General features: G+C 42.2%; 6 protein-coding genes across 10 annotated transcripts in view; 4 read left to right on the top strand and 2 right to left on the bottom strand.

Annotated features, from left to right (window-relative positions):
• LOC133024847 (WD repeat-containing protein 26) overlaps positions 1–9759 on the top strand; it is an 11245-nt gene extending 1486 nt beyond the window's left edge. Inside the window, exons 2-14 of the mRNA XM_061092010.1 lie at positions 1181–1280; positions 2534–2590; positions 3831–3967; positions 5012–5109; positions 5192–5348; positions 5518–5656; positions 6112–6252; positions 6592–6711; positions 7104–7249; positions 7632–7710; positions 7801–7930; positions 8209–8403; positions 9132–9759. Of these exons, the coding sequence (XP_060947993.1) occupies positions 1181–1280; positions 2534–2590; positions 3831–3967; positions 5012–5109; positions 5192–5348; positions 5518–5656; positions 6112–6252; positions 6592–6711; positions 7104–7249; positions 7632–7710; positions 7801–7930; positions 8209–8403; positions 9132–9157 (1525 nt within the window). The 3' untranslated portion in view covers positions 9158–9759. The remainder of the gene's footprint in view (positions 1–1180; positions 1281–2533; positions 2591–3830; positions 3968–5011; positions 5110–5191; positions 5349–5517; positions 5657–6111; positions 6253–6591; positions 6712–7103; positions 7250–7631; positions 7711–7800; positions 7931–8208; positions 8404–9131) is intronic.
• Positions 9760–14807: 5048 nt separating this feature from the next.
• On the top strand, positions 14808–28485 carry LOC133024848 (fasciculation and elongation protein zeta-2-like). Of its 2 annotated transcripts, XM_061092012.1 has the most exons (10): positions 14808–15197; positions 19172–19280; positions 19397–19513; positions 21166–21307; positions 22331–22458; positions 22900–23049; positions 23890–23965; positions 24082–24147; positions 24863–24890; positions 25294–28485. In XM_061092012.1, exons 1-9 carry the CDS (start codon positions 14887–14889, stop codon positions 24871–24873), a joined length of 1110 nt encoding a protein of 369 aa, XP_060947995.1. In that variant the 5' UTR covers positions 14808–14886; the 3' UTR covers positions 24874–24890; positions 25294–28485. The 2 variants fall into 2 exon arrangements, with proteins under 2 accessions (XP_060947995.1, XP_060947994.1); XM_061092011.1 differs by lacking the exon at positions 24863–24890.
• A 2156-nt stretch (positions 28486–30641) lies between these two features.
• Positions 30642–33867, top strand: LOC133024892 (dynein regulatory complex subunit 3-like). Its single transcript, XM_061092053.1, has 12 exons — positions 30642–30801; positions 30885–31001; positions 31099–31265; positions 31394–31540; positions 31686–31805; positions 31903–32015; positions 32111–32285; positions 32459–32590; positions 32722–32792; positions 33068–33191; positions 33524–33655; positions 33772–33867. Exons 1-12 carry the CDS (start codon positions 30642–30644, stop codon positions 33865–33867), a joined length of 1554 nt encoding a protein of 517 aa, XP_060948036.1.
• Positions 33868–35280: 1413 nt separating this feature from the next.
• On the bottom strand, positions 35281–37394 carry LOC133024891 (radial spoke head protein 9 homolog). The gene is made up of 5 exons (XM_061092052.1): positions 37195–37394; positions 36944–37106; positions 36054–36183; positions 35660–35806; positions 35281–35441 (listed from the first exon to the last, which is right to left on the bottom strand). The coding sequence occupies exons 1-5, from the start codon at positions 37392–37394 to the stop codon at positions 35281–35283; spliced, it is 801 nt and encodes a 266-aa protein (XP_060948035.1).
• Positions 37395–37893: 499 nt separating this feature from the next.
• Positions 37894–38466, top strand: LOC133024019 (dynein axonemal assembly factor 6-like). Its single transcript, XM_061090959.1, has one exon. It carries the CDS (start codon positions 37894–37896, stop codon positions 38464–38466), a length of 573 nt encoding a protein of 190 aa, XP_060946942.1.
• Positions 38467–44850: 6384 nt separating this feature from the next.
• Positions 44851–63813, bottom strand: LOC133024526 (estrogen-related receptor gamma-like). 4 transcript variants are annotated; one of them, XM_061091665.1, is made up of 8 exons: positions 63758–63813; positions 57507–57761; positions 57253–57410; positions 56334–56450; positions 50807–50917; positions 49459–49641; positions 45206–45475; positions 44851–45095 (listed from the first exon to the last, which is right to left on the bottom strand). In XM_061091665.1, exons 1-8 carry the CDS (start codon positions 63811–63813, stop codon positions 44851–44853), a joined length of 1395 nt encoding a protein of 464 aa, XP_060947648.1. The 4 variants fall into 4 exon arrangements, with proteins under 4 accessions (XP_060947648.1, XP_060947647.1, XP_060947649.1 ...); XM_061091664.1 differs by lacking the exon at positions 63758–63813 and adding an exon at positions 57864–57946; XM_061091666.1 differs by lacking the exons at positions 57507–57761; positions 63758–63813 and adding an exon at positions 50675–50691 and having other exon boundaries at positions 49459–49618; positions 50831–50917; positions 57253–57370.
• Between the last annotated feature and the right edge of the window lie 7019 nt (positions 63814–70832).

The following is a 70832-nucleotide window of genomic DNA, read 5'->3' as shown; positions in this document are numbered from 1 at the left end:
ATAGGTCGAGCCACACTGTAATAACGAGCACGGTTATGAAAGCCGTGGTGGTTATTTTAGTATTCAGGGTGCACTCTGCGCACGTTTCCAGCTGTCATCCCCAGCAGCTCTGTTATTCACCACATTCATCACCATTCCATATGAACGTTATATAATAGATCAGGGTCCTTTTATTAGTTGTTTGTGTGTCACTGTCATGTGAGAAAAGAGTCAGGAACAGTGAGGGCATGTGTTTATCTGAAGGCAGCAGCCGTTAATAGTCCTGGGTTGAACAGAATCTGCTTTATCTGCTTGATTTAGAAAGTGTTAAAATTCTGATATATGAAGGAATGTCTAACACTCTTCGTCAAAGTGGCTGTTGGATGACTTCACACCCCTTGGTCTCTGCTATCCTGCTGAGCAAGTGTAGCCTTCCATAATAAGGCATTATGAAAGACATCCGAACAGCACTGTTTACAGAGAGGGGGGTGGGGGTGCATGGCATTACCTTCTGTGAAACGTAGAGCCCCTTCGTTTCAGTGGGGAAAACACAAGTGGAATCACGGTGGCAGCCAGCTGGATGAAAAGGCTGAGCTGCTGCGCCACTCCATTGATACCTGGGAATGATGTCATCATGCTGCTGAAGGTGTCAGCCCCCCCATCCCCATCCAACTTACATTATCTCACACACACACACACACACACTAATCAGACGCATCTCAGCCGACCTGTTTGTGTTGGTGGCGTGTGTTAGCTAAGATGGTGGTGTTGGGACAGATGGACATGGTTCATGGCTGACGGGCTCTGACCGGATAATCTCAACTGCAGTGCAGGCCAGGTTCATGCAAGTGGACCTGCCATTGTCCACAAATAATGATCTGAGAAGGACATATATAATGTCAAGTTGATATGGTCCCGATGCTACAACTGTTGGTGAAAAAAATATGACTATCCTTCATGGCGATATGTAATAAATGATTAGATCATTGATAAAAGTTTAATATTATCTGGAAATTGAATTTCATATAATCATGTCCTGGCCTTTCAACACCATGCTGATTAAGCTAACATTTTCTTTGGCTTCTCTCTTCGATCTTATGTCATTTTAAAAGTCACCCTCTCCTTTCTTTCGTCTCAATTGCCTTGTGTTTATACGTCGGTCTCACTTTGTCTTCCCCTCTTCCTCTCTGTGTCTCCGCAGTCAGACAGTGGACCTGCTGATGCAGGAGTCAGGCTGCAGACTGGAACATTCATCGGCTACCAAGTTCCGCAACCATGTCATGGAGGGGGAATGGGACAAGGTTGGTCATGCGTTGCCATGGACGATAACACTGAGCACTTGATGGTTTTGGAATTAGTGACACATTTTCGGGATCTGTTCTCCATATTGTGCTGTAACATGGAGAGCTTGAACAAGAAACCAGCAGTTGGCAGCTCAGATGCATCTAATATGAACTGGCACAAAAAACAAACATGACCCCTATTAGTTATTGAAGGCAGCTTGTCATCGCTCAGTAAAGTCCATTAAGTCTGGATTTGGGCCTGTATTGAGACTTTTTACAGGACCTATAGACATTCACAACTGTCTATAAGTCACAATATCTGACATGAAACTATTTTCTTTTACAACAGATATTAGTGTTGAAGTTTTGTGCACATAACTGAAAGAAAACTTGATAATGTCCAAGCACAGAATGAATGCATTAATAATTTAACTTATATTTGTCAGAAAGTATTTGATCAGTTTATGAACTGTTAATATTTAGAGTTCAGGCAAGAAATATGACTTTTGGTGACTGGAAATAATGTTAGGCTGGTCAGTTGTTAAATATCGAAGGATCAGTAAGTTATAAAAGTAAACCCACTCAGTATTATGCTTGCAAGGTCTGGCAAACCATACCGTGCTGCTTTGTAACAAAATAATAGGGCACTTGCCTTGTTATATACATATCAAACATAATAATTAATGTTAATTAGAACACCCAAAGCACAACGCAGCATAATTATTGTGATGCAGTGCAAGGGGTTCATTGGATCTGTGGAATTTGAAAACATTAGGTTTAAATAATTACTTGGCTTTAAATCACCCCTCCTAGATGTTTTACCTCGTTCTTACCACAGAATAGCTCTCAGCTGCCTTGTGAATCTTCTGGAATAATGAACACATGTCAGAACTGCCGGCTGGAAAATTAATTCAGCCTTGAGCTGAGCAGTGATAAATCTTTGGATGTGGCACGTATGTTTGAACTCTCTACAAACCATTAGAAAATCAGCCATTCATTTGGCACTTGTTTCAATCCTAAAGATACATTTTACCAACAGATAGTAAAAGAGGGAAGTGTTTTACTAAGAGACACAAAGGTGCTTTGTTGCATTTTGTCAGTTATTGTTAAAGACTCTGTGTACTCATCTTAAATATTAATGCAACCATAGATGTGTATTACTCTTCTTTTTAATTTTTTTGTTTTCCTGTGCATGTATGGAAACTGCTGAGCTAACCCATTTCTCTCCCTCTCTCCCTCCCCTCTATCAACATCCCTTTGTTTTGGACCAGGCTGAGAATGATCTCAACGAGCTGAGAGCACTGATGCATTCTCCCAATGCTATTGTGGTAAGCTCCCTTTGCCCAAACCTGAACCAGCGGGCTGAATGACAGTCATTCGCTCAGTTAACAGGCACAGCTGGAGGTTCCAGAATGGCGACGTGATAATGCAGAGCTGCATGTTCTTGTTGTGGAACAACGAACTCTAAAATGTTCTGGATAAAGCCTGGGAAAGTGTAGCGACAGGATCAGGGAATGATAATTGAGTCGGTTTGAAAAAGCTGATTGATCTATTTGACTGACAACTGAAGATTATTCTGAGATTATTTTGATTGTAGATTTATTGTTTTATTTTCTAGGGAGACAACAGAGGCAATTCAAATAAATAACCTTGTTCTGTAGACACTTGTGATCAGAAGGTTCCACAATATAAAATGAACAAATCAAATAATTAAGAATATAATGGCAGACTTATCAATTATGAAATGAACAATGTTTTGCCACACTGTTAAAAAATACACCAATTATTTTTGATGTAAAGATGATTCTTTTCCTCTACTTGAAATATTCTGAAATTTAGGTTTTACTGAAAGAGAAACAACTTCCATAGTTATTTGCCTCTTGAACGGAGTAAACGGGTACACTGATGGAGATCAGTTTAACGTTAAATACTTCATACACTACTCAGGTTAATTAGCCTTTGCTACCATGCTAATTAGCTGATATTACCTCCATAATGTTCCCCTGTGCCTCAGTCAGATATTAGAAGTCTGTGTGTCTGCAACCTCAATTCGTGGGAGAATGTTTTCGTGGGTCAATGTGCAGTAGGTGCCACTGTAGTGTGGTTACACCAGTTGTCAGAGCTGGGACTCCTACTGCATACCTGAGATAAAACTGACACTTTATATGACAAATGTCAATGTTGACCAGCAGCAGCAACTAATAAACTCTTGCCAGTGGTCTTCAGTATGAAGGCTGCGAGCCCCTTATATTGCCATTCCTATGTGTCGTGGGCAAATCTATAAATATATTCTGATAATGAGATCATCCAGCCTTTGGAATACGGTACAGCTAGTTTTTATTACAAATGACGGCATAAATTTCATGTGGGGAATTTGGTGTTGTCAGTGTTCAGCTAAACACGTAGAAATGTGAACATTTATGTCCTATAATAATAGTAATGGTCTGTTGTGTAATCAGTGGTCTAGTCAGTGTTACAGAGAAAGTTGAGGAAGTTCCATTTTATCTGTCTTCCTTCTCTATTGAGGTAGTTTCTCATAAAATCTCTTGTTTCTCTTCCTCTGCTCAGCGTATGAAGTTCCTGCTGCTGCAGCAGAAGTACCTGGAGTATCTGGAGGATGGCAAAGTCCTGGAGGCTCTGCAGGTGCTGCGGGGAGAGCTGACGCCTCTCAAGTACAACACAGATCGCATCCACGTTCTCAGCGGGTACTTTGACAACTTATATCGCACTTGTCTCACAGCAGTTTCATGACAGTTCACCCTCTGAACAGCTACTCTGCATACCCATGGAACTCTTTGATACATCTGTACTCACTAATTATACAGCTTCCATCTAAAATAGTTGACATTTGAGTTGTAATTGGCTTACCACTTCTGGCTGATTTAACAATTCAACGACCTGAGATCTAAGCAGCAGAGTTAATATGTCACTTCCTGGCTCTGTCTGCTGTTCTCGGTTCCTCCACCTTTTGACTGAATAATGCAGAGGATTTGTTGCTGTTGTGAACGCGTCTGTGCGGAGAACCTCGTGCTGTGTTGTGCATGTGTGAAAGGCAAACTCTGGGTTACCTCTGTAGCCAATTTTACCCGCAGGTCCTTTCTTAAACGGCTTTGGTCAGTTTCATCGAGGTTTTTAAAAACGGGTTATTTACTACATGACTTTTGTTGCTGTCTGAACCTGCACTAATGAATATTATATTGATAACGTGTTAAAAATCATTGACTGAATCAACAATAATCCAAGGTTGTTATTAGCTTTGTTCACTAATACACATAAACCATCAATTTTTTCTCAAGATATAAAATGTAAGAGTGCCACTAGCTACATTATTTGATGATCGAATCCGTAGTCTTATAAAGACCTTATGCTTTCAGCTAAAAATTATTCTCATTCATTGTCTTTTAATAAGCCTGTTTGTTATAACAGCTTGTCGCTCACCTGAAGGATTGATTTATTTATCTGTCACCTGTCTCAGTCAATTGGTTAACAGTGTCCAAATGTATCCTTAAAACTGTCAAAGAAATTACTTCCAGCTTGTTCCTCTTTCAGTACCTGCATTTGAGTAGCCTCATTATATATTCGGCACCATTCTGTGTTTGAGGCAACGAAAGTTTTGTTCCGTGTTTGATGTTCATCTGCAATAAATCTAATCTGTACTGCGTAGGGTCTTGTATATGGAGGAAATGTTATACTACAGTAGCAGTTGGTTAATAGCTAAACGCTTGAATTGTGTTCTTGCGTCTGTGCAGGTACCTGATGTGTAGCCACGCTGAGGATCTGAGGGCCAAGGCGGAGTGGGAGGGCAAAGGCACCGTATCACGCTGCAGACTGCTGGACAAATTACAAAGTGAGGAGCTGACAAATATCGTCTCGGAGTCATACAAACAACCTATATGAGAGGTCAACGTGTCTTTACTCTTCCCATGTAGCGTACCTGCCACCGTCTGTGATGCTGCCCCCACGGCGGCTGCAGACCCTGCTGCGGCAAGCGGTGGAGCTGCAGAGGGACCGCTGCCTGTATCATAACACCAAGATGGACAGTAACCTGGACTCTGTCTCTCTCCTCCTCGATCATGTCTGCAGCAGGTTCGTACTGCACAGCTAGCATATTGCTCTCCCAAATGTCCTCCCTTTTGACTATTTATATATTAACTGTTGTCGCAGCATTTTGAGACAAAGACAATATACGGTAACAGGACCAACCGTTGCTGTATCACACGGTGAAGATTTTAACCCATTTTTTTCCCCGTCACAGGAAGCAGTTCCCTTGTTACACGCAGCAGATTCTGACAGAGCACTGTAACGAGGTGTGGTTCTGCAAGTTTTCAAACGATGGCACCAAACTAGCCACTGGCTCCAAAGATACCACTGTCATATTATGGCAAGTGGACCCGGTGAGTGCAAAAAACGGCAGCACCTATGATTTAGTCTAAATCCTGCTGAAATGTAGTGGTTAGGGCTGCTTGAATATTTTGCCAGCAGATTTTTCTTCCGACATCTGTACGGGAATTATTTTCTATTACTTACCTGGTAAATTACTTTCTAACAAACTTAATTTTTCAGAGGCTCTACAAAGGTCATACTCTAAATATACATGCGTTACTATTGTCCTTGAACGTAACCTTCTGTTGTTTCAGATGTATCATTAAATATGGTATGTTCATTAATTACATACTCTCTGTTTGGGGAAACGAACACTGGTTTCTGTTTTCCTGTTTGACATTTCACCAATGTGCTGGCTTAACTCTGGTTTGAATACGTGAAATTCTCGCACCAATGCAAACACGAGCCCGGCCCTCCAGCGTGTCTCTAGTTTTATCATAATCATCTTAATCCTGTCTTTGTGTAGGAGAGCCACCAGTTGAAGTTGCTGCGAACCCTCGAAGGTCATGCATACGGCGTCTCCTACTTAGCCTGGAGTCCCGACGACACCTATCTGATCGCCTGTGGACCTGACGACTGCTCCGAGCTCTGGCTATGGACTGTGCAGGTAACGTCTCTCTGTTTTGAGCTATATTCTTAATCCCCCCTTTACTTGTGATACTTCTAACAGTGTTTTCATATGTCTGTAAAGCGTCTTATCAGTCACGTCAACGACTGGAGCCTTCTAATCTATATTCAGGGCAGTGGGAAAGAAAAACATGCATTGAGTCTTCCACAGATATTCTGTTGACCGTGTGTACTCAATGACCTCTCCGCTCTTCCCACCCCCTCCTCTTTCTTCTCCTTTTATTCTGCCCTCCCCCACATGTACTTAACGTTTCTACTTGTTGTTTCCCTTCCCCCTCATTTTTCTCCCACTGTCATTGTCAATCTTTTTGTCCACCAGACGGGGGAGCTGCGGAACAAAATATCCCAGTCCCATGAAGACAGTCTGACCAGCGTGGCCTGGAACCCCGATGGCAAACGCTTCGTCACCGGGGGACAGAGGGGGCAGTTTTATCAGTGTGTAAGTAAATGAATGTTTTAGATGTTTTTAATGTTTAGATTTTTTGCTAGTAAGTGTATTTTCCACCATTTTTCCATTGTATTATATGGTATGCAGTGACTTTAAACAGGCAGAATTAAGATAAGTGTATCTTTCAATGTATTGATTTTCCAGCCATGAACCCAATGATCGAGATAGGCAGGTCTCTGTGGTTGTCTCTATGGTTCCCTGTAAATGATTATATGTGCAACCTAATTATTCAAAAAAAGCCACTATCATGTTTTACTGATTGATCCTCTGTCTGGGTGTTAAGCTTATCTACTTGTTGGCCGTCTTTTTGTACTTTGTTCATGTCTTCAATCCCCTACAAAGATTAAGAGATGGGGGGGTGTTCTTCTGTCTGTCGTTGTCAGGACCTAGATGGTAACTTGTTGGACTCCTGGGAGGGCGTAAGAGTACAGTGCCTGTGGTGCCTGAATGATGGCAGGACAGTGCTGGCGTCAGACACCCACCAGCGTATCCGGGGTTACAACTTTGAGGACCTTACGGACAGAAACATGTGCGTGTCAACCTTCCTACCACCTGTACTGATGCATATGTAGATAAAGGTTCAATGTTTACTATAATATATAGGATATATATGATTTTTAATACCTACAATTTGCATTTGACCATGTTACTAAATAACACAGATTCTTTAAATGCATGACTGAAAGCAGTGTAAGTTATAGAATGGAATGTATGATTGTCCTCCCTGCTATTAGACAAGACACACTTCAGTTAGAGTTCAACCACAAATTCTGGGAAAAGCTTGCACAAGTTGGCACAACAAACTATGCTACAAGTGAAGAGCTGTTGGTCTGCAAGATGCAACGATTTTATCTCGATTTCCTGTATTATACTGGGTGTAGCTGACTGCCTGTGTCTGTTGTCCTTTACAGAGTTCAAGAGGACCACCCTATTATGTCTTTTACTGTTTCAAAGAATGGAAGATTAGCTTTGTTAAATGTAGCAACTCAGGTAAGCCCTTTGTCCAACCACTACTGATGTTTTTGCAAACACTATACCGGACATGTCAGTAGTTACAATGTATTCTTCTACCTTTTGTAGGGAGTACACCTGTGGGACCTTCAGGACCGGGTACTGGTGAGGAAGTACCAAGGTGTGACCCAGGGCTTCTACACCATCCACTCATGCTTCGGAGGACACAATGAAGCATTCATTGCAAGTGGCAGTGAAGGTGCAGTCAAAATATTCCAAGTTTTAATACTAACTTGAATATATGAGGCTCAATGTTGAAAACTATGATCTTAAACTGCCTCTGCTGACTTTTTATTTTTCCCTTCCTCTAATTTCCTGGACGCTCTTGGATTGTTCATTGCCTGGCTTGTGAAAAAATGAATACATTACACTGTTTCCTTGTTTGCTTTAACCTAATGCATTTATTTCTGGTCTCATATTCACTCCCACTCATGTCTTTACTTTCACGTCGTCTTTCCCCCCCTCCCCACTCCACAGACCACAAAGTGTACATCTGGCACCGGCGTGGCGAGCTGCCCATTGCTGAGCTAACAGGCCACACACGCACAGTAAACTGTGTGAGCTGGAACCCAGTCATCCCCGGACTCATTGCTTCCGCCTCAGACGACGGCACAGTGCGTATTTGGGGTCCTGCGCCGTTCCACGACTCGCAAGAGGCGGACGGACTCAACGGTAAAAACCAGATCTGTCTTTTCTTACCATAGTGCAAGTGAACGTCATTGGCTTAAATACTGTCATGGGTAAAAAACTTGACCAATTCTTTGGCTGCAGCAGATCAGTGAATGTTTTGTAGAATGCTAATGCAGAGTCCTGCACTGGTCGATTTTTGCAAACCCACACATAGAAAGCTCTGTACTGGAACCAAACCGTTACTAGCAATAATCTCTCAAATCTAATCCTGACTCATGAGCATATTACCCACGATCCGTCACCCATGCTACATACAAAGCAAATCACATCTAATGAGTTATGTCCTCTTTTTCCTACTGTTGGTGACTGAGTTGTTTTCTTGGAAAAAATTAACACTGCACCAATGTTCCCTCAGCTGTCAGTGTTTCCTCAACGGCGGCCCGCTTAGCTTGTGGCTATCAAAAGCTAGTGATTCTTGCCAATTTTCACAAGCAGCAAAGCTGTCGAGCATGTATTTACCACCGGCTATTTTATGTTCTAGCTAGATTGCTGTCCGTTGTGCCAGTTAATTCAGTGGAATTAAAGTGGTCAATGCTATCCTTGCTGCTGACTAGGCTTCATATTGGCGGAATTGGATTTCAAAATTACACACTAGTTTTAATTTCTGATTTCTCCAGGGGAAAAACACATTTTGATACTGCTGAGTTTTTAACCACCAAAATAATTGTGGTAGCTATATTTACCTGATGTCTCTCTTTTCCTTTCCTCAGAGAACTGCAGTAACATGGACAGTTGATGGTCACTCATGGAGCAAATGACATCTCTCTTTGACAACAATCCAAGAATCCCACAGTGAAACAAAATCTAAACTGGCAAATAAAATCCAACAACAGAAATGAAGTCAAGAATAACACAACAAAAGCCACCAAGACAAAAGAGTAAACAAAAAGCGAGACAACTTGTCTCCTGACTGGCCTAGACAAAATGGTGGAGGTGATGACGGACACTCTGAAATTTCAAGTCCTCATCCAAAACTTGATCTCTCCAGTCAATGCCCAGCGGGAATACGTCCGCCATCCAGTGGCGAGTTGTGACAGGCTGTTCTCCTCCTCCAACTAACCCTCCTCCCCTCCCCTGTCTCGCTGCATGGTCACCTGCCATGCCAGTTCCTCACAGAGTTTCCCAGGAAACCCACCTCCACCTTGAGCTCGGCGCACATCAAGTTCCTGTGACACCGCCTGACTGACACGGCAGACCCACCATCTACCTATTGGACTGCATTTGTCTGCCTGTTTTGTCTCAAGTTACCTGTAAAATGTCTCAATGGACATGGGTGGGATGTTTTTGGGGCAGGATGATGCGTAGGGAGATATAGCAACACTTCTGTATGTATTTTTTTTTTTCTCCCCCCCCCCCCCCCCTTCTTGCTATATTCTTCACATTGTTGGACAAAAGCCGAATATCCACGGTAAAAAAAAGCAAAAACTGACCGACCAGCTGACAAAGAACACAAAAACAAGGCTATGCTAAATGTTGGAAATTTATTTTATTGGTAGTCATAGCATTTATTCTCATTTAAGAGGTGAATCTTAGCTCGAGTAGTGCCCTTGGAAAGCTTTAGCTTGAAGATTCCACTTTCTGTTTCTCGACATTAGGAAAACAAAACTTTTTAATTCCTTAATTTAACTCCTAACACGGACAGTCGCTGCAATGTTTCCAACTTGACAGCCCCCCTCCACCCCAAATAACAAAAAAATCTCCTCTGTCGAGCTCGCTACCGCACAACTTCATTACATCTGCCTAAGAGGAGACGGACAGAGGGATTACAGGTCACATATCAGCAGCGAGGGAGGGGGCAGACGTTATCTGTGAGGTGGGGTTTCCACTGTCTGGACAGATCGCTATGATCCCTTCTCAAAAGAAATGCAAGGGTTCAAGTGTGATTTCGATTGCAGGCCGGTGACTGCTGTCCCTCTGTGTGTGTTTGTGTGAGTGAGTGTGAGTGCGAGAGTTAATGCATGCACACATCAATGTGAGAGATTACATTTGTGGGTGCAGGTTTAATTGGCTTGTGTGTTTTTGTATGCGTGTTCAATTCACACCAGCAAAAAAAATACTCCCCCCTACGATCCTATAATCCCATAGTAAAATTGTAAAGAGGATTTTAAAAACGATTCTAAGTTATCCAAAGCCCCGTAAGGACCTCTATCTGTCGAACAAAGAATTCTTGAGAGCCATTTTGTAAACGAAAAACTTTTTTTAATCTGGGGCTTTGTTTTTTTACATTTGTTTGTTTTTTCTCCTTAACCACGTGGCATTCAAACGGCACTGAGTTATTGGCATCCAATCACCTTTGTGGGGAGAAATTTAGGAAAGAGCAATTTGGTCGAGGCATGTTTAAGAAAAAGAAAAGAAGAAAAAAAAAGAAGCTGTTAAGTGTTGTGTTTATTAGCAAAGGGTTATTTCATATGGGAAGTTCGATGATTGTAACGTACTGAATGAGTAGTTAGCAGGGCCCTAGAGAGAAGAAGGAGGCACCAATAATCAGAACCATGCTCTGAGCCCGCAGAGTTAGGGAGCAAAACACACACACACACATACACAAACTGCCTTCCTGTTCATACAGTTGCACACAAACCTTCAGTATGTATGACACCCCTCCCTCCACCCAACTGCACTTTGAGTGGTCTCATTGCCGTCTTGCACCTACTGCAGCGGCATGAATCCATTAGGTTCTTGTAGCCTTGCAGTCACCACACTCGCCAGACGTTTGGCTTTAAACAAGGCTGCTTTGGCAAAGACTTAAAAACGAACAGGAGATTGCTAAAGGAATCAAGCCCTCTCTATGCATCCAAAAGCAGTGACTGATTATTTCAATGTAAAACTCTTGCATATAAAGCATCATGGCAGCCTCACCTGGAGGCTGCCACTCTTGGAGCTTAGAGAGAACTCCGCATTAACCCCCCCCCCATTGCTCTCCAGCCAAGTACTTCAGTGGTCAGTGTACCATTCAAAGCTTTCTTCCTCCCTTTTTCAGGGTATGTAATGACTATTTGCTACAGACTGATATACAGTGAAAATGTTTAAAAAACAGTGCTTTTCTGTCTGTTTTTATTGAACTTTTTTGTTACTTAAAATCTTTTTTTTGTTCACATTATATCATTTTTTTTGGGTTGACCTTTATCCCTGTATGATCATATTAAAATATAACCAGACACTTGGGAGTCCTCACTTTTTTTTAATCTTTACAAATCCCTCTTAACTTTCTTTTATACTTTGTTTTCTTAGTTTCTTTGTGTTTAGTTAAATTTGATCTACCACTACAATTATAAATGAATATGCACAGTAACACCCATGCCAATAGGAAGAGTCTTTGTAGGAAGTGTGTTACCTATAATCAAATCAGGTTTGAACTATCCAACCTCGCCTCTAAAGAGTTTCCTTCATGTGAGAATCTTCTTTATCGCATGTCTGTGTAATTGAACAAAATCTCTCTTGGTGTGCCATTGTTGATTTGACAGTTGCCACTGCTCTGACCCGTAACAAAGCCAAATCACTTTAGAAACAACTAGTGTGACGGTCTGATATTCACGGTCTTGAACCCTGGACTCCCCGACTGCAGAACAGACTCCTCTTCCACACCCAGATCATTTCAGAAGACCCGAGGCAAATCACACACAAATGAACCCTAACATGAGTTTCAGTAAAGCCCATTATTCACCTGCTGGTGGCAAATGCTATGTCTGTATGCAACCTGGTGTCTACTCTGTTCTTCTGTCTTGAGTTTACCAAGGGAGTTGTTTCTGATCTTAAATATGTCTTATTTCTCTCTCTGAGGTGAGGGTGGTGGTTGTGGGTAAGGTGATGGGTGGGGATTACTAAGGGCTTGCTGTAGCATCTCTGAGTTCCTTGGGTGAGGGCGGGACGGGGTGATGTGTGGGTTTTGCGTTCAGTGTGTTATTTACAAAAGTGATTGTACTGTTTTGTATTGTTCTGTAGGAAAAGTGTTATGTATGCATATTTTCAATAAAGCATTCAGGGTTTTGAAAAAAAAGAAGTATAGTCCATGGAAGTTTGACCGCGGGCAGGAGCCTGTGAGGTCTATCAGATGCCAAGTTCGGCCCATCAGATGCCAAGGGAGCATTTTTCTCCCACTCACACCCCCACTGTGCAGATCCAGCTCGACCCTGAATCAATGTCTTAGGAAAAAAGCATGTTTCATGGTGGAAAAAACTGGGTTAGAATTTTTGGTTTTGTGAATTTAGTGTTGATTTCATAATGTTTTGAAAGCAATGTGTGGGGCCAGACCAGCTGGTGAGAGGGGATCTCCAATGCCAGAATAATTAGGAATGACAAGAACAATTGCCAATAAAGTGACATTATTTTGAGTAAGCTTTGTTGTTGGCTATACATTTCTATAGAAACATCACCCTTTATGAAACAGGTTCTCTAAGCATGGAAACTGGTCAAATGTGAGACCCAAAGTAATTTATAGTAAAATTATGAGTAAGAAGCCAATAAAGAAACGATCATAAAGATTATGCACACATGTATAATAATACCCGTAACTGAAAAATATCCTGCAGATTTCCACTTGATTGTTGTGTTGCAGACAAATAAGTGACTTGATCCTGTGTGTCTATGTTGCTGTAAATGTTTTATACAAAAAAATGAACCGACATATGTTTTAAAATGAAAATAAATGACTTCCTAACTCTGATTTACAACAATGTAAAAATAAGCAGGATGAAATACAATTCCATTAATATGTGGCCAATATCCTTTTAACTACCTTGTTTGATTTCAAATGTTACAGGTTTTACATCCGCTTGCTACGGACATTATACGATTTTTTATTATTACTTTCTCTATTATTAATACTATTATTATCACTTTATTCTTTTTATTAGTATTGAGTGTGGAATAATAAAACTATAACAGCTTAGTTTAATAGCTGACAAAAAATAAGTGATTAGAGCTTGACTTGTGTTTAAGGGTATACCAGTATGTAATGTAATCTTGTAGATAGATAGATAGATAGATAGATAGATAGATAGATAGATAGATAGATAGATAGATAGATAGATAGATAGATAGATAGATAGATAGATAGATAGATAGATAGATAGATAGATAGATAGATAGATAGATAGATAGATTACTTTATTACTTTATTCATCCCCGAAGGGAAATTAAGTTGTCATAGCAGCCGGTATATTTGAATACAATAAAATACAATACAATAGAATAAAATAAAAAATATTGAGGTAGAAAGAAAGAATAAAAACAGAAACACAAGATAAATAGGCAGATAAGGTGCAGTGGCAAGATGATGGTAATGTTATTGTTAGACATTATATAAAAATAGTACAGTATATATAGTATATAATACAAGCAGACACAATAGCTATGCTATTTGCTATTAATAGTCTTATCTACAACACAATGGCAGCAAATAAGCACATGAGAATACAAAACAGCAAGTAAGAAAAGACGACGTGTTTTGCACTTCAGGCCACCATATTACTGGACTGCACTGATGTCCTTTCCTGGGACACTTTGACAATTCAGTGTGTAGAATTTAGTGACATCTAGTGGTGTAGTTGCATATTGCAGCTGAAAACCCCTCACTTCACCTTCCAACCATGAGCGAGAACCTGTGGTAGCCTTTAGCTGTTATATAAACTCAAAAGATGTTTAGTTTGTCCAGTTTGGGTTACTGTAAAAACAAACATGGTGGCCTCTGTAGAGAATACAAGCTCCAGATGTAAAATATTTGAATATAAAGGCATCAATCTAGGGTACAGATTTAGATGAAACACACTGGTGAAAACATCATAAGGATTATTTTAGATTTAAGTTCTGCCAGTAGATCCCTTTCACCTAAATCGTACACAGTGGACCTCTAACTTCCCGTGGCAAATAATGCAATAACTGTACTTTGCAGAATCAAGCCTCTAGTGTTTACTTACTATGTATGTATTGCACATCCCCTCCCCTGGTGCTTATAGTATTTTTTACATTAAGTTTCCTATTTAAAAATTGTTTTATATTTATACTTGCACAAATATGCTTCACTAAATTCCTTGTGTGTGTAAACCTGATTCTGATGCATAGACCAGACAGAGGATTTAAAGGCCTTGTTCTCCAAAGCTCCATGCTGATGTTTATATCTTTAATGCAGGAGAGATGCAAAGTGTCTGTTCCGGTCAGATGATTCAATACAGACGTGTTTTGAGATGCGTGGTTTTATGATGCACAACATCAACAGAGCTGCAGTCATTTCCTTTGTGAAGCTCATCAGACCTGGTTTGTTTTGCTCCATCTCGAAGGGGGCGGGGCGTCCACTCTGACGTCTCTCTCTCTCTCTCTCTCTCTCTCCCTCTCCCTCTCCCTCTCCCTCTCCCTCTCCCTCTCTCTCTCTCTCTCACAGCTCCACACCGTCTCCTCCTGAGTCCCGCAGCCGATCCAGAGCGCCATCGCCGGGGGACCGACCGGGCAGCTTACCGAGCTCCCGCTGCAGTCATGGCGGCGCCGCTAGCCCACTTCGACGAGGACTGGCAGGACTTCAACGAATTCAAGGCGTCCTCGGCCGAGTCCTCCGACCAGCTGGACCTGCTCAACTCCAATGTGGGCGACCCGCCGTCGGGCCTGGACGATTTCTCCGACCTGGACCGCAGCTTCTCCGGGGAGATCTGCAGCTTCCAGTCCATGGAGGACCTGGTCCACGACTTCGACGAGAAGCTGACCGTGTGCTTCCGGAACTACAGCACAGCGACGGAGAACATCGCGCCCGTCGTCCCCATCTCGGAGGACAGCTACCTGAAAGACGACGAGTGAGTGTCAAGTGTTAGTTTGTTCACGCTAACTTTTAATCTCTTAGCTAGCTAGCTGCGTTAGCCTCACCGGGCTAACAGGTCCGCCGGGGACCGTCGCTCAGTTTGAACTGTCCAGCCAAGGTTAGACATCTGCTACGTGTTGGTTAAACGAGAATATACACTTTCTGACGTATTGTTAGAAAGCAGGTTTGTCCTGTTTTGTTATTTGTTGGTGTCTAAACTTCAGGGTGTCATTCAGAAAGTACACGCTAATGACAACTACTAGTTGTTAGCATATTTTGACTGTCTGGTCCTTTTTAAGGGTCAAATTAAGAGCTCACATCCTTCCATATATGTCTTGTGTGTGTGTGTGTGTGTGTGTGTGTGTGTGTGTGTGTGTGTGTGTGTGTGTGTGTGTGTGTGTGTGTGTGTGTGTGTGTGTGTGTGTGTGTGTGTGTGTGTGTGTGTGTGTGTGTGTGTGTGTGTGTTTTAAAGGCAGGGGAGGGGTCTTGCCACGTTACCAGCCCTTGATTTTGACCCTAGATTTGTTCGTATGAGCTGTGTTTTGCTAACTTTGAATGTGTGGTTCTCTGCTAACAGACACTGTGCTCTGGTCCATGCATGTAATCCATCTTCTCTCAATGTTTACACTGCCAGCATCTCCTCTCACCACCTTAACACCTCTTGTTACCTCAGGCAAAAGGTCCAATATATTACCGCTTACACCTCCACCTCAATCAATCGTATCAAATACACTCTTTTGTCTTCATGTGGACATTTCTCTCAGGTCAAAGTGTAGCAGCAGCTGCAGAACAGCACATTGTGTAACAGGACATATCGTGATGACATGGCAACATGGTATAACTTAGCAGGAACTACTCTCATCCGTCCCACACATGAGCACAGACATGACTGTAACAGATCTGTGTGAATCACCCTCCTCTCGCCTTCTGGCCTCTTCTCCACCAGCACGAACATTGTGACACTGTTGGATCTGGTCACATAAGAAGTCGGCTCTGCTCGGCTACAGTGAGACACTTGTCTTAAGGGTTCACGTCTACACACAAATGTCAATTTACGTGAATCTTGTAGCGAGAATATTCAACGTGCAACTCAAATCAACGTATATCTTTTTTTAATGTTGCTCTAAATTGTACACAACTAACATACAACTTGATGTAGGAACAGGTGTTTAAGTTATATAAATATCTGATGAAGACTTTCACAATGCATTGGGAGTTTTGTTTACATACTCTTTGCATTAACTGGGGTAACAACCAGTCCAAGGTGTTGAGTTTTTGAAATAATTTATTGGCATGATTACCACAAATGTCAATCTAAAGTGGTGCACAGTTGAAGCTGCTTTTCATTTTCGCTACTGCTTCAGAGCATTTGTTAGTCTTATGAAATGGTAACTACTCAAGATATTTTATGTATGATTCGTTGTTTCTGTATCGTTATAAATTGAACATCTTCAGGTTTAGGACTGTTGATCATGGACTCTTACAGCGATGTCAAGTTGTTTCAATATTCATAGAACAAAGGATTGATAAAGAAATAAAATGATCAGCATGAAACTCTCCATTAGTTACAGTTCGAATTGGCTAATCTGCTGATTAGTCTTTTCCCAATTCATGAACTGTTCGATGGTCCTTCACGTTTTCCTGAAGGTTTAGGTGCAGCCTTTGTTTTTGTATTTTGTTCAGTCAACTGTCTATAACCAAAACTTGTACAGTTTACTTCCTCATTCGACCGAATCAAGTGAGTGTTTGATATTTTTCGCTTCTAACTAATTAGTATCGGTTGAACATCATTTTAGCTCTATAAACATGTGAAGTAGTTGATGTATTTTAGCATGGTGGGTTATTAACACTGAAGCAAACATTAGACAAATATATAGTGGTTACATCACAAAAAAAAATTGGAATTCAGGAGAGCTCGTCTGATGGGGGAAAAGCTTCTATGCTTGTTACAGGTAAAGAAAGAGAGGAAGGAGGAAATGAAATAATTGGACAGCAGCCCGATGAAGCCCAAAGAGCAGTGCCAGGCTCAGTGAGAGTCTTTTCTGGATGGCTGCGCTTTTGCGGGACGTGCCTAGGCGCTTAACAAGTTCTCCAATAAGACCGACGCCGAGACGAACAACGGGGGCTGACAAGAAGGAAGTGTGATTCAGTTAGAGTGTACAGACGAGGCCAAATGTGTTTGTCTCAAAACCAAGTCGTGTATGTGAATCATGTTCGCCCATGTGCACAACAACACAAATCAGCATAAATGTATTTGAGCAAATAATCCAGACAAATGGGCTCAGAGATGAGGGAGAAACAAGTGAACTGGTTCCTTGAAATCTGGAAGAGGCTTTGTTTTTAAAAATTACTCTCAGCGAAACTGACACTAATTGTGCTTTCTGGCGTTCACTCGTGTCACGTGTCCGAGACAGTGTCATCGCTCGCGGTGCAAAATATATATCCTGCCAGCCTTTGCCCTATTTAGAACAACCCAGCAGCCCCTAACTCGCCAAGCTGTGCAAGAGCACTTCAGGGAGAAACATCCAAGTTACATAAACATTTGTCCATGAGTGGGGGGGGGGGGGGTATGACGATGCAGAGCCACTCTGACACATGGGCTCACAGCATCCATCCTCGCTCTGCTCGCAGCAGGCAGTGCCAGGAACAAAAACACAGGGACGTGCACGTGGGTATGAATTTGTATGCATCCTGTGTTTCTGTCACGGTGTTGAAAATGAAAATCATGCGTCATGTCAGCAGTTGTTCATGTATTTCGACCTCATTATGGTAATTTAGAAATTACCTGGAACTAGGGGTGGGAATTGGCAAAAATGTGACGATTCAATAGTATTAGCGATACTGCAAGTATTGCGATTCGATTCTGCGATATATTGCGATTCATGTCCCCCATATTATTCAACGGCATTACAAAAAATGAGGAAAATAAGACTGCTCAACTCACTTCAAATGTCACATTTACTTCTGTGAACAACATTGTCTTCTACACATTAACTGAAGTGCAATAACTAAGAGAGGGTAGTGCAAAAACTTTGTCCTTGAACATTCAGGACACCGGACCTTTGTAATTATTTTCTGAATAGGAGCAGACATAATAGAGTAACATAAACCTGAGAATAATCATATAAATAAGAGTAACCTAGAGCTTTAATCAAATTGAGAAAAATAAACAAATGTGTACTACTAGAGTCCAGTCCAGTTGGCTGCAAGGTCATGACCCAAAATGTTAAATTCAATTGGGAATATTGGCATTTTTGTTCAGAAAAAGGAGTTGGTCAATCTGCTCAGATGTTAAAGTGCTCCTCTGGGCCGTTACTATAGCTCCTGCAGTGGAGAACATCCTTTCCGTATACACACTAGGTATCTTTAAATTTCTGAAACTCTCCTCGTCATGCTTTGCCAGCCAAGGGCTGTTACATATATAATTGTAAATAAAGTATTAAAAAAATATCGCGATACTGAACAGAATCGATTTTTTCCCCCACCACTACCTGGACCCATGAGCAGCAGCCATTTTCAAGCCAGGCCCCACTCCACCGTCTGCTCTGCTGTGACGTGTTGTCTGCCAGCTCTCATGCTCCACAGTACTGCACACATTAAACAATCTGCTGCTATAATGCACACCCACGGTTCATGGGTTATAAAAGCACACTTCAGTTTTTAGGTTGACTGTCAGTGTGTCTCACTGGTGAAACATGTCATTTGGGAGTTGTTACATTCTTCAATGGATTCAGGCGACTGCTTTGAGATGCAGCAGTGGGAAGGCGGTGACGTGGTGAGGGGGCGGTTGGAAAAGAAGCAACAACACTGCCAAGTAATGCTGTGTCACAGTAAAAAGAGAAGGACGCAGGGCTTGTTGTTCACACTGTGACCTTATAGACTTCGCCTATAGCTGTCTTTCTTAACTTTTAGATATGATGTTATTCTGCAGTCCTAATTAAATCACAATCCTTTTTTCCTTTGCTCCAGGGTGTGGAACGCTCTGACAGATAACTATGGCAACGTGATGCCTGTAGACTGGAAGACATCGCACACTCGCTCCCTACACCTGCCCATCCTCAACCTCACAGACCATGAGGTACCTCACGCTCACAGTCTGTGGTGATGTTAATGTTTCTTCATGCTCAATTCCCTTTTTGTTCTCTCATCCATGTTCTATCTCTCTCTGTCTCTCAATCCTTCCCTGATGGACAGAAGTTGGACAACCAGTCTCTTGATCTGTCTGACGACGAGGAGCTGAGGGAGCAGATGGATATGCACTCAATCATCGTCTCCTGCATCAACGACGAGCCGCTCTTCACAGCTGAACAGGTGAAGGCTCCTTTATACTTCTCCGTTTTAGAAAAAACAGACAGATAAGATTGCCCTATCCGCCGTGGAACACCCTCTCCGAGCGCCTCGGACAGATTTTCGTGCACGTCTGATTTTTCTAACTATCCGTAGGTATTTCGGATAGCCTACGGAAAGCCCTTGCCTGTAATTGGTCTGCTAACGACTTCATTTCCGAATGACATCATTTCCATACGGCGTCATTTCCGGATTTCACATTTCCGGACCTCAAACTTCCTGCTTCTTTCTTCATCACATTAAACACAAACACAACTAGGATTCTACGCTTAATGTGACGTGTGTGTTAAGCCAGCGGAGTTGTTAGAGCACTGATGGCATGTGTGCACGGTCACAAACGGTTATAACGAGCTTTCAAAACGGCGCTAGCGGGCTAGCAACCATGCTAACTGCGGTGGTAACGGTGCAAAAACCCGCTGTCACGACTTTAATTCCACTTCTATCATGACACTGTTTCTATAATACCGTCAGGTTAGAAGCAAACACCGAGTAGTAGTTAGTGTCGGGAGTCCCTGCTGACTGCGTGTGGAAGCTGGGGGGGAGCTAGCTAGCTCCGTGTAGACCGCGGAACCGCTGCGCTAAGAAACGATTACATCAGCATTTTGACCCGCTGGGTGTCACTTTATTTTATTTAGTTGCCATCGTAGCCTACACTGTGTGTGAGGGAAGTGGGGAGTAAGTAGATAAACAGCCTAGACTTCTTCTGATTACTCGTGAGGTAGGCTTCTCCAAGCTTGTCTTCCGTTGCGCCACCTACTGTTCTGGGGGTGAATTGTTTTCACGGACAACTATAAATGAAAAAGTGTCCGTCCGTCCGTAACGGATTACGGAGTAGCAAAATGGAGCCTTGATACTTTCATTCACACACGTGCGTGAATTGAGCCCTGTTGTGTGAATTGCACCACATTGTGGTTTTGTTACATACAGGTTTTTTTTAAAGAGCATGAGGGTTGATTGTCTGATGATGTAAGGATGTAATGTAGGTGCTCATGCGTTACCCAGCCAAGTGAAACACTGTTCTTGTTTTTTCTTTTCTTTTAATGTGAGAAGTGTAAAAACTGTTTAGTGGGGAACACTGTCTGATGAGAAAAAAATGTCAAGTTCCTGGTTTGACCCCACAGAAAACCTCGAGGAAATTCATTTAAATTGGGCCCAAGTTACCTCACAACATGACCTTGTCCATAACCCAAAAAATCACATACTAATTATAACAAAAAAAGACTTCACTTTATGCATGAATTTGTACTGGTGTGGATGTAAACTGCAATTTGACTGGTTGGAAGAGGCACAACACCACAGGGTTGTAATTCGAGTTTGGTCACATGATTATGTAAAACATTTTCTGAGAAGGAAACCACAAACAGACTGAACTGAGAGGATCTAAAGCAGTGTTCCAAGAATAGTTTGATTAGATACGTGTAGCCGTAGCTATAAATATCTTTACAAATGAAATACTCCTCTGCTTAAGAGCCGCACATACATTTGGTTTGACTGCACATCGCCTGATGTTCTCCATTGGGCAAGCACTGGCTGTGGTGAGACATGCAGGTCACTGACCCTCAGCCTGAACATGTACTTAATGTGTGTGCATTTCTATTGTTTGTGGTGTTGTCTAGGTGATAGAGGAGATAGAAGAGATGATGCAGGAGTCTCCAGACCCAGAGGACGATGAGAGTCCCTCCCAGTCCGACCTGTCCATGCTCTCTCAGGACCTCCACGCTCTGAAACGCTCCGGCTCCAACACCAGCTACGAGGACCGTGAGTGCCACCGGGGCCTTGTACATTTACAGTGAAGAGAAAGAAAATCACAAAGCTATTAAAGTTTTCTGTGCTCGTCGCCTTGTGAGCTCCAGTGTGCTCGTTCGCCTTTTCACTCTGGAGCATCACTCAATGAAGTGTAATGGGTCAGACAATGCGGCACATGAAGAAACAGCTCCCCACATGAGATACCATTCTTATGTAATGTGTAACAAATACAAACAGACAGCAGTTGTGTTATAACTACGTGTTATATAAACAACAGCATAAATTTGGCTCGAACACAATTTCTATTCTCAGAGCGTCGACTGAGCAGCTGCATCCAATTTGCCTAAAGGCTGTACATGTTATCCGAGTTGTATGTGTATATAATTACAGTATGTTGTGTGTTTATATAGTAGAGCGCTCCTTATGAGTGTGAGAAAGTGTATTTACAATATTTATGCTCAGACACTTGCTCTCTACCAGATTGATAAACAGGTAGTTAAACATATTTAAAGAAACGGTAGATTTTGCCACGACACGTGTAAGTTGGTAACATCTTTTCCCTTAACACTCATACTGGAATCTAATATACTGCAGTTACCATTTTAAATACATACATAAAATATTTGATCTGCCCTTTTCCCCAAGAATAAATTAGAAATGTCCAGAATTGAGTTGAAATAAACCGAGTTAATTTCTTTTGAATTTCAAGAATAAGGAGGTCAACTCCTCTGGTCCGTTATCAAATCCAGGTGCCAGAGTTCCATCTTCCTCTAAACAGAACCCCTAAACTGAAATGCAAAAATAATTTTGTTTGCCTGGCACTAATACTCTTCTGCACTGTTGCACCATATTAGTTCTGAACAAGAACTTTTAGCCTCTAATGAATAACTATTAATTATTTACTACTAATTATTTCAGTCAGTTGCTTCTTACAAACCATTTTGTGTGACACTTAACTAATTGTTCTCCTGGGAGCCTTCATAATAATTAAATGTTGTATACTTAGTGACACATATTTTTATCCACCATCTGCAGGGCTGCGTCAGCTCTCTGTTTCTGAACTGACTGAGACTCTGGAGGAAGTGGAAACAGCCATTCGCAGCTTCAGTGAGGAGCTGATCCAGGCTCTGGCCCTGAGAGATGAACTGGAATATGAAAAGGAGGTACTATATGTTTTTTTATTTTCTTCTGTGTTGCATCAGTGTGACCACATCAAGGCAAACACATGAACAAGATCTGTGTCTGTTGAGATTATAAAAGCTGACAAAAATTACCCGATTATTTATAGCATTAAAATCCAATTGAGAGTAAAGCGTCATTTGAAATGTTAAAAACTGCTTTTGAGAGTAGGACAATTTGAACATCTGTTGTGCAGCGAGAGCAGACTGCAGTGCTCACTGCGTTTGCACAGGTCAGTGAGAAAGGTCAGCGAGTCATTGGCGGCTTCATTTTTACAGTGTTGTTTTGTCATGTGTATATCCTGGTGAATATTTAATAATAGATGAAAATAGAATTGTCGTTGCCTGTATAAATAAGTGCAAAGCGTAAATTTGAACGTGATGTTGAAATCAGCATGAATAAACTGGAGTTGCGTCTGAAAACAGGTGAAGAACAGCTTCATCTCGCTGCTGATCGACGTGCAGAACAGACAGAAGGAGCACCGCGACCTGCTGCGCAAAAAGAAGAAAATCCGAAGTACGACTACGACCGGGCCCAACGGCCAGAGGACAACCAGCACGCACATACATGGCACGGTGAGTCGTGTGATGATGACAAGTGAAACTGACGCATATTAACCCCACGCACTTGTTGTAATTATAATTAGGGGCATGCATGCTGAAGACCTGACTGTTTGCATGGGGGAGCTGCTTTTATTCCAGCACTGGGTTTGTGGCTAGACTTTTCCTTCTATCCTCTAATATTATCTGTACCTCCTTATCTCTCTTCACTCTCTTCTTTTCCCCCTCTTTCCTCTCGCTCCGTTTAGCTCCTCACTTTGGAGGGACTCTCCAATGTCATTCAAAATGGTCTCCGTCAAACTTTTGGCAACACAGGAGGGGACAAACAGGTGCCCCTGCTCTTTATTTCCACTGCAGTAAAAATCGGTTGAATTTGTCTTTCTTTCTTCCCACTCTGGCACGTTTGTTTTCTTTTCTACAGCTTCCATCGCTGGCGTTTGGTGTGCTCTGTTGTTTCTTTAGTCTGTCTCATCTCTGTGGTTGATTTTTTTTTGTTCTCTTTTTCGTCATATATAATATTTCATATATTAAACTTGATTTCATCAAAGAGTTATTCACTTGTCATTTTTATTTTGCAGCTTTTCCTGGGTCATAATCTCAATTTCCTTTGTTTTAAACCAGGATGATACAGTAACAAAATCTGTGCTTTTGATTTCTTTTCTCTGCCTCGACTCTAATAGGCCCCTGAATTTTCATTTATCATAAATTCATATCATCTACATTACGCTTGAAAACAGCATGTTTTATACCATTGTCACAAGAGCTATGCCTATTGTTCTTCCAGGTTTAAATGAGATGACTCATAATTCAAATATTAAGTGTCATTGTCTCTTACATGATGTTTTTCCCCCTCAGTACCTGACCACAGTAATCCCTTATGAGAAGAAATCCGGTTCCACGTCAGTAGAAGACCTCCAGATCCTCCAGAAGAGTGAGTGCACCCACACACACGCACATAATGAATAAAGTTAGATGTTATGTTATTTGTTTTCCCTCAGTGTGTTTTGTCTTCATAACGTCATGCACTGCTTTCTGTCTCTCTGCTAGTCCTCCATGCCATGAGGGACGACAGTGAGAAGGTACCTGCTCTGCTCACAGACTACATTCTCAAAGGTAAAAACACTTTGACCTCAGAGAGCAAACAACTGCAGTTAAGTCGAGATTGTTTCTTGCAGCAAAAGCCTTTTTAGGATGGGAAATATTTGTTTCTAACACATGGGCCAAAAGCGACATACATTTAGAGATTATTGTGTCACAGCCAGTTGACTTTTTACCCTGGTCAGACCTGGTATGAACATCTGTCCTGAGTGATCCAATCAGAATGTGGTCTGGCCACATTCTTTTTACTGTTTGAAAGCAAATGAAGAAACGCCTACTCGGCTGACGTCCTCTGACCCGCTAGAGTTTCAAAATACTTCTTAAGTATTTATACGCTTCTCTGTGACCAAACATTGATTTTTTTTTGTGGCCACTGACACAATATCAATACCACGTAATGATAATTTCTTATTTACATTCTTACAAATTATGTAAGTGATTATTTGCATATAGATCTGATCACAGGAGACACGTTCAGAACGCATTTCAGTTCCACTTGTTAAAAGACGAGCATGACTCTGTCAACTTGTGATCAGATCCCTCAGGACGGGTGTTAATACCAGGTCTGAACGAGACCTTTGATTGTGACCGTTCCACCTGGCAACAAAGACAAAAGAAAACTGTAACACCAAATGTTTAATGAAGGAAGACAAACAGATGCCTTTCTTGCCGCCCTTCACTGTTGACCATGTACCTTCCTTGTCTCTCGTCTGTGCTGCACTGTCCTTAGCTCTGGTATGAGAGCAGTGGAAACTGAGGTTTGTGAGGCACTGGCACATTAACACCGACTCTTCACCTTCTGCCTTCAACTCTGAGCCCCTTTTCTCTTTCTCTCTGTGTAGTCGCACTTTCTTCCCCCCCATTCAAAGTAGAGGCCTCCCCCCACCCTCTCTTCGCTGTAGCGCCTGTCATGCCTCGCAGTGCTTGTGGCCGCACCACACCTTCCCCGAAACGCCCCAAACACACTCACGCACATAATTCCCTTTAACTGCGATCTTGTAGCAGCAGCTGTTCTCGTCTGCTTCTCATCTGTAGCTCTTTTCCTTACTGACCACCACCCCACACTTCTCCCTGTGGTAGATGCTCTTCCGTCCTTCATAGATCTCACAGCTTTCACCAAACAGCACTGCTGATCAACAAATCCATTTTTTGTCTCCACAGTTCTTTGTCCCACGTAAAAGCCAAAGGCAAAGCCTCATGTTTCCAGGACCTTCCACTGGACCATCAGAAGAGGATTGATCTGGTAATCTGGAAGAATCCAGACGATGGATTCAAATCCAAACCTTCCTCCCAATTTTTCACAACATAGACTTTTCTTCCTTGTGGTATTTTATTTTTTACTCTGCCACATCGTTGATCCTTAAATTTTAAATCTAGATATAACTCCCTGCTTTGTAAAGTTATTTTTAATCCTTACATTTTTTCTACAACCTTCTATTTACTGACTGCACAATGACTGGTCTTATGATGCCAGTAATCAGTATTAGTCTGAACACCTCACTTCCTGATTTGCCAGTGGCTCTTGAATGATGAAGGGTCAGGGAAACATGTCAATGTTTTTAATTTTTTACCTTTTTTGATTCTGTGTGAGGGAAGTGTTCAATTTGTTTTGTGTATTTAATTAATTTGCATCTGTCTAGTTCAGTCCCTGCACAGAAAAAAAAAATACTGGTTGAATCTCCGGATGTTAAAGAGCCGGGCGAGTCTCGGTATTAATTATAAATCCTGTTTTTACTGCTTCGAAAACTTAAAGTAAGTTCATTTAAAAAATCTAAAATCGTAGCCCCACCTTTGTTTGCATGTCAGTTTGAAGTTAAAAATCAATATTAGCTGTTATTTTGAATGTTAAAGTAAAATATTTTGTATACTATCATTGCACAGTTTTGGAAATGTTTCACTTTAAAAAAAAAAAGGGAACAAAGTCATTTGACTTAAGAAAGTAATTGCTGGATGAACAAACATGCAGAGAATATTTTTGGATAAGGAGTTTTTTTAAAATGAGATTAGGGACTTGCCAATCGCCACTTTTGTGACCATGTCGCAACATCATTATGTAAATGCTGCCGGTTGACCTCTGAACCCTCGAGTAGTGATCCCATCCCAGATATCTTCATCACCTCCCGGGAGTCATTATCGCACGAGTCTGCAGATACTTCATGTTTTGCATTTTATTTGCATCTCGTTGTATCGTTGGATAAATAATGTAGTTAAGGTTTTTTCAGATATGATAATTGTGTAGCTTCTATCATAAGTTAGCTTTCTCTTTATCTGTTAGCCCTTAAACTGTTCTGTAAACTTTAGGGATATTTTAGTAGCACTTAAGTCACTGTAAGTGGTCTGGTCGTGTAGTAGTGGAATATGTGATTGGTGTTCTTTAGAGTGTCTCACTAGATAAACGTTAGACGAAGCTTAGGAACTTAGGCAAGTGGCGCAGAAAACATGTTCCACTGCATTTTTGTCATCATGTATCCCGTTCCATCTACTTATCATTCAGCATGCGCATTAGAATTTAAAGAGCCATAAAGGGACTCTCCACGAGTTTTCACACTTTTCAAACAAAAAAACTAAACAAGAGGAGCTTTGTCAAAGTTGAGACTTCATTTTTATTGCATTCAAATATCTCTGCTTGGGCTTAAAACTACAAAATGTATAACTAACTATTGACCGATTGAAACTCAGGGCATGGAGATTGAAAGATGCCAGAGTCCAATTTAAAAACATGCCATCAATTTGCATTGTGGTAAACGTAGTATCCATGCGATTGGAAAAAAAATCTGGGTATCTCATCCTCTGCCTTTTCAGTTTTGACCGCTTTATTTTTAGTGCATGTCTAGCCCAAAGACTCTAGAAATGAAGCCCAGCTACCCTGGATACTGCCTTCATGCACCGATGACATCATTTAGAGCCGAAATCTGTGCAGGAGCGATGGAGCCGTGGTCTTTAGGTCCCTGTCGTCCATCTTTATAAAAGACCCATGGTCTCGCCACATGTCTTGTCTCAGCTTTATGACAGTGAAACATTAAATCACTGGAGCGCCCCTTTAAAACCACGCTACACCAAATCTAGCACTAGACATCATGTCATACACTCAGATAGCACAGTAACATTCAAATCACCAGCTACTTCAGGTGAACCACACTCTGTCTGATCAGGTCCAGTCGAGCTCTCGAGTGCGATCGTACACGTTAGAGGTTTACAATCTTGTTGAGAACGCTACTGAGACTGTGTTTCTGACATTGTGACAGCTAAACGGTAAATTGGGGAACTTTGTGCTCTTTTGCCTATTAAATCTCATTTTAAACTGCCTAAGCAGATGGAGGCGACCATGGTAGTCTCTTGACTAAATCAGGATAGCATTACCCATGTTGAATACATCAGTGGTAGTAGTAGTTCTGTAGGTGTAGCCAGAAGTTTAATGAAATGTACGACAGCCGCTCAGTAGCATCTGCTTGTTGTAGCAGTAGCAGTTAGTGACTATAACAAAGTTGTAACATAAGAGGACAAAAAGGGCAGACGAGGAAGGAAAAGGGGGCGATAAAGATAAAAATTGCGGATGTTGGGGACGATTGCACAAAGGGTTGACATTTATTATTTTGTAAAGAACGACAAAAGCTCCTCGTGCTATGTTTAACTATTTATATGAACTGATGCCAGCTTTGAAAACATTCACAGCCTAGCATGTGCTGCATGCACTTTACTGCTGCATATACATTCTTAATCATTAATAATGTCATTTCTGTTTACGGATATTTTGATATCAAACGAAGGCACGTTGGAAGGTTTGAGGATTCTAAATAGGGAAAATAAAAACTCGAGGGTGATTCACTAGCCTTTTTAGGAAAACATCACCCAGCTGATCATAATCTAGTAAACACAAATATTCAGAGAAAATAGTTTTGACATCGACTTTGTAAATTAACTTTACATTTTTTAATGAAATGGCCGTCAGCGTGAAGGGTCACTGCCGGATCTCGTCACTGCAGGAACTCATCTCGGGCCAGAGCCGCTCTCCTGGCCTCCTCTTAGCAGACATATCAGTGTATCTACAATTTAGAGATTTATATTTATATATATGTACAACAGAACAAGCAACAGAAAGAAAAAAAGGAGGCTGCCTTTGTAAATGCCTGAAACCTTTTTGTACTTCGAAACTAGTTCCTCTTTTTGTTTTTAATGCAATATAATTCCCCAGTTTGGGGTTTTTTGTTTACTGTCTTGTGTGGTACTGCAGTATATTAATTTATTATGTAAATGTTCATTTTGTAACCTTACTGGTGACTGTAATGGTGCAAGTGTTTGTGCCCACATTGCATTGCAACTCATTTCAAATAAATTGATATGTGAAGACTTGAATGTGGGTTGGATTCTCTGTACGGTGGGTTTGTGTAAATCATGAAACACATTTCCATCACAAACATTTCTCAGCATTTTTATTAAAACAATTGTGTGCCTACAAACTGTCGATGTGTATAAAAAAGAAATTGGCCTTTAGTTTTCTGCTCTACTCAAAAGTTTCCTCTCAAGATTTAAAATAACATCTGAAGATACAATGATTTAAGCAGCAGCTTTTAATGAGGTTAATTTGAATGGAAAAACCAGGTGTTTAAAAAAACTTGTACAACAATTAATATTCTAAAGCCTTGCTAAAGAGTTGAGCAGATTTTTTAATTTGAATGAATTGAAATGAAAGTTCGTCTTCCCTGGATACCACACATTTTGCTTTTCCTTCACCAACAAGCAACCAAAGGCTTCAATGTAAAACAAATTTTGGTAAGAAGTTGAGCATGTTAAAGCCCTCAAAAAGCCATTTCATTTGCCTGAATAATAATAATAATAATAATAAATAATCCTTACAATAACAATAGGGTCCTCCCTGACCTTTGATCAGTGCTCGGGCCCTAATAATTGAATATTGAACATGTCCCTAAATAAACAGATTTTTAAACTCAATTACATATATAAGTTCTGCTGCTTCTTCCACTATATCTTTGGTTTATTTAGTCTTTTTCTGTGCGTGTTCAGAGTCTTTATTTAATGACGAGAAATAATAATTTTAGAATATTTCCTTTTTCATTAGAGTTCTCCACAAAAGCAGCTTCTTCCTCTTTCCACTAAATAGAAATGTTTTGTCCTGTTTTGTTGAATAGAAGCTCCTGTTTTCTCACTTCTGTCTTCTCTTATTTGTCACAGTTATTCCAACAGTCTCATCACGGATCATGTCGACTTCCTTTCCTTCATTCTATCAGTTCCGTCCAGCTGTGACCTCTGACACTTTAAACTCCGGGTTGGAGACAACACAGTGTGGATTTAATGTGACCATGTGGCCTTGTCTTCCTGTCAGGTCACATGTTTGTGACCCATATTTAAAATCTTGATCAGGAAAGGTAAGAAATCAGAGTTAGCTAAATAAAAGGAGAAAAAAAAATCTCTTGCCCTCTATGGCAATGATAACATATTCACATGTGTAAATGAGCAGGTAAATATTTTTATTTTATTTTATATTATTAATAATATTTTTAAAGCTATAATCCCACAAAGAGAATTGTTGTAGGTTCCAGCAACTCTTCTGACGCTTGTAGCCTCATATACTGTTCAATATTTACATATTTTTATATCTGCAAAGGAGATGGTAACAAGCACCATCTTGAGCAGGAAATTCTATGTTTAGAAGTATGTGTTTTAAATGATTAGGCTTTACTTTTACTAAGTTAAACCAATTTTTTATGTGTTTGTACTTTACGAAGAATTGAATCAGGAGAAATCCCCCCAGAAAAAGGACACATTCTCTCTTGGAAGAAATGGGGCAGGGGCTCAAGCCCTCTTTGATGTCTAGGCAGTGGGACAACAAAGCCGGATGCCTGTAAACAGTGTGGCAACAAAGGCAGCTGCCTGCAAAATTCCCTGCCCCTGCCACGATTTGAGCTCGCCCTTACTGCTACAACTTGTTGTTTAGTCACAAGTATCAAGACTGACAGATTTCAGCTGTCACTGTCACTGTTTACCCTTGCCACTCCAAAAGCGTTTTGTGGACTCAAATACTTCACCCAACCTTCCATGGGCATAGTGGTGAGTAGATAGAGTGAATGTTCATTCTTTTGGGTGAACTATCCCTTTAAAGGTTCAGTGTGTACTGTAGAATGTAGTGACATCTAGTGGTGAACCTGTGGTATTGTCAGTTGTCATCGAATGTAAACAGGACTACTGTAAGAAACATGGCAGCCTTCATGACTTCAAGACTTTATTGTCATATGCACAACAATTACATACAGCAGTCGCTGGCATGAAATTCTTGGGTCCATTCACTCCATAGAGGACCTACTCCCGATGTAAATATAGAAGTATTTAAATATGAAGGGCCTAATCTCGTTTAAAAAAAAGTCCTCTTCACCTACATCTTACTCACTGGACTTTTGAGTGATAAAACTAAGCTTCTAATGAACAAACTATAATTTAATCTGTGTATTTTAGCTGAGAGCTCAGTGAAGTAAAGCGACCCAACCAACAGAAACATGAGCTGGCAGTGTGGTGAAGCTACACCCATTTTGATGGATCAGGAGGTTGTGCGGAGGGCAGTTGACGAGCAAACTCCTCAAGATCAGGCTGGAAGAATTACCAGGGCGGAGGGAGTACTCTTTAGTGAAGTCCTCACGATACGTCTGGACTTCCAATGTAAGAAATAAACATTGTAAAAATATCAATCAGTGTATGAAAGTGAAATGTGCTAATGTATGTGAGATATCGTCTGTTCACAGACATCCTGAAGATTGACAACCTCTGGGACTTCACATCCTTGACCAGGCTTTATTTAAACAACAACTTCATTAACAAGATTGCGGGTGTGGACCATCTGGTGAATCTGACATGGCTCAGTAAGAAGAAGCTTTGTATTTGCATCGTATGGTTCAAAAACACGTATTGAGTCCAATAACTACCACAAATAAACGTCATTCTGAATGTGTCCTTTAGATCTGTCATTCAACAAAATAGAAAAAATCGAGGGTCTGGCGTCTCTGCGGAAGCTTGAACTTCTGAACTTGTCCAACAACAGAATCTCTGTCGTTGAAAACATCGATCAACTTGACGCTCTCACGCATTTCGGCATCGCAAACAACCTCCTTGAACAACTGGATAATGTAAAAGACAAAAAAATCACTTTGTCTGTCATCATATATCAAATGTAATACGGTTGATTTGTAACATTTGTGTACTGCATTATCTTTACACAACATATACCCTAATGTAATTCTAATTCATTTTAAAGGTGCTCTGCCTCAGGAAAATCAAGAAGCTGTTCACTCTCAACCTCTCTGGAAATCCTATCTCACAGGAGGATGATTACAGTTTATTCATTGCGGCCTTCTTTCCAAACTTGAGGTGCCTGGACTACAGAATAATTAGTGAGGAGACAGTAAGTATAAAAAATGATGACAGTTTGTAATCTATTATTTTCTACTTTGAAGCAAACACATATTTTATAGCTAATGTTCTATAAACCCATGACACTGCCTAGGTCTCTTTCCATGTTTGATATTGTATTAAAACTCTCTGTGCAGAAAAAGGAAGCATCTATCAAATACTTCGGTGCCATTGAGAAAAATAGACAAGAACAGCTGCAGAAACAACAAGCCGATGATGCTGAGCAAAGCCAGAGAGCGGAACTCCAATTGCACAAAGTAACCTATAACCTCTTGTTTGTGATGCACAATCCCTGCATTGTCCACTGAGCTCTCACAATAAACAGTGTGACAGGTCAGTTCTTTTGCCCTACAGGACGCCTTTGTGGAGTTCCTCAATGATTCTACTCTGTTTAAGAGCATGTTCAAAGATGATCCAGAAGCGGAGACACTACAAAGTGTGGCAGGAGTGGCTGATCTGCTTAAAAAATATCCTTTGATTCTTGGCTTTCTCCATCCATGCTGGTGTATTGATGACATGAATCTGTGAAATCAGTCCTTAAATTCCTTGACCCAACTCTTACCTTTGAGCAGGAAATGGTGGAGCTGTGTGTGCAGGTATTCGAAATAGGCTTGGCGGAGCATAAACAACGAGAGGCAGAGGTTAACGCCTTCCACAGAGGTCGCAGGAAGGTTGTGACAGATTACCAGAGGAAAGCATCGCAGATTTTGACAGAATTTGAGGAGCAACACCATGAGGTGAGCTGGGCCATACAAAACGTTTTTAAAGGACTTGCGCCGTGGAATTTAAATAGATAATAACTCATTAAATCTGCTTTTAGTAGATAAACTAAACATCTCTGATGTTCATGACACAAGTGAATTTTCCTGGTGTAGAATATATAGTTTATATTTATTTTATGCCTTTCTAGAGGACTTGGGAGTTGCAGCACTTATCAGACCAAGACACACTGCAGATCAAGGTCGACCTCTGCAACGATGCAATCAAGCTGCTCTCAGCCAGCCTCATGACACTGGAGCTTATGCTCCACAAACAGGTTGATGTAAGTGTGTATTTTTTTTTGTATTTGTGTTTGTGTAAGCTGGAAGTCAATGTGTAACTGTGTACAAATTATTATAGATGCTATACATTTAGATTCAATATTTCAACAACTCTTTTTTTTATCGATTTCAGGACATCATCAAAGAGTTGGACATCAATATCTCGGACATGGTCGGCAGCTTCTCTGAAACTGTTCAAGGAATATATCCTTTTACATATTTGTTTGCATCATTTGCAATGACATGAAGTCAGTATTGTTGTAAATTAGACAGAGAGACAATATCAAGCTACATCGTAATAGAATGCCAGATTAATGCACCAAAGCATAATGGCAAGAACTAACTCTGTCTACCCTAGTCTTACCCTCACTTGTGACAAGGTCTTAAGAAACCCCCTTCACTTTCTCTTAATCCAATTTGACCTCATTGCAGTTACTTGTTTTGCCCTGTCAATAATTAAGTCCTTAACTCAAACCTACATTTGCCCAATGTCGAGATCTGGAGGATAATTATCATCGGAATGTGGGAGATATTGCTTTGGCAACTCTGGATAAAGTGGCCTCGGGCACCGTGATAAAGGACATGTCAGGTGACGCTAGATGGGTAAGTGTTGTCTCTTTTGCAGCGAACTGGCTAAATGACAGGATTATAGTCACGGTAGACTTCTATAGCCTCATAATCAAAGCACTGCTTACAGAATATTACTGTCTTCACACTCTGCCATGTTGACACTCCAGTGTTATCTTACAGCCACCACTCTTAAAGACCAGATTTCTTTCTCACTTCATGTTATATATGAAAATATAAAGCAGAATTATTAACCAATGTGAACGCTGATGGCAGATATTAATCAGAATTTGGTTAGATGATGCAAACACATGGGTCATTACCAGTGTCAGTGACCTCACACCCTCGTGCCTGTTCTCTCTCCATAGCTGTTTACAAACAGAAACATGGTGATGGACGCACTGGCCACAGCCCACGATAACCACCTGGTGAAGATCAATGACAAAGAGACTCAGATGGTTGCAGGTGTCGGTGCCTGGAAAGTGTCCCTCATTAAAGGGGTAGGGAGCTGGAATGACCTTAGAACAAGCAGCCCAGTTTATCTTTTGTATGATTGACGAACCTCACCTTCTTAACTCACTTTTCTTGCCTTTTGTCTTTAATGCCTTGTTTACAGATTCAAAACAGAGAGCTTGAGCAGAACCCCACGTGCCTCAAATATATTGAGTATTTGTGCGAACAGATGGAGGAGTTCAAGTTGCAAGATCTTTGAGTGACACATTCATTTCATTCACATATCTGTGATTGAAATGGAACAGGACACTCTCACAGCCTTCTGGGACCACTGTCATACAACAAATGTCAATGTGTTCAAGTAAAAATATTCATCAGTTGTTTTATGGATTTGTTCAATAACTAATACCATTTAAGACCTGTTCATTCAGTCTATGTCCACCTTTTTTGAGACATTAAAGAAATATTGATAACCATTATGCTGCTTCAGCTCTTTCCTTGATCCCCAGATGAGCAAATACGTGTATCTGGTTTTATTCTTTAAAGGGCCCATATTTTAAACTTCTCTGGGACTTAATTTGAGGTATTGGTACCCCTAAGGTGATATATCAGTGGTGTAAAGATTAAAAAACTGCTGCAATGTTATTCCATGTCTCTGAAGCTGCAGACAGAACAGGCGGTTTTTGCCTTCCTCTTGAGCCCCTCCTCTGATTGGCTGACTGCACTTTGAGTGACACAGGACCAGGCTTATCGCCGGCCTCATTCTGATTCTGGAACATTAACGATCGCGTTAATGTAGTGTAAAGGGGTACCCCAATCTAACCTCAGCATTATCCCTATAAAAAGATAAGATAATGAACAAAAAGCTAGACACAATTAACAAACACAAAGAGAGTCTTTCACGCTGCGAAATGGAAAATATCGCTGTTGGACAGTTACAGATTCCAAGAAAAGGGGACTAGTCATAGAAGTGGGAATAGAAGCATATCAGTCTCAACTGATATGAACTTATTGAGCAAAGTGCCATATAGTACTTTGAAGTATCCAGAAATTAGCTACTTGAGGCCAAAAATGTCAGATTTTATTTTGTAAAATCTCATAATTGATACTGTCAAAATGCTATTCATAAAAATGACACAGGTAAGACAATATATACTTCTTGTGAATTTAATCCAAGAAATTATTTTTCAATTATGCATTTTGTATAGGCTCCATGTCAACAGTTTAATTTGAAAACCGGACGTAGGCCCACATGTGCCTTCCCCTTTCTGGGCGGTTTGGATGTGTTTACCATAAGTGTCAGTATATAAGTGCAGTAGAATTTCTTTGTCGGCTGATTTGACCACAGAGATGCGAGTGTCGGCTGGCTTGACCGCAGTTTCAATACGGAGTTTCAATACCCCCATTGCAGTCATTACGGATAGTAAACCCCAGACAATGTATTTTACACAATATGGGGCCTTTAATGTGAACAAAAACTGGGTCAGTGTTACAATTTCAAAGTAGGTGGTATGTTGACTGTGTAAACTCAAGGCAAAGTGCACAACTGAACAGTTTATTTGTTTTAAGAGAAAATTAAAAAAAGTCGTGCAATCTGCTGTATAGAGCAGACTTTGGTTTTGAAGAGATATATGAAAAAACTGCAGCTTGAAATACATCTGTAAGTGTCTCTTTACAGCATGAAGGGGAGGTCCAAATTCTTGGCCCCATAACCGATGTAGATGTGTCCGTGCTGTGGCGTCATTGGCTCGTGGTAGAAGGTCAGGCCGAGCCACAGCAGGCTGCGAAGCACGCACACTCTGCTGACACCTTTAAACTGGAGACTCCATGATCCTGCAGACAAGAGCAGAAAGCTTGTTAACAGTTGATACATGAAAGAGGCTGCAACGTCATGTAAAGTAGACTACTGGAGTTTTCTTTGGAAATTACTCCAAGACTGATATGCCCTTCACATGCCAGGAGCAGCTGAGGGATTCATTTTTGTTGTTGGGTATAAAGGAACAATAGGTGGCATGTTTTGGTGTCGGGTAAACTGAGCTCTGTGGCTTCACCTTTAGGAATGTCTTCACTCAGCACATCCAGGAAGTCAATAGCTGGGTTGAGTTGACTTGTCTCTAGGAGGCTCTTCTTCTTCAGCTTCTTTGGTTCGCTGAAGTGCAGGAAACTGTCGAGCTTTCCTGCTTCAGAGTGAGACAGACCTGGGGAACAATGCACATAAGAAATAAACTTTTACCCAGGATACAGAACTGTAAGTTAGCCAAATATATTTGAAAAGGCATTAGGAAACATTTCCTGACCCTAACCCATTTGACCTATTGGTCCAATTGACATAAATACCACACTTTAACAAGGCTTGATGAAACCACTTACACGCAGCTGCAAATGTTAATGCTCCACAATGGGACTTAGACTCATACATGATGTGAAACAGTAAAATCTTATTACCGCCAAAGCTGCGGTTGATCTGGACGAGGCCGTGTGGATTCTTGACGAATGCACCTCGTGGTACCACAGACACTTCCTGGTCGATGTGATGAACTGTCACTGCCAGCCTGATCTCCTCATTCGCTTTGGTCTGAAACCAAGAGCAGACTTTCATGACTGTACAGATATCAACAACAGGAACGAATCACAGAAGTGCACCAGTAAGACTCTTTTGTGCTCTCTTATTCTGCCATCTGCGTTTATTAGTGTGTTAGCAGGATTACACAACAACTACTGGACAGATAACCACGGTATTGAGTGGGAGGGTGTGGTGATGCGTCAGGGAAAAACCATTACATTTTGTTGTGGATCATTGGGCAGATGCCAAAAAACTTTTTTCACTTTCTCCAACATTTTTGTTGATTACTCAGAGAATTTTGTGTGAATCTTTATGAAAAAGAAAAACATATTTAGGGGGTTGATATCTATGACTGTGTGAAATTTCATGCTGATCCAATACAAATCTAGATCTGGTGAAATAAAATGTGGCTCCATAAAGGGTGTAGTTCTTTCAGCCACTGTATGGTAACACATAGAGCTAGACACCTGTAAGTACCAAGAAATGTAATGTAATGGGGCCTTAGCTATAAGGCTTGTTGTAATTGTAGGGGACTGCTGGGCCTCTGGGGACATATGTGCAATCCTGAGAATCCTAGTTTTATTGTCTGTTTAATTTAGGTCCCACATTTATCTTTGTTAGTATTTTAAGTTGAGTGTAGTTCGGATCCATGACGCTAAGCTAAAATATTTTCCTCTGCATAAACATAGATGGATGGATGTACAGCTAAATGACTCGTGTGTCTCTGTGACTTTGAATCACTTTATATCAACACAGTACTGATCATACTCACCACTACCTCCTCTTCTTCATCTCCATCTCCTCGCCTGCGCATTTCCCGATTCTCGTACACATGTGAGGGGTCTCCTGTGAAGCGACCCTTGGCAGCGCTGGACACTTGGTCGATTAAAGGGCCTGTGGCAGGGGGCAGCAGGAACCAGTCCACACAGTTCAAGCTGGAGGAAACAGCCATGACACACACAATCAGGTTTTTTCTACACACAGCAGATGAATGAAACTGAATCACAGGTGAGATCCTCCCACCTATACAGATTCTTCCTATCCTTCAGTTCATCCTCTCCTCTCCCCTGTGCAATAAAGTAATCCGCCTTCAACCCCAGCACTTTGCCCCAGAGCAGGACTCGCTGGAACTTGTAGTTTTTCTGCAGAATCACCAGGGAAATCTGCAGGGCGACTCTTTGCTCTTCATTCAGAGCACTCAGGCACAGCGACTTCGGATCCATCGTCACTCTCGTTCTCAATGAACCTCTTTACAGTGTCTTAAATGTAAGGAGCTCAACATCCCTACAGTGAGGGCAAGCTCAAATCGTGGCAATGGCATGGGCAGCTCGTAGAGGTACTTCTTTAAACTGCCTTTGTTGCCACACTGTTTACAGGCAGCTGCCTTTGTTGCCACACTGTTTGGTGGCAACAAAGGCAGTTTAAAGATAAAGTTTAACATTCAACTTACTGTTGACGTGTTGAGTCATTGTTATTGCATCTTCCACTGTGCGATTGACACTTCTAGCGATTTTCACTTAACACAGGGTTACATTTTTTAGAGGGTATCTGGAGTGAAGCAAACCAAAGTTACATATAAGAGAAAAGATGATGAGGAGCATGTGGATACGGTTGTTGGCTGGGATAAGACTCGAGGGAAACGGAAAGCGTCAACATACTGTTATTATCTGGGATTAAAACAGTGTTATAGTTCATATTTCTGGGATTAAGTAAATTTTGTTAATGGAGGGTTTTGTTTCCCAAACTCAGAGTTTACAGGCTCTGTCTGCTCTGTTATCAACTCAACAGGAGGAAGAAGAAGAAGAGAGCAAAAAGGTTACAATATTCACACAGCTAGGTCCTGGACACATTGGTCCCCCACCCACAAAAGATAAAGACGTGACCACTGCCTATGTGAAGAGGAACAATAAAGACATCTGGAGCGAGGAGGGGGTTGCTGACAGCTGCTCTGATGATCTGACTGACCTGCGGCCACAGCCCGAGTATGAAATGATCCTGAAGCAGAGTGTGGGGACAGAGGATGTCTTCTTGGGATTGAGTAGAAGGAATCCATCATCCATGTGCTGTGAAGCCATGCTGGTGAAAATCAAACTGCCAGACACTGAAGTAACAGATGTGGTCCTGGAGGTAAAAGAGAAGTTCCTTGATCTACGGACACCAAAGCACAAACTGGGTCTCCATCTCCCCAACGCTGTCCATAGCCACAAGGGCAGAGCTCAATTCTTCAGCGGGCGAGAGGAGCTGGAGGTGACGTTGTTTCTGAAGTGGCCCATGGATTTGATCAACATGCGATAAGATGGAATGAGAATGTCCCCATGAGTATTTGGAGGAAATAGAAAAAAAAAGTGATGGAGATTATACATATACTGTCTGTCTAGATTTGTTTTAAAATAGAATTGAGAAATGGTCATCCTGTTTATTTCCTGAAAGTCTCACATGTAAATGTTAAGTTAGTATTACATTTATATGATGGTTTTCAAATAAATATAAAAAATGTTACAACTTCAAGGAACAATCCTACAAGCCTGTTGTTGTGGACCAAATGTGTCTGTTCACTTTGTGTTTGAGGGCAGCCTTATACATCAAGACGGATACGGCCAGAGGGGGGGGGGGTCTCCCAGGAGAGGCTGTAACAGTGGAGAACCTGATGATGGATCACCTGTAGAAGATGGAAGGGAAGTGGAGGACATGAGAGAGGAAGACAGACCAGACAGTGTTGCCTCCAAAACTGACAAGAAGCAGCCAGACCTTCAAAAACCCACTGAGGGAAAGAAGCACCCAGACTAAACCTCCTCCACGCGGGAACCTCTCTGCCACTGCTAATCAGTTGGAGAGGTATGACGCATCCGTGGAGAAGCTGCAAAAACAAGAAACAAATAGAAGAGAAGCAGAAAGCCACACTACCGAAGAGGGTGATGTTGATGGAGAGCGACGACCTTACCAAAGTAGGAAAAGCATCCAAGATCTTTGAACCAATGATCCATCAAATTACATTTGTGGACATAGCACAGGATTTCAAAAGAAAAGTTCCTGGATCTACCCCCTGATCCCAAACCACACAAAACATGACCCACAATGCATCATTTCACCGCGGTAAACAGCCCAACAAACACAAACGAAAACATAACCTCCTTGGTGGAGGTAATAATATTGTTATTGTAAGGTGATTGATGATTTTTTACAGAAACCTCTATTTTATGATGTGGATAGAGATCAACCTCATTGCTCGCGGAAGAATAGACGAGTGCCTTGTAATGTGATGTGTAACCACACGATGGCGTCACCCAGCTGCAGCTGGCTGTGTTGTTGAGAGGCAGCCTCCAGTTTGATGAATCATTAGCATCAGATAAGGAACTCTCTGTGAAACTATGACGCCAGAGCCTCTTATCTTCACTCCCTGCTATTATTACAATAACATCATGCTAAGAATGTATGCATGTGTAATGTACTGTACATACACCTGTTGCCTCTCCTCTTAGGACAAAGAAGAACAGTTCGGAAAGGTTTTATACACAAAATTATATAACAATGAGTCACGTTTCTCTTGGTCGTCCTCAAGTTTCCTTTAACACATGTACAGTTGTCCGTCTGCTGTGAGGGAATGAGTGAGATTGACAGGCAGGAGGTACAGCAGCAGAAATACTGTGTCGGATAAAAGTTTTAAACTTGAGCCGAGAAAATGAGGAGGTTAGATCAGGACCATTCTGAAGTATCTCACTGCTCTGTTGTCATGTTTTCTTCTTCTGCTAGAAAAGTTGCTGCATTAAACATGATGTATCGAGCAGCACTGGACAATGGAGGCTTCTGAGATGATCAGATTTTAACGAGATGTATTTTCTACTAAATATAAAGGTTTCACTCCACACTAAAAGTAGTGGCTTATTTGTTGTTATCTCATTTATTTCCATTTGGTCTCCTGAGAAGTGAGTTTTTTGTGTCCACCTTAAAGGGCAGTCGAAGACATATTTGCACAAGTGTGACTTTTGTCTTCAAAACAGGTCTGGAAACCGATAAGAAGAGGAAAACTGTTATTTATTCATTATTTATTTATTATTAAGGAAAAAGAGGCAGATTCAAAGATGCCCAGATTCAAAGATGCCCAGAGAAACCAAACTGGACATAAACAATTATAATAAATTATTATTAAAGGAAAAACTGTAGTGACCCATTCAAAACTTAAATGACGAGAAAGAAACCAAGTTTGCTGTAGTGGTTCAATTTCAAGATGGCGAAAAGTTATTGATTTGTAGCATTCAGTCAAACCATAACGTCCTAATTGAGCTGAATATTGAAAAGTTTGAATGGAGCTTCTATGTTGCAGCGTGTATCAGTTGTTTAGAATCCGGAAACTGGCGGCATAAAAGGAAACTATAATAATACAATAAAATACAACATAAGCTGGGGACCTGTCCAGGGTGGACCCCACCTCTCGCCATATGTCAGCTGGCTCCACAGCCCCCTGTGGCCCTTGAAGGATAGATGCTGCAGCTGATGGATGGCTGTTTGGAGGTGATGTGACATTTTTGAAATTCAGTAAGTTTGAAGAACAAGATTGAAAACATACTGACACCATTATCACACCTGTCCCAACATGTCCCTGTTTTCCAAGACACTTTTTTTAAAGATGATACAGTGTGAGTTGAGTATCAAAGGACATTTCAACTAAACAAGGACAGAGTGGGATATCAGATGCGGAGAACATACGAGGACTAACTAATGATTTAACGCTTCTTTTGAATATTTAGTCCCTGGCTCCCGACGTCGCCGCTCCGCATCAGAAGGGCCCCAACATTAACTAACAGCTCATTTGATTTATTTTTACACAGCAGCTCTCCTCTGTCTAATACCCTCATCAGCATTCATACCTTGCTGTGATGATTCGGGACAATGCTTCTTTATTGAGGAAGTGATCTCACCCTTGAGTGCCAGAATCAGCCTTTTTTACAACCCATCTCCTCGGGGCCTCATCCATCACCAAGGTGTCTGGGCGACACGGCCACTAGACACATACTAACTCATTTAAGGAGCGCGACGCACGGGGACGTATCACTCAAGATCACTAACTCACTTAGTGAAGGAGGATGTGCTGAAAAATCTGCAGCTTGCTCCAAGTCCCTTAGTTTTTGACCACAGGTAAATAAGAAGTTTATTTAGCTCCTGCTGACAGATGAGGAGGGATAAGGGACAAACGGCTTCACTTGGTTTTTGATTTGTCTTTCTATTCATCCATCTTTACCTGTCTATGATTTCACTGGCACAGAGTCCTCTCTACTCCTCCCATCTCCTGTTCGAAAGGAAGATTCAGAAATATATTTTGTACGATCAAATTAAATCTCACGCTTCATATTACAGACACAGAAGGAACCGATTGCAGCTGAAGGCAGCATGTCCGTCGACTTAACACTTCCTTTATCGACTGTAAACTCAATCAAACACCATGTAATCCAAAGTAAATATCGGTTTCTCCAATCACCTCTCTAATAAAAACATCGCTCTGCTCCTCAGCCTGAGAAATTTCAAATTACATTCTCAAAATGAACGTTGTACACATGGTGTTGTGTGGGATGGATCAACCCCTAATAAATACTATAATCTACCATTTTTTTTATTTATTAAATTTGAAGATGAATTTAAGCCTGAGTTCTCTGACAGATTTTGGATATTCGGATATTTGGATTAAATAGAACCTTGTAATGTTTCAAAATGTCAGACTGTTTGCGACCCAGCTGCCTCTCCTGGCATGTGCTGATGTATAAAAGTAAAAGTATAAAACATAAACTGCGAAAGGATTAAAAACCATTTAAGATACCAGAAAGCTGAACACACGTCTACAAGCTCAGTCTTGTCACCCATTTAAGATAAAACGTTGAATTGATCGGAAAGTAGGAAATATTATATGTTAGATCAGCAATCTGAATCAATGTCCCAATCCCGCTGAAAAGGTTTGTTTTATTCAAGTTTCTATGTTGAAGATGTAAAAGTAGATATTTTAGTTTGTGGCAAAGTAACATACTAAACTGTCAGTGAAAATCATACAGCATCACCTTATCATACAGTATGTCAGCTGAGATAGATGGATGGACAAAATGTTTGGAGGTGATCTCTTTTTGTTCAGTTAAATTCAGTTAGTTTTTACAAAAGATTGACAGACTGACGGTTGGATGGATGGATGAGTTTTGATCACATTTATACTTGTACATGTGATAAAATCTATTGTAACTGACTATATGAGGATTAGTTCTTGTGAGATCATGTGCTGAATTGGCAGAAAAAAAGATGGACACAGCTGTAGAAATTGAAATTGTTAAACATATGAGCGGAATAAAAATCAGTGTAACAAAATAAGCAAAACAAAAAAAAACTTTGATCGGCTCACGTTGATTTAATATTGTGTTATAAACAATGTATAAAGAATCCAAATGCTGCTTATAAACGCAAAAGATTTGAATAATGACATGATGAAATGATGAGTTGGCTGCGACTCCCTCAGAAGGCATCTGATGACCAGCGCCCCCTGGAGCAACTGTTAGACTTCATTATATTACAGTTGTTAATTATAAATCTCCATCCAGCTGCTCTCTTGGCCTGAATGTGACATAATGGGCTTTACTTGGAAATGACAGCCCATTGTCAGACCAAGCTGAATACATTGCGCCTACATACCAGCTCTTAATGCCTTTGATTCAAAACCCCCACCCACCACCTCTTCTCTTTATCCAGAAAGACGACACTCGGACATAATATGAGCTTTTCATTATGGGGAACATCTTTATTGCCCAAGAATCCACCTGAGAATGAAATAGCACGGCACAACTCATCCAAAACAAAGCTTATTTGCATCTTTAAACATCTCTGTTGGCATAGGACATGACGTATATACAGCAAAATGTACAGAACATACATTTAAAACTGCCATATCACTGCGCTCATCAAAAAATATGTAAGTTATAGTGACAGTACTTTGCATTGAGGAGTAAAATAAGGAGCGCAGCTATTTGTTGAATTTTACTGAGATTCCTTCCTTCCGAGTTTAATCCCTTCATTTAATATGTGCAGAAAAGGACACGTTTTCATATAGAACTATTCTTCACACAAAACACACTAGGTAAGCACAGCGCCATCACCAGTTTACCCCAAAACCTTGTCGCTAAAAGCAAAAATAGTGCACAAATTTCATACTACACATCGATTTCTACCATAGAATGGACACAGAGCGCCTCCCAAAATCCAGATTATACAGTATGGCAGCCATTTTATTACATAGTTAAAGTTATATCTATGGGTCTACACATCCCTACGACATTATGGATCTTCAAGTTCAAGTACAGACTCCACTTATAATCATGTAGTCTCGATTCTTAATGATATGGTACACCTAGATATCAGTGCTGCAGCAGAGAAGCTAGTAAAAAAATTATCTTACAACGATATCATTTAAAAATCTTTAAAAAATTATCATCCACTGTAATTGCTTTAATCTACTCTTTGTTATATTAATGCCACAATAGTTAATAAAAAAAAAAACAGCAAAAGAATAGAGCCACTTTTAAATAAATATCACATTACTGTTGTACCGTTGTATTATGACATGTTACGTACTCGTTCCCTGAACAGGAGGCCGGTTATTGTGTTATATGAGACGCTGATAGCTCAGCCCCTCCCGTTTGATCGTCTATATTTATGTATGCAGACACTGGATAGATATTTTTGCAATGCACGATAGAGCAGGGATGCAGGTTATGTGAATGTCTTACAGGCCACATTATAATGTTGTGGACGTTTGCTGGTATTATTCCATAGTACGAGTCTTTACTCTTTGGCAAGACTTGGGCTACATCCACACTGCTACGTTTTCAAACAACCTCTGTCCACAAGAGCATTTTCACTCCATTAAAGATTTAATCTTTGATAACATGCCTCAAAACGCACATCACGTGACCACTGGGCATATACGTGAATGTGTTCACAAGAAGGCAAGCGCGTCCCGGTTAGGTCCTGCTGGACATAACTATTGTTGCAAATGTCTCGAATGATAGTTGGTCTTAATTTTATCTGCACTACAGCTGTTAGCAAAGACAACAGGGTAAGGAGAAGGTGACCAAACTCTCCATTTTAAAACTCTGCTATAGTGTGGATTACAGGCGTAACTGAAGCAGACTTGATGCTTTTTAAAATGAAAACGTAGCAAGGTGGATGTAGCCTTACTGAACCTCTGTTTCCCTTTTCTACACAATAAAGGCTCTAAATGCACTAGAATGCATATTAACAGGCTTCAAGATGGATGAAATAATCCACAAGGATCTTCAAGTATCAGGTGGTCTTTTGACAAAAGAAGCTCTACTTTTGGCATGTAACTGTAAATATCTCTAGAAGGCGATTTCTCCTGCTTTTACGCTGTCTGGTCATCTGCCATCGGCCTTCGATGCAGCTTAGATTAGTGTCACGAAACAGCACAGATAACAAACGTCCAATGGCGTCAAGACACTAAATGCAAATATGACTGCTTTTCCAAACGCTCATTGGGGGTTGGAGGGGTGTGGCTCTAAAAATATTTTCCAGCTGCTTTCTGCAAATTCAAAACCTTACTTTCAAATGCAAGCTGAAATGGACAAATACATGGCGTCACACCCCCCCGGTACCCGTTATCCTTCACTTTGCTGATCACTGTCTGTGCTCAGGTCAGGCCTTGGCCTCCAGCAGTTCGAGGAACAGTTTGTGCATAGGCACGCGGCCATCCTGTTTGATGCTGCAGAAGTGCTGGACTGCACGGGCGGCCGTCTGACGGAGAAGGGGCAGGGTCATGATCAGTTTGCCGGCGCGCCGAGGGTCCTCTGGGTGGTGGGTGGCCTCGTGATCCTGGAGGGCCCCATGGAGGACGTCCTGGAGTCTTTGGACTGCCTCGGAGTCCTCGATCTGCATGGAGTCTAACAGAGGAGATGGAATTAGGAATTCAAATATGCTTTAGAACAAAGTACACACAAGAGTGCAGGTAAATAAAAATGAAAAAAAGTAAGCCAAAGATCCCTGACGATACCTGAGTTGGCGAGTGCGATGGCCTTGAGGACCACGAATTCCTCCTTCTCCAGCCCCATAGTTTTGTACTTCTTGGCCAGCTGCAGGATGGCGTTGTTAAGGTCGAGCAGGCCCGCCAGCTTCGACTGCTCCTCGTCCATGATGTAGTCCTCGGCGTACACCAGCTTGTCCTCCAAGGCCAGCGAGCGGAACACCACTCGCAGGATCAAGATCTCCATCCAGCCGCTCTGCAGGAGACTCATCTGGTCTGCGAGTGAGAGGGAGGGAAAGCCTAAAAACAGAGAGGATACAAAGAACCAGTTAGAGATACCACAGAGGGCTATTATGAATTCATTTTATATATAAATCGCAGAAAATGATCGTGATCCATTACGGTGACCAAAACAGTGGAGGGTTAAACACCCGCCTGGATAACTGGTTCGCAGTGCGTTTTCCCAACATAATACATTGTTTGCTCTTACGGGCAAACCGAGGGATGAAGCAGATACAGCTAAATCAAAACACGACCAGAATGAAGCTTCTTGTTGCCTTGAGTAAAAATGTGAATTTCCCTGGTAATGAACATTGTAGGAAGCATTTTGGATAATGTACGTACACAAATATATATACAACATAAGTCGATTTGTTACACACTGTATGTTAAATATCCTGGATAATGCAGAATGTGTTTGTGGCAAAATGATTTATTTCAAAGCGAGCGACACAGCAAAGGGCAAAACAAAGGACAGGAGTGAACGGGTGGTGGATTTAATCACTCTCTGTGGGACACACCTACTTTGATTGACAATTACACCCCACAGGAGTATGATTAAACTTGATCACCCTCTCCACATAAACCTGCACACACACACACACACACACACTCACGTGCACGTTTACGGTAATTAAAAAGATGATTTTACGGAGTGAGGGGAGGAGGGGCGGACGTTTGTGTTTTTTGACACCATCAGTGATTGTTATCAGGATTCGCTGCTCTTTACAATCACCGCGGGAACGCCAGTGGCCCCCGTTTCCCCACTATCGCTCCCTGATTGATTGGAAATGCTGCCTGTGCACGGTTTCATTGGTCGAAAGGGATCGGTATTCTGGCACTGGACCATCGATCAGGGACAGGGACCTGTGTGAATGTGTGTGTTTGTTTGTGTGTTGGGGCCAGTGTGATGAAATCTCAGGCAATACATTGATTGATTTTAAGGTCATATACGAGTTAAACCTTCAATAAAGAGAAAAGAGCGTATTTTCAGGAGACCGAGGAAAAGGACACTGAGGGCAATGAGGCGTGTTGACATTTGGGGAGAATTGCGTTGCCAGCGTTAGTTGTGTCTTATCATCAACAACAACAACAACAACACAAAACCACTCTCACACTCGCATTTCGACGTCCAACTCGCGGCACAGACTCATAAAAAGGCCAAAAGCAAAGAGGGCAGTTGGTCTTTGGCCAGCTCATCTGCCAGTCTGGCCCTCAGACTTCAGACCACATCACTGTCACTCTGCCTGATGCGAGCCGACGCGGAGGAAGGGGGGGAGCAGCCAGGACAGTAGCCCCGTCACACTCAACCCCCCCCCCGGGCTGAGAACTCAGATGGCCCGGGCCACTTTGCCCAGGACCCTGGTTCTCATAGCGATGAGGGCCATGTGCCCTGCCACTCACCCAGAGCCGATGTGACATCGCCATTACGCTGCTCGGAGGGGACAGTCTTTTTTCCTGTTTAAATACCCATTCTCTCAATGTTTTTGTCTTTTCTGTGTACCTTTGTTTATTTATGTCTTTTACCGCATCAACCTGTTTCTTGAATGATGCTACTGACTTTTTTTGCCAGGTCACTCTCATGATTCCCATTACTGTCTTTATGCTCGTCCCTTTTCTCCATCTGCCTCTGTTTTTTTGTTTTAACTGAAATAGCCAATTTGGGATGCCAACCACAATTTCTCAGTCAAACGGAGGACAATGTTTTAGGTTACAATGTGATATCAGTTTATATTGTTATATCAGTGGCAATTTCTTTTTAGTATTTGTAATTGCTTTCAAATCTTAATTTAAGAGATGAATGAGAATGTGGCCGGTCTGGAGAACATCTATTATTATTCATAGATTGTCTCTAATGTTTTATGGAGTATTTTTGTGCTGCTTTTGTGTATTTTTGGCCAATGAATGTTCTTCTTGACACTATAGAGATAAACCCGATTTGAGTTTGATATGATTTAGTCTAAAAAGTCTGAAAAGTACAGGAATCTAGAAGGCACTCAGTAGATTGTATACCGCACAACAGTCCCCTTAGTGATTTCAATCAAGCTGCACCAAATTTAAAAAACGCATGAATATTAGCCTGCCTGAATTTATTTTCTTTGATCCATGAATTACTTCCTGCGAAATGAATGCCAATGTTGAAAAATGTATCCCAAAGTAGAGATTTATTACTTTCTTTTTTATCCTTGATCAAATGTATTTGCCATAAGTCGCCTGATGGACGTTCACCTTTTGTTGAATTTTATTTTATTTTGGTGACATTTTAAAAGTTTGGATAAGATGCGCCTGACAGTTGGATGAAAACATGTCTTTCCTGTCCCTTCCTCCCTCCCTCTCCCCTCCTCTCTCCCCCTCAGGTGGGTCTCTGCCTCTCACCGCCGCTCCTCTTCCTCAGCTCAACCCCTCCACTGGCAAAGGGCTACAAATACACCCATCAGTCGGACTCCGTCTGTCTCGTGCACTGACAGTAAAGAGCCGACGAGAGAGGCAGACAGCTACAGCCTGGGGGGGGTGAGACAAGGGAAGGGGGAGGACGATGAAGAAAGAAGGGGGGTTCTTTTCTCCTCTTCCTTAAAAAAAAACCCCCCAGAAAAGAACAATGGAAATGCTGATGAGGGACACCAGACAAGGACACACACTCAAACAGTTTCTTCATTTCCACTTTGTAGGAAGAAACACAGGGACAAATATAGTACACACACACACACACACGCACACACACACCTGCTTTGTTTGTTTTGTAAGCATTTCAGAGACAGGACATCAACAAAAAAGCCAGGTGTTTCCCGGGTGGTGTTTTGGGTGTGGATAACCTGGGCTGATAAAGCAGTCAGGGCTTCAGTAAGAGCAAAAACACGAAGAGCAGAATTCGAGACTGGAGAAAATGTCTCTTAGTCTTTGCAAGAATCTGCTGCTTTTCTTAGCTATATAGCATTTTAAACTATTTCCCCGGTATTTCATATATTTAAATACTAACTGGCAGATTAACCAATCATGAATCTTGAATCTTGATTGCAGCACTAGCTGGTGGTGATCAATCAAAAAAATTGTCATTTAATTGACTGATTAATGAACCAATCTTCTTTGAACTAATACTAATAAACACATATAGGGAAAACACTGGAGTAAAGTCAGTAATTTCTCTAAGTCTCCTGTAAGGGCACAGTCACATGAAATCGAATGCACAGTGAATATCGTGGGTCTAAGGTCACCAAAGTTGAACTCCGGAAGTGAACGGGAGGTGAGGGTTTACAAACTGCATATGGGTCACTGTGCCCAAAGGCAACTCTACTCTTGGTCAATCTGCGTCTGAGAGATAATTAGTCTCTTGATTCAGAGCAGCTCACAGGTAAATGAGATCACTATCAAACAGTGTGGAAAGAGCTCCTGAGTCTCCAAACTAAACCTGTAAACCTCTGCTGCACCTGCCAACAGCGTCCGAACATCAACATCCCTGCATACCAGCATTTTAATCCCACTAAGCTGTCAGAATACTCTTCACCTCTCCTTTCCATCCTCTCATCCGAAGTCAAAAAAAGAAGAAGATCTGGACGTCCCTTCTGCTGCTCCTAGTGTTAGGAGGATTTCCGTAATTCAAACAGCACAGCGCGAGGGCTGCATCCCAGGAAATGAATTAAAAGGTCCAGGTGGCCGCTGGTCATCTGGTTGATATATTAGGAACACACAGTGTTTGGCATAGGCACGGCACGCGCACACACACACACGCGCACACACACACGAAGGACAGACACTGACAGACTACACATAGTTGCACCAACTTGCCCTCCTCTCTCTCCTCTGGGCATCCAGCAAGCATCTTGGCAACCACACGTACCAACAATCTCCTCCTCTGATCTGATTATAGACTTAATGGGAGCGAATGTGTGTGTGTGTGAGTATGTGTGTGTGTGTGTTGGATTGTGAGAGCGAACAACTGGCTCGCTGACTGACTGACCGACTGACGGAGTGAGTGAGTGACTGAGGACTCCGGCCTGCTGTGGTACCTGGGATGTGTTTGGCCCAGCCGATGTTGACCACCAGCTCCCTGTCAGCCAGGTCGCACAGGGTGGTCAGCGCCTTGATGTCGCTCTCGGGCACCGTGGGGTCCGGCATGGCGAAGATGCCCTCGGGCTCGGCCACCAGCAGCAGAGACACCACTTTGTTCTCCACCACGCCACCGATAGAGACTGGGAGAGAGGATGGATATTACTTATTATTGTAAACCATCTTTATTGGATACGTAATCTCCACAATGTCAAGGTGTAATTTAAAAGACCGGGAAAGAGATAAGCCACACAAAAAATGTTTTCAGTTACACAAAAGTACATATTAAAGAGATGCTGCACTTAAATGGGATTTTTGAGCTGTAAACTACATCATATGACTCTTAATTAGTGCTGGTCTTAATATCATGGGTTGAACATGGCTCATTACGCCACCTAGTGTTTCACACCATCCTGGAACTTGAAGGGCCAATGCTTACGTAGAGTCGACCGTTTGAAGGGATTAACACCCACCACCAGCGACTGTTTGTTGGAAACTGAGAAGCTGGGATCATTTTCAGATCTATGACGAAACCAAACCCCTAAGCCCATCACATCTACCATTTATAGACGTCCCCCCTTCCTCTCCTGCCCCTCCATGTCTAGGGGGGTTGCAGGTGTTTTAGCTGCAGTTAGCAACACCTCACATCACTGTGATCTAAAGGCATTTTTGAATTTTCGGCCCAAAGTTTAACGTCACTTAAAGATTTTAAAACATTCAAAACTCCAATGTGTCATCCTCAGTGGGACGAAATATTCACTGCAATGTATTTTGTTCTTTGTATCTGTCCAGAGAATCTTACTCCAAATGAGTTAATTAAAAATGTTAGGCCAAAACAAAACCCCACAGGAATACGTGAAAAATGAAATACACCATTTAACAAAGCTGAAAATGGGCCTTGTTTTCTTCTTAACTCTTGAAAATTTGATGTTTTGGAGATACGGGCATCGCACCCACAGGGTTTCCACAGGACCACAGGGTTTAGCCTTTTTGCAAGTGCAAAGTAGACGCGAAGTTCATCACAGCCAATTCAACGCTTCCCACTTCTCATTTCAAATATTTCAGTGGCCAATGATTTATGCCAGCTCATTAGCAAAGACCGGCCATAAAAATGATTCAGCGCCGTGACAGACAACATCACAGAAAAACATTACTGAACTGTTTGGAACTCACAACACAGATAAAATAAGAGCCTGTCACATCTGCAATAAACTAATCCATTAAGGTGGGCCGAGTGCTTAACAGTTATGTATTGCACTCATGTATATGTGCACCACAGTTAATATAAAGCTTTGTTTGTGCGCCTACATGTTTTTTTCTGGGGCAGGGCGCTCTGTGGGTGCAGATAAGGGCTGTTCTCTGCATCTATTCTCCGCTTGTACTTCTGTCTGCCGCCTCGCACCCGGTCCAGACGCACACCTACGGAAACACAAACACAGAGGACGTTAATGAGGCACAACAGTCGCAGAGTCAATATACAGACAAACCACCCTTGGTCAACTTAGACTCTTTAGTTAACCCAACCTCAATCTGCATGTCTTCGGACGGTGGGAGGAAGCCGCTGTACACAGAAAGAACATGCAAGCTCCACACAAAAAGACCCCAGGCTGGATTAGCATGTATCACATGCTAAATAAAAAAATCCAGTAACTACTTCTCGAAAGTAACTAATATTTTTTAATATTTAGAAAAATATGTATTTGATAAAAATAGGCAAATTAGCATGCAAGGGACATAATTCATGATACTTTATCAGCAAAAATGAATAAGGTAAATGAATGACACTTCAGAATGTGGGCTGGAGGAGCCAGGGATTGAACCCCCGACCCTCCCTTTACCCCTGAGCCACAGTGACTCCAAATAGCACATTTATTCAAATAGTACTTTTCGTTTCCACTTGGGTCTTCGTCAGGTTTGGCGTGCAGGGCCAACGATATTTTTTTTTATCTGTAAAGACCCTGATGACAGTGAATTGCTCATCTGCCATTAGAAAGAGGCGATGGCCACTCATCTGCTCGCATGTTCCGACGATCCCAAGGAGACAGAAGGACTCATGTCTAATGTCGGCGCAGCAGCACGCATCCTGTAACACGACACCCGGCTGATGTTGTTGAGACCTCATCGCCATGGTGAAGGGGGATTTAAGTATGTGTGTGTGTGTCTGTGCTTGTGAATAGGTCTGTTCGAGAAGCTGAAAGTCACAGTCACCAAGTGCCTCTCTAAAGAAAATGCACGTGTCCAGCCGGTGCGAACGTGACTCAGGAAGCCTTTAGTAGTGGTGTTAGGTTACCTGATCTACACAGTGTAAATGGCCATAGTGCCCCTGAATAGCTCCATAATGGCACTTGCGTCTGTGAGAGACACTCCGGGGGTATTATTTTCCCATTTGACACCTCGCAATGATCCTCCATTCCTTTGAGACGGCAGCCTCCTGTACTTATTCTTACTTACGGATATTTATGGAGCGCATGCATCAGCGTCCACGGCATTTAATACCATAATGTCCTTTTAATCAGGCATGTAAAATGTTTTGTGGGGTGGCAGCAGTTTATGGGCAGGTCCTTTGTTTTTTTGCGTCATTGGTTTGTAAAGCAGAATTAGAGGATTTCTGCTTTATTAATGAATGGATCGTGAACAGAGACAGGAGAGAGGAAGAGTGGAAAGAGGTGCCTGCTCATAACAATGTGATGGTGTGAGAATGAGTGGCTTGTGACCTTTGGTGTAAGCCAGTTCAGCCCTTCCATATAAAATGTCATGCTCAGAAGTGGTAGGACAGCACACTTCCATGTTTTGACACTCTATGGAAACGTGTTTCTAAGAAGTCCATTCAAGCTCTTCACTTTGACATGATGGGGTTGCAGTTTGGCCACAGATCTGTATTCAAATCTAGGTTTATAAACTGGTTTGAAGAGGGCAGGGCTGGGTGAGTCAGTATAGCTTTCAGAGACTTTTCTTGATACTCAATTGAAATAATCCTAACTCTGATTTAACTGTGGTTTAGTGAGTGGTTGTTGGGCCTTGATTGAGCTGTGCACTCCGTTGAGCACCATTCTAAATATTCTAATTCCGTGACAGAGACTTTATGATTTATTTGAAAACCTCCAGAAAAATCTAGAAGCCTAAAGTCCAATTGTCAGACAGTGATTGATCCTGGGATATAGATAACTAACTAACTAAAGCAGCCCAAGAAAGGAAAAGTCACGTGCTGGGGTGTTATATAACGTTGCACTAATTGCAATCAAGAGAAATATTACACATTATCAAGATATGGATTTAAGAGGATCTTGTTGAGCCATATTTCATACTTTTCTGTGCGGCACATTTGGCCCAGTGATGGTTTGATGGGATAAGAAATGAGTTGGCAGTTTTGGGGTTAAGAGGAAGGACAGGAGCGGCACTGGAGAAGATTAGTGGGGTATTACAGGAGAGATTGCTCAGGTAAACCCAGTGCTCTCTGACCCGCCACCGACACACAAGGGGCAAATAGTAAGTGTTGATTAGCCCGGGTACTTGGCAGGTGTCACTCTGAGGTGTGTAATGAGGGCTGAGGGACTTACTTGTGTGTTGTCATCAGATTTAACGCAAACTGTTGGCAAACACCGGATTAAATCAAACTCCATGATCAGAAAACGCGCGTTTCATAGGGGTGTATTTGTGTGTGCTTGGAGCTGACAGTTATTCAAACACACACACACACACACACATTAGATCTAAGTGTAACTCTTCACAGTGAAATGTGCTGACAACCAAAAGGCCAAGAATAGCTGTGGTGGATAACAAAACAGACACACACCTCCTCCCTGTTCTTCAATACGGCCCATCAGAGGTCGATAAAGACAGACTACCAAGACGCTGATCTATTTTTTGCCTCTTTCATCACTCAGCCTTCTTTTGAGGGTGTCTGGATGTTCACACAAGGAGCTTTACAAGTTCCCAAAGTGCACATTGTGCAGCTGGACATCCGGACGTGGACCCTGACTCATCCAGGTTCAGGCCAGGTCCGTTGTTTCCGCCGCCACCACCGGCATGCGTTCACTACCAACAATCCCACGCTTCTCAGATATTGCGACACATGTACGCATGACGGTCACCAACGCCAGCGTGCGGCCGATTTTCCCCGTGCGCAGCTTGCGGTCGGCACATGAGAGGAGATTTGGAAAGTTGGCGGCGAACAGAACACATAGTACCTCTGTCGGTGTTCTGATGCGTTTCTCAGAATGCAGATTAACACAGCAGGATTATCACACCTGAGACCAAATAGCCAACAGGATGTGGGGATGAGACAAGAAGGCGAGACGACGAGAGAAGGTTGTAGATTGCTGCAACTGTTTCCTTTTTTTGATATTGCACACATTTTGTTAACCTACACATTTCTTTAACCCCTTTGGAGCGACGGCAACTGGAGAAATGGCCACTAAACAGGGGTTTAATCAAATCCGGCCTGGGGTCTATATGTCTTTTAGCTGTGTATTTAATATGGCTCTGACTCCCCCCATTAAACCTCACAGCTCCTCTGTCTCAGCCTTTACAGCCACCTCTCCTGGGAAGAGGGGGCATTATGAGACACGATGAAGCGCGTTACGAGGGCGCTTACGACGGGAGTTATGAGGGGCAGTTCGCATTTCACGGAGGTCTAGGAATCCCAAAAGGCATCTGGAGGAATTTACGAGGGGGGAGGGACAGCAAAGAGGGTGGCTAGGAGAGGGGAGGAGGTGGAGTGGGATGCTATTGATGCCCCTACCCTATTAAAAGCAGCTAATTTAGAAAAAAGGCACACACACACACACACAAATCGAAAACACACACTCACGAAAACGCGGTGGTGTTTGCGTGAATGTGAGTGCAGACTGGCGTGTTTAATCCAACTCGTGTGCACAAACTAAACATTCTGTGTACACATATCTCAACGCACACAACAGCAATAAACGGATGCTCCTATGTGTTTAGAAACGAGTAGGTGGCATTAAAGGATCGTTCCAGTTTATTACAACCGGGATCTTATTTTCAGAGTTGCGGCCATCACTTTTATCCGCTGTGATCATTGTCACAAAAGTAATTGCCGAGAACTGGGGACATGGCAGCTCGCCAGGCCAAGAAACAAAACAATTAAACAAGCTGTAAACAAGCCGTTGATTTAATGCTGTTTTTTTTTTCATATTTTGTGCCACATAGTAATCCTCTCTGTGACAAGAGCTACTTCACTTTGGGGCTGGCACCAACCAAGCACTCCTTCACAAATTCTTCATTTAAATCAGGTTTCGAGTTTTAAGCACTTCCCTATAAGCTCGGCACGCTGGCTTATCGTTATTGTTCGTCCATTTCTATTAGAAGACATGACATTGTGCTTCTACTATTCTTTTTTTGGTAGTCGCTGCAAATGCATTGGATTTGCATTTGGGCAATCAGTTTTTTCAAGCATTCTCTTGTAATGTGCTATTTTTGTATGTATGTGTTTTTTTGATGTTTGTATTTATATTGTGTTCATCTTTGTAAATATAATTACAAGTTTGAACTCATGACCAGTGCTTTAAGGGGTTGGAGAGCTGGAGGAATTATGGAAGTCCATTTAGATATAAACTCCTCCTCAGGTGGACTATACACGGCTCCAATAGAGACATATGGTTTGCATACAATTGTGAAAACTCAATGGTACCAAAAAAACCTTTAGAATTAACTGTGGTGACCAATTTCTCCCAATTTGTTATCACACCAACAAGCTGCAGCCAGAAAGCAATTGGCAAGATTTTCTTTTCTGATCCTGACAACAAATACAATCCTTCATCTTTACATTTACTATCCCTCAGTACCACCACAGATAACACACACACACAGACACATTTTTATCAGCCGTGCTCCTTTCCTTATTATCATCTCTCGGCCCCACACAGCAGGCAACAAGTGGCCGTCACAGTAGGAGGTCGCTAATGTTTTCCTTTTTGAGTCACTTCTAAATCTGGACAACAATATGTCACCAGACAGGCACACAGTCAGACGGGAGGAGCACCTGACCGCTGGGACGGACTCTGTGGAATGTCTCCATGTCGCCCTCGTCATTTCAGATTAAAATTTTGGATTGTAAAATAGTTCGGTGTGTTGGAGTGTTTTTTAAAATACGTTACACACATATTTGTATTTCCCTTATAAATTTGTACATTACAGAGCAATGTGCTGGGTTATTTTAATTCTACATTTATATCAATTACTTTTAAATTACTAAATTAATCACTAATGAGTTAAATCAAATTAAAAAAACTTGTAATATATATCTCGACATAATCAAAATTCTGTAAAACCAAAATAAGATTTGTTGTAGGAGCCCCTAGCAACAACTCCCTGGCTTCTGAGGAGTGGCACACACACTTACACACACACACACATGCATACACACGCTCACACTGGCAGATTTCCAGAAGTTATTTCTGAAGGAACAGTGGCGAAGCAAAGAGCTGTTAACACGTCGATGCATTGTTCGGCCCGGTTTACTGCACATACACACACCTTCCACACAAATCACAGCTGCCACCAAGGGCCCGGAGTTTAATTGTCAGAAGTTTTAGGTTTCACTGGGGTTTACACAGCTACACTATGTGCCGTCGGCGGTTTATCAGGTGGGACATTAGGAGAATCTCAGCTGGTAATCGGGGTATTGTTTCCAGGAATGCACAACAAAGAGATTGCCGTGTTACCTTTCACCCTCTGCCTGCTTTATCTTCGCCGTCTAAAGAATGAGATTTAAACTTCTGCCAGGTCTACCAACGGATCAATCCTGAAAAAAAAAGGCAACCCAAACAATATTCCGACCGACGTCTGAGAGTGAGTTTAGTGTGTTGCTGACCTTCTCTCAACATGCCCACGCCCAGACATTTCACAAACCGGCAGGCCTGGCAGGATTTCCTTCTCCTCTTGGTGATTTCACATTCATTGGACGCTGGGCAGCTGTAATCGATGTTACCTGGAACAGAAGAGAGAATAAAGAAACACATGGTTTTGAGAATTGTGGTAGAAAATGGGGCAATACATCAGATTTGTACTCTTTAAAACACTTTGAGTACACGGCTCGCTCTGCGTTGAATTCCAAGTAAAAAAGATGACTTGTTCCCGATACGTAATTACTCCTAATTACGTGCTGGGAACACACTGTGGCAGCCGACTGTGCAGGTTAAGCCGATAGCATTCATCCAGGTACAGGCGCTCTCAGCTGCCACCCTCCATCAGATACAGGAAGCATCTGATGAGCCAGACACTAGATCGGACTGTTTGATCTGCCAGCCACTCAACCCGTTTGCCCTCTGAACCCATGAACAGTAGCCAACTCCTGGAGGCCTAACCTCAGCGTTCCCCTGCCAGGTCCTCGACCCGGGGCCGCCAGCCAACGCCGCACAGGATGCAATCCCTTCAAAACACACTCCCACTGCTCCCCGCTGCTAATGCACGCACATTCAACGCCATATGTTATCTGAGGCTTTAAAGTCCAAACTCAAACATGTTGACTGTATACACGACACGCCGAAAGTTTAACCGCATATCAGCTGTTTGCAAACAGGTCTTATTTAAAGCCTTCGTGCAGTTTGCTAGGGTGGAAGCTTTGAGCTAACTGATCGGGCTTGTTTATACCAAAACAAACGCTCATGGTCCGACTGCATCTGCACCGTGTTGCTCGAAAAACAGGTTTATACGATGCAGGAAGGCCTCATCAGCCATGTCCAACAAACTCTGTTACCAAGCCATAAAAAAACTGCAAGTTTCTCTCTTACCCTGGATGGTCCTCTTGAAGAACGCCTTGCAGGCCTCACAGGACGCCACGCCGTAGTGGTAACCTGAGGCCACATCACCGCACACCAGACACAGCCGCTTGGCCACCGAGCCCAGCATGAACTCACACTTCACTTGGCCCTCTTCTTCAATGAACCTCCTGGGTAAAAGAAACGGGAAGACAAGTGCTCTCGTTTGACACCTTCAATGGAGCAAAACAACACAAAATATGGGATGACACGCTGTAAATACCAACCTGTTTGTTCCTCCATTGTTGGCCAACGGCGGCGTGTGACCGTAGAGGCTGGGGGAGTCCAGCGCATTGCTGTGAACCAGGACCTTGTTCGTCAGGGGCCCGTAGCTTGAGTTTGTGTCCGACGAGGAGCTTCCAGGGCTGGGCTGGGCCGGGCTGACGTCTCCCTGGGAGCTGGGGCTCGGGCTGGAGGGCTCACACTTTATCGAGGTGGGACAGGTGGGGTCCAAGCCCCTCACTGACATCCTGCCCAGGTGACTGCAGGGGGAAAGAAGATATAAAATTGCGTGCGCACCTTCTTGTAAAAGATATTCACGATGGCAAGAGATGCTTTCAGGTCAGCTTTCCATAATGAGTCACCTTGGTCCAGTCATTACAGTAATATTAATGGCCGGTAGTTCAGGGCTGTGGGCTGTGATTAGTTTTATTAAGTCAGGCACCATTTGCACAGATAGTAATCATGTAAAGTAATAAGCAGCTTAGAGAAATCATTATCATTAATTTACGGCCTCATATGTGCCTTTTTTTTAAAAACAAACAACGGCTCAGAAAGCTCAGCCCGTTAAGGGCAACCATTCTACCTCCATCTCTCCGTCTCTTCATGCCTTCATCTATGCATCCATCCATCCGTCCTGGCCTTTTCTAAACCAGCCGTTTGCGATTTCCCACATATGCAAAGCTGCTGTGAATTACACTGCTTTGTTTTCAGAGAAGTTGACTGCTTAAGCAAACCTAGGGAAATAAACCAAACCTGCAATCATCCGCACGATTATCACCATTCTATTCAATCCAAACAAACTCGTCTTTCACCCTCTGCTTTCTCTCCGCTCTCTATTGTCTCTTTGTGTCAGTTACTCATCTGTCATCACCTGTCAGACGCTACAACAGTTAGCAGTTAACTCTTTTATTGTCGGAATATCTGGAGGCATCAGAGGAGTAAATTCAATGAGACGAGACCAAACGCTTTGCAATATATAACCATAACAATTCAGCGCCAGTTCATTTACATGGCAAATCAAAAAAAATTCACGCCCTCTGTCACTAGAAGAAGAAAGACATCTGATACCAGCTGAGTTGTACAGCGGGCTCGCAGGCATGTGATCTGCCCCCCCACCCCACAGACACACATCATGGTGTCAGACGTTCGCGTGTGGACATTAAAATAAAACTCATAGACGCTCTCCTACACATTCACATGATCAGGAACATGCTACAAGTTCATTGCACACAAACACACACACACATACACACTCACAAACTTACAGACACATTTTAAAGCATGTGTCTTCATAAACACCCCAACACATACTTGTAGTCGCCAGGACAACTTTAAAACCCTCTGCTGTCGCCCTCTCCATGTCTGTCGCACGCGCCCACATGCGGAGATACTCAGACCCACACACACGCAAACACACAGTGACCGCACATCACTATACGTCTGCCCAATCTAATCTTGGGTTTGGTGACGTTGACGTCCGAGTCGGTCTGCTTCCTGCCATGTAAATCGGCGCCCTCTCAGCCACAAGTCATTTGGTAGGCAAAGAAACTGGCTGCTTTTAACCACCCCCTGAGTAAACCATGGTCACGCGCTATGGACCCCTCTACAAACCCACAAAAGACAGACAGACAGACACACAGTAAGAGACAAACTGATAACAAGGAAACGTATGTATAGGAAAACCAAGCAGCTTAAGACATCAAAACTGTATAAATGTATGTTTTGGTCACTTACAGACAGTGAAAAACAAGCTGCAAACCGAGAAGTGACATATCTTCCCCTTATAAAAGGTGTTAAGGTGAAAACATTTACAAACATTGACTTATTTGCACACAGAGAAAAATTAGCATTCAATTGGAGTCATGTTTCTGGTCACCTGCCAAATGTAAGTCGGACATGGAGAGGACAAATTAGACAAAAGGCTGAGAGTGAAACACTTCTCACTTCTCAGTGGTCACCATGTTACGGACGGGCAAGGAGACACAAGCAATTTTCATTTGTCATTTTTCGGCAGGAAGAAAGATGTTGCACAGAATGCGGCATAGTTTTAATGTTGTGTAAAACGGGGGGGGGGGTATAAATGAGAATATCCAGTAAGTAGACACCCTATCGATATTCACTTTAACACATGGAAGTGTACCGAGTCTCTAAATGGAGACCAAATGATATTCACTCTAGAAAACAAAGCTACAAACTTTTTAAGTGTTTGTCGGCCTAACATTGGTGATTGTAAAACAAAATTGTAAAAAAAAAAAAAATTACAATAAAGTTGTATATCAAACCAAAACAATTGACTTACAGATGCTAAAATGCTGTACTGAGCTTAAAACATGCTTAAAAGTCTGGTTTCCATCAAGAGAAGGTATTGGCTGATGTATCCCAAATCTAGTCTTCTGCCCCCCAACCTGAATCGTCATCAACCAATGAAACAGCTCCGTCGCTCCCTCCCTCCATCTTCATTTTCTCCAATCCACTTTGAAGACCATAAAAACAGTACAGTGAAGAGATTTCAGTTTCCTTTTAAAATGACTCACTGGTGCCCTTATTGGCCATCAATCACGGCCGTCAATAATGCCGTGTCAAGTGTGACAGGTACAGAGTGAGATATACTTTGTGCTCACCCATTATAATGCATCAAGGGGAGGCGGGGGAGGGGGTTGGGGGGGGCGGTGTTGACGTTCTGCCTTCATAATGAAATGGCATTAGAGTCGGTGGGGGGGCGATCAGATGTGATGTGATATTCACTGTGACAGATTACTAATCTACGACTCCACATAAAAGCCCAGCGAGGGACAGTGGCTGCGGCCTCACGCGGCCGAGACGCACCCGAGCGGGAGTTGTGCGTCTGGGCGTCAGCGGATTTGTCAAAGTGATCATACCTCACTCCCTTTGTGCGCCAGTATCCAACACAAGTCTAATTGCACCTCGGCAACAAAAGGCCAAAATGCAGCGTGAAACGACAAGGAGCGAGGCGGAAGAGGAGAGGCGGGAGGAAATTACAAGAGGAGGCAGACGGGAGAGAGAATGAGTGTCGAGAAAGTGGGGAAGGGAGGGAAAGAAAGAAAGAAAGAGAGAAAAGGAAAGAGGCAGTCCTGTGGCTCATTAACCTGAGGGTGTTGAAGGAGAAAGGGAGAGACGGCAACACTCACTTTCAAATGAGCGGAGTCATAATGCAGACAATGACCCACTGGGAGGGAGGGAGGGAGGGAGGGGAACAGGGAGGGAAAGAAACACACAAAATGAGAGGGAACTGACCAACACATATAAATAACATGGGAGTGAAGGCAAATCTAAACCTGAACTAAAGAATATAGGCCAATTCATGCTTGAGCGTATTTTGTAAAACGGATAGATAAGACCGCCCTATCCGTCGTGAAACGCCCTCTCCGAGTGCTTCGGACAGCTTTTCGTACACGTCTGATTTTTCTAACTTCTCCGTGTTGTGTCGGAGAGCCCGCGGACAGCTCTTGGCTGTGATTGGTCCGCGAACGACATCATTTCCGTATGTCGTCATTTCCGTACGACGTCATTTCTGTTCGACGTCATTTCCGGACCTGTAACTTCCTGATTCACAATAAATACATACACAACTACGATTCTACGGTTAATGTGACGTGTGTGTTAAGCCAGGGAGTTGTCCGGCTGACGGTGGCTCGTTCGAGCACTGACGACATGTGTGCACGGTCACAGACGGTTAGAACGAGCTTTCAAAACGGCGCTAGCAGGCTAGGCTAGCAACCATGCTAACTGCGGTGGTAACAGTGCATAACCCCGCCGTCACGACTTTAATTCCATTTCTATCATGACACTGTTTCTATAATTCCGCCAGGTTAGAAGCAAACACTGGGTAGTAGTTAGTGTCGGGAGTCCCTGCTGACTGTGTGTGGAAGCTGGGCTTGAAGCTAGCTGGGAGGGGAGCTAGCTAGCTACATGTAGCCTCAAGCAGATTCAAGCTGTGGAATCAGCAACACAGTTCGGAAACAAGACCGGGGAACCGCTGCGCTAAGAAACGATAACATCAGCATCTTGACCAGCTGGGTGTCACTTTATTTAGTTCTGTTAGTTGCCATGGTTCAGTGTGTGGGAGGCAAGCTAACATGTCAACAGAGACACGTGGACTTCTTCTTCCCAAATGGGGTAGGCTTCTCTGAGCTCGTCTTCCGTTGCGCCACCTATGGGTTTGGCGATGAATTTTTTCCGACGTAGCGTGTCGGAGAAGTAAAAATCAAAAAGACTCTTCGCCCCCCGCTGAGACCTCTCTGAGAAACGGACACGTAGTAGTATATAAGAGCCTTAAGTGACAATGAGACACAAGGATTCTACCTGCAAACTGTTGAGGTCTGAACTTTTGGCTCAACCTCTAATCCAACCCCAAGGAGCAGTTATGTAGGTCAGTGGGGTCGGAGTTTTTCTCCTCTTTTTTTTTTTTTGAACTAATGAGCCAGTAGGAGATGAGCAGGGATCAGTGGCACCCCCAGCCTGCAGTAAGAGCCTTAGCCAGGCTTTGGATGAGGCTGTTAGCCGGGAGCTGAGGTGCCTGCGACTGGAGCGCGGGCCCACAGGCTCTGGGAACATGGATAGCGTGCCACACAGGGGGATCATCTGCAGCCGTCACCGCCTTTTCCTCCTTTTCTTTATCTGGTTGCATCTGTCACCAGCAATCAGCCAACGTGCGCATCCAAATGTCTGCTCGGCTTGTGGCCTCCGTTTTTCAGGGGTTTTTTTTGGGCCCTGGTCAGTTTCGCTCTGTCTTCCCCCGGGAAAGTACATTTTTAAAATCCCGAAACGCTCGATGAGGTTTGTTCTCGTGAGGAAGCGTGATTATGGCAGCGCTGATAAAAGAGCAGCCGTGATGATGGCTTTTATGATTACAGCGAAGAGAGGCAATCAAAAAAGAAAAAGGTAGTTTCTGGGTGATCACACAGCCGCTTTCACATCCTTTCACAGGCTTTCGTTTTCTTAGTATTTTTGGTCCGAGTCGCCATTTCTGCCGGGGGAAGATTTCTTTGGAGCTAGGCCAAACCCCCCCCCCCCCCCCCCTCCCGGTCGTACCCACTTGCCATCACTATCAACAAACAAACAAACAAACAAACACGCTGAACAATGACAATTGTAAGTAACGCATACAAACCTCCACCCCCACCGGGACATTTTCATCTAAACCGTCTCAAAGAAGAAAATTTGACTAATTTACATTTTGTTGCACCTCAGCAGAGATAAAACAAACGAAAAAAGTATTCAGGAACTATATATGTTGATCATCTATTAGTAGTTTGAGACATTAATGAAGCAAACCTGCCAAACATAATGCAGTTTCACGAGATGTTGCCAAAAATGATATCAAGATAAAAGAGTCTATAAATATCAAGATAAATGTCACATTATTATTTCCGTTGAAAGTAACATTTTTGCTCCTGAGGGAAGGTGCTGGTTTAAAAATCTTCTTTATTGTCTGACAATGACAAAGATTTGATTTTGATGCAGAAAAAAAAACTATTATAAACATTGTATCCCTCCTTATACATTGATATATTAGACTTTTGTTGTTTTGCTATTGATGAAAACTATGTTGCGATAATTATTCATATTTTGTTGTGTAGCCCTGGTTTTGAGAGTTTTTCTTTCCTCTGTCCTTTCCTTCACTGCAAACTGAATATGTCCAGGTTTTGCACAGCTGGTCGGATAAAATACGTCACTTAAAGACATGACCTTGGGCTTAATAAAAGTAAATGAGATTTAATTCATATTGCATAATCAATAGAGTGAATCATACGGAATCACTAGATTAATCAATGATGAGTAAACATCATCAGCAGTAGGACAGTGTAGAGCTGCAAGAAGTAGAAAAAGACCTTAAACTCCTCTGAAGGAAACAATGAGACAGTTAATCATAATAACTAAAGAATGAATTTTGTAAAAATAGAAAATTAGGATACCGATAAATTCTGTCTTGTAACACTTTTAGATTATTGTTCTCCGTCGCTCTCTTATCAAACTGAAATCTCGCACCTCAAGTCTCCTGCGTGATAAATATTTGCTGGAGTTTACACAGATGTGTCAGGCATGGCTATAACCACAAGATACACAGAAATACAGAATATCTATGTGTATGTTATGAGACAAATGTGATGTAAACAAACACAAAGACCACACATTACAGAGAAAGCTGTCAGTCATCAATACTGAACCTGTGAGACACTGGTTCAGGTGAAAGTGTTCCCATCCTCCTCTGTGGAGTGAACGAGAGACGACTTACTCTGTTTCAGAGTGGTAGGTGAAACACTCTGGGAGGTAGAGGTCGACTAAATCCATGTGCACTCTGCCACCATGCCCTGGACAAGAGAGAAAGGTTGAGTCCGAGGGGGGACGTCCGCTTCTGTCCTGACTTCTCTTGATCTCCTATCTGTTCTCTGCTCCTTCTCTTCTGCAGCCTCTGCTTTTTCTCACTTTCTCTTTATTCTGAATCCCAACTTTGTCTCCATCTACTGCCCTCTCTCGTGCTGTATCACACACGCTCGGCTCCTCTGTCTGTCTCCCTGTCTTCTCACCACTTCTCACTAGCAGCCTCAGGCCAGCTGTTCCTCTTTGAAGTCGGCTCTGTTGTGACAAGGGTCTCCCAGCAATGCCCCAGCCCTCATGAACACACAGCCACACACATTTGAATGGGCTTCCTCCCACATGGCAGAGCTGGCAGCTGATTGGCTGCGACCCTGAGCCAATGAGAGGCAGCCTCTCCCCGCGGCAGGTGGATAATACTGTATGACAAGTGGGGATGTGGTAGTTTAACTGGTTTAAGTTCTTAGCACAAGTAAGGGAGAAGGTGAATTGTAACTTATTAGCAGCTTGTTTTGTCATATTACTTGATATTAAATGACATGATACATGATTATCTCCCATGTGATTGACTGGCGACCTATCACCTGGCTCTCTGTATAGATAATGGATTGATTGATAGACGTTACGTTCCTCTAAAAGTATAAATATACATTTATTTCAAAAAGTATCTTTACTCCCCCAAAAACACACATTCATAAGACTAATCTAATTTGCAATTATATATTTCCCCTACTGAAAATCTGTAATATGATCTTAAAGGTTTCCAAGTGTAAAAATAATATGATAAATGTTGTTTTCAGTTAAATTAATCACATCCGATGCTTGGTGGATTAAGAGTGGAGTCAATCCACAAACAAATGATCAATTAAAGGCACAGCATGTAACTTCGGCCACTAGGGGGTCTCGCAATCAAAACGTTAACAAAAGACTTGGTTTGGCGATGTTGTGAAGCAGCATAAGATCATGGGAGTTCTTCATGACCGTTGCTGATGAAAATCTACCTCACGTCGTAAGTCGGCAGATGATATAACATACTTTGTTTTAAGACATTTCCATTAAGAATTGTTTCATATTATATCTTTAAAGTCCCTAATCAAGCTTAATGTACCAGGTAACCATCAGGATTGGAATTTAACCCGTGACCTTTAATGGGATAGTTCCCTGAAAAATGAATATTTACCCATCATCTACTCAGCACTATGGCAATGGAGGGGTGGATGAAAGTGTTTGAGTCCATAAAATACTTCTGGAGTCTCAGAAGTAAACTTTTGGAGCAGCCGAATCCAGTACAAGTACAGTTAATGTGGACCGAGACTTCAGACGTAATAAAACAACAGAAAAAACATAACTTGACTCCTTACTGCCAAGTGTCCGCAAGCCATTACATTTATATTCTTCTAAACAAAAAAGTCAGTTACACCATGTTTTTTTTGCCTGTGTTTTGTGGACTCAAATACTTCACCCACACCTGCATGAGTGAATTTTCATTTTTTCAGTGAACTATCCCTTAAAAGAGGGAATCTTAATGTATCTCAACACCCCCTCACTGTAAGTGTGGTTTTGTGTGTGTGCAAATGTGTGTTTGTGTGTCTGCACAGAGAGGGATTGTGGATGATCTGCTGGTCGGATGTGGATCTGTCTGTTAAGTGGATCAGGACCTAGTGACCACAGGCTGCACAGGTCTCAGCTGCAAACTCCGACTGTTACTCTCAAAGGAGAAAGTACACGATTCTTTAGTGGACTGGTTCAGTGAATTACTCTTTCAGGGCTGGTATTAATTAATGCTACTATTTAATACATTTCATCTACACAGAAATCAATTAAGTTATATTAAATTGAATAATGTTTAATTGAGGTTTTCAATTAATTTCATGTGATCAATAAAAACACATTTGACTTATTTTGCAGAGGTGGCAGGGCAGCACTAGCACACATGCTAAAGCTTACACCAATGAGCTTTAATGTTAACACTGAGATTTAGGAATGAAATTATATTTCTAAACGTTGCTCTGGTCTCCTTGTTTTCCGTCGAGCACAGTGCCAGGTACTACTTACTGTGCTTTTAAGTTTGCGTGCACGTGTGGGTTGTAAGCGAAAGGCAAAAAGCACCACATTAGGCACAGGGCCACAGCTGATTAGATCAGATAAATGTAAAAGCTGGAAGTCAGTTAAGGTTACAAACTTTGTACAGCGATCAGTCACACGACACTAAAGACACTGAGGCCCGAGCGTTATATACTGGTGTATGTGTGAGTGCATGGGAGTGCATTGAATAAATGATGGGTATGGTGCAGTATTGTAATTAATACATGTAGATTATTGGATCAGGATCAGGTATCTGGTTCTGAATGAAGACTTTACAAAATGCGGATGTGGAATATGCAGTTTCATCTGCAAGGTCAGAATATCACAGAGATTTAAAAGTGAAGGAAATGTAAACACAGTGAATAATAGTGAACATTGTTTTTATGTTTTTCTTTCCAGATTTGTCAAACATCCTTCACTGAACAGAGAAAAAGTGGCTCCCCGCGTCTCCAGACATATGGCGATGCAAGAACAACTATCTTCAGTCGGAAGATTCCCCAGATGAATCACAGTTTGAAACCACACTTCAGCCGCACACATGTCAAAGGGAGTTTAGTCCTCGCAGAGCCTCCGAGTTCCGGCTTCTTTTTTTTCATGTCAGTCTCGCTCCGTCGCTCCGTCTGTCATCGGCGTGACGTCCTGCTCCGATCTGACCCCCGGCCTCACCGGCCTCCAGGAATGAAATCACCTGTGCTAATCTTCTGGCTAGATAAAGTGCCAGACAGCAGACTTCGTGGAGTGGGTCTTATCTCATTATGCACCCACATGAAACACCCGGCCAGGAGAAACACACACCGAATTAAAGCGGGCCAGACTCAGACATGCTACACGTGCAAACAAACATGGACGCAAGCATGTGCAAACAGAGGAGGTGGCACATGTAAAAAAAAAAACACAGATAAAGAGTCAGATGCTTTTATCTCAATCGTAAAATACAAAAAGCCAGACAGAGTGCTCGTATCGTATCAGATCAAAAGTTAATGTATCACTTCAAAACATTATCTTCTATAAACCATTGAGGAAACTGAATGTTGATGTTAAGAGAAGTGGCTCTTATCTGTGCGAGGCTTTTTATTCACCGAGAGGAAAAGTGCGTGTTGAAATTACAACGGCGATTAATTCGTTATTTATCAGCGGTTGATGTTTTCCTTGGCTCCAGCTGAGCCGTCTCCACACAGCACAACAATGGTACGGCACACTGGAGTCAGGCCACGCTGGCGTCAGGTGAAGCACTTGAAGGAAAGAACAGTTTATTTTCTCTGATTATCTCCTGAGAGGAAGTGATAGAACTAAAAAACTTCAGGTGCACTCATTGAACTTAGTCGGGTCCATTGAAGAATTATCATCAAACAAGCACAGGGTTACATAAATTCAGAGTAGAGATGCTGGAGAGGATTATCTAGGTGTTAAATAAACTACCAATCTATTAGTCATGTTTCCAAGAAGGATTAGCATAAGACTTTCTCTATTATGAAGTAATATAACCCCCCCTCAAACCCTTTCACATCACAGTATACATTCACCCATTCATACAGCACTTTGTTCTCACACACATTCAAATCAATGTGGGGTCAACATGTGGACTGGAAAAGCCAGGAATCAAACCCACGACCCTTCCGCTTAATGGACAAGCGGCCACAGCTGCCCCAGGATATGGTAATTATTGTACTTTTATTTATTTTGTTCCAACAACAGCTCAAAACTCAACTATAACCCGTTCATGTTGATATAAAGCAGAGAGAGGACGATTTATCAGTCTAGCTGTATATATATATAGACTGATAAATCGTTTCCTCCACCATTTGTCTGTTACACAAAAACTTCTGGATGGATTTCCAGGAATCTTGGTGGAAGGATATGGTATGGCAATGTGATGTAATTTATAGCAGATATATTGTGTCTGTATATATGACGATCAATAGCTAACGAGAAATGCCAAAGTTTTGGCAGTTTAAGAAAAATAAATAAAAACATCAAAAGCACAAAAAAGCCCAACAAAAGCAAACTGTAAACTCAGCACACTGGACGATCACTTGAGACAAAACAAAATCCAGTGACGACAAGAACCAGAAACTAGTTAAATGCAGCAAATGAAACCGAACACACGAGGCTACAGTTAAACATCAAAACTATTTTTACACTGTCGAGGCCGAACCGTAGACAGGAGTTCAATAACACAGCACCCAGCTGCTGCCAGCTATTGACCCAACACCAGATGCATCCAGTTTTCTCTGAAGACAAGGGAAGCGTGTGTGTGTGTGTGTGTGTGTGTGTGTGTGTGTGTGTGTGTGTGTGTGTGTGTATGTGTGTGTGTGTGTGTGTGTGTGTGTGTGTGTGTGTGTGTGTTCACCCCTTTTCTTCTACAATCCCCTAAACTCATAGCCACCAAATCTTATCCTCCAGGGGACAGCTGTCGAATTGACTTCCAAAACTGGACAGTCCCTGTAACTCCAACCCCACTCCACCATGCACAAGCACGCACAAGCACGCACACACACACACACACACACACACACACACACACACACACACCTACACACACACACACACACACACACACACACACACACACACACACACACACACACACACACACACACACACACACACACACACACACACACGTACACACACACACACACTAACATCAGTCCTCAGCTCTAGTGAGTGTAATCTGCCTAGTTTATGCCTGACTCCCAGTCATCCATCAATTACTAAGACAGAGGGAAAGACTATTGACACTGTGTGCAAACACCATTGTCTCGCTGCTCCGACACACACACACCCTCTCAGACACATAAATGGGTTACAAAAGGGGTTCGAAAGAGAGGGAGGCAGCAGGGAGAGAAAGAGAAGAAGATGCAGATATGTCAAAAGAGAAAAAACGAGATCTGTAATGATATAGAAATAGTGAAATCTTCAATCTATATGTTTAACGGTTTGATGTGGTAACATACTGCAGGTGGATGGGAAGGAAATGATGCATTAAATGATGGACTGACAGATGAGCACTAGGAACAGGATCGGTTTCATTGCATCGATCTGTGGCGCACTGTGCAGGGGTCAGAGGTCACACACACTCACACTCGCTCATACACACACACACAGGTTCATGACAGAAATCTTGTGGGAGAAGCTTAACGCAACAAAACCATAGAAATGTCACTTAGAGACACTGGGACCTGCTGCTGCTGCGGCTGCTGCTCCTCATCGGGTCAATGGTCATCAAATGGTTTTCACTTATCTTTAGATCCTACCGTCCCACGGGGGAGGAAGTGAGTCGGGGGGAAACGTATACGCACAGGAAAGGCTCTCAGGCGAGCAGGATTTCATTACAACTAATTTGTAATCATTTTCTGACTATTTGAGACTAAAACTATGCGATGGCAGCCTCCTGGTTTACACAGTTTAATAACTTGCCTGCATTGCCCTCTAGTGGAGGAATTTCTCTGGCATTCACAGCAGGTTCCCACAAAGTCTTAAGCTCACCACAAGTTCGATAAGGGCTGACTCAGGACTCTGGTGGAACTTTAGTTTAAAAAGAGTCGAGTGTGTTGGAGTGTGTTTGGTTTTCTTGGGCAGTCGTCTTCCGGGCAAAAAGTTCTTAATGTGATTGTGAAACCAAGCCTGTCCTAACATTAGAATGTGTTTTACCTCGGAGGCAGCCCTTTGTATTCTGGTCAACGTCTGCTTTCAGACATGAGCCTCAGTTCACTAAACTCTAGATGATTTGAACAGGAGGGTTATTACCAGTAACCAACAGGTTCTCCGTCATTCTGTTTCTTAATGTTGTAATTTTGTTATTCTTGTCTATTCATCTATTCCGTGTTTGTTCATCCTGGAGGACGGATCTCTCTATTCTCTGTTGCTCCTCTTGAGTTTTGCAGCAGTTTATATTAATAGACCCAAATAAGGCGTCTTAGGAATTTCCATTTTCTACAGCTTCATAAGTCCGCTTCAGTAAGTTGCACCGGGAACCAGTGGTACAGAACCTTTTTAGCTTGTGTAGTAGTCCAGAGATTAAATATTTACTATGTAAACTTTGCAAATGTCTCATTTAAATCAAACAGTTTGAGGTCCAAAGACGTAAATGTATCAAATATTTCACACAAAAATAGCTGATTAGATAAAAAAACTCAATAATTTGTTTTTCAAATCCTCACATTTTCATGCCACCCTTTGGTTTATGTTGTGACCCTTGACATTGTGTTGGGATAATGATCGACTAATCTACCAAACTGAATAAGATAAGTAAGATAAGTTAAAAATGCTCCACCTGCCCCAACTACAACAGTCAAAATAGCAATTATGAATCAGAATAAGCAATCTAATAAAATAATATAGTATTATTAATAGGAATAGTATATTTACTTGTGATATATAAAATACATTTTGCCGATAATACTTTCTGTTCTTTGACTTGAATGTAGGCTTTTAAATGCAAACATAATCAAGCAACTTTTTTGCGTTTGGTTTCTATAAATATATAGATGATATCTATATACTTAATGTGTGTAACAGATATGCTAATACTCAGGTGAACCCCCTTATACACACACACACACACACACACACACACACACACACACACACACACACACACACCTGGTGAGGAGCCGCCAGTATGGGCAAAACACACAATGAATCCTGGGAGTCAGCAGCTCACACACACACTGCTGATATCAGGGAATATTGCACCCCCCCAACCCACCAACACCCTGAAACAAACACACAGCCCACCATCTACTTATAATATCACTTTTATCTCCACAGGTGGTGAATGTAGCCCCCCCCCCGACTGTCGTTCAGCATGTCTGCAAACAAATCAACACAGACACACACAGATACAACGATCCTTTCATGTTGGTTTTAGAAAAAAAAAGCTCTACCTCAGCATTGTGTATTCACAA

The sequence above is a fragment of the Limanda limanda genome, chromosome 18, assembly GCF_963576545.1.
Source record: "Limanda limanda chromosome 18, fLimLim1.1, whole genome shotgun sequence".
NCBI lineage: Eukaryota > Metazoa > Chordata > Actinopteri > Pleuronectiformes > Pleuronectidae > Limanda > Limanda limanda.
The sequence above is the reverse complement of the archived record's forward strand: the minus strand, read 5'-3'. Positions and strand labels throughout refer to the sequence as shown.

Coding starts and splice junctions, on each gene's coding strand:
- LOC133024848 (XM_061092011.1), top strand. CDS start 14,887: ATGGCGGCGCCGCTAGCCCACTTCGACGAGGACTGGCAGGACTTCAAC. Junction 23,050..23,889: donor GCACGCACATACATGGCACG/GTGAGTCGTGTG, acceptor TTTCCCCCTCAG/TACCTGACCACAGTAATCCC. Junction 23,966..24,081: donor CCTCCAGATCCTCCAGAAGA/GTGAGTGCACCC, acceptor TCTCTCTGCTAG/TCCTCCATGCCATGAGGGAC.
- LOC133024892 (XM_061092053.1), top strand. CDS start 30,642: ATGAGCTGGCAGTGTGGTGAAGCTACACCCATTTTGATGGATCAGGAG. Junction 31,002..31,098: donor GGTGAATCTGACATGGCTCA/GTAAGAAGAAGC, acceptor TGTGTCCTTTAG/ATCTGTCATTCAACAAAATA. Junction 31,806..31,902: donor CGGAACTCCAATTGCACAAA/GTAACCTATAAC, acceptor TTTGCCCTACAG/GACGCCTTTGTGGAGTTCCT.
- LOC133024891 (XM_061092052.1), bottom strand. CDS start 37,394: ATGGATCCGAAGTCGCTGTGCCTGAGTGCTCTGAATGAAGAGCAAAGA. Junction 36,184..36,943: donor ATGAAGAAGAGGAGGTAGTG/GTGAGTATGATC, acceptor TCTTGGTTTCAG/ACCAAAGCGAATGAGGAGAT. Junction 35,807..36,053: donor GATCAACCGCAGCTTTGGCG/GTAATAAGATTT, acceptor ATTGTTCCCCAG/GTCTGTCTCACTCTGAAGCA.
- LOC133024019 (XM_061090959.1), top strand. CDS start 37,894: ATGGAGGGTTTTGTTTCCCAAACTCAGAGTTTACAGGCTCTGTCTGCT.
- LOC133024526 (XM_061091664.1), bottom strand. CDS start 57,946: ATGGTGCCTGACTTAATAAAACTAATCACAGCCCACAGCCCTGAACTA. Junction 56,451..57,252: donor CTTCAAGAGGACCATCCAGG/GTAAGAGAGAAA, acceptor CTTCTGTTCCAG/GTAACATCGATTACAGCTGC. Junction 49,642..50,806: donor CCTGCCCCAGAAAAAAACAT/GTAGGCGCACAA, acceptor CCTCTCTCCCAG/TCTCTATCGGTGGCGTGGTG.